Source organism: Paramisgurnus dabryanus, chromosome 6 (genome assembly GCF_030506205.2).
Source record: "Paramisgurnus dabryanus chromosome 6, PD_genome_1.1, whole genome shotgun sequence".
NCBI classification, from domain to species: domain Eukaryota; kingdom Metazoa; phylum Chordata; class Actinopteri; order Cypriniformes; family Cobitidae; genus Paramisgurnus; species Paramisgurnus dabryanus.
Window position 1 is genome coordinate 47919884 of NC_133342.1, and position 72089 is coordinate 47991972.

A 72089-nucleotide genomic window follows, 5' to 3' on the forward strand; every position below is an offset into this window, starting at 1 on the left:
GAGAAGGACGCTAACCTCGAAGCCTCAGAAGGACTGGTCACAGCCTCCATAGGATGCAACCTTGCGTTTCAGAGAAATCCATCGTTTGGCAGCAACAGACCATAGACAGTAAAAAAAAATGGACACAGCGACCCCATTGAATTCGGAGACAAGTGAAGTCAATTAGAAGCACCCACTTCCTGGGTGTCGAGCGTACTGCGCAGACTCAATCTGAGCTTGATGACGTAGATATCATGTGAGCAACCTGTCTGACAATTGTAAGTCTTCTTATAGCCGTGCCAAGAGAAATCTGAATCACCCGCCGAATCTTGCAGAGACGGCGAGCGTGAACAGGAACACATTTGGGTAAGTATTCTGATTAATAATCTCCCTTGACTTTGCCTTCACGTCCACCTGATTGCCTCATAGACAGTAAAAGATTGCCTCCGAGCTTCTCCCCCTGTCCATACGGTAATTTCTCTACTGTGCGACAGAGTCGCAGGTTATGACGCAATCGTTAGCATATTTTTACAAAAACTGCTTCTACTGGGACATAACGTAAGATACAAGGTAATGGGGCCTTTTATACATTTTCATGTTTCTTTAGAAATAATTAAAGGACAATTGGAGTCTTTAAACGCATCAGATGTAAAGTTATTCGCTGTCAAAGTGAAGCCAAAATGAATGGGAGTCAATGGGATGCTAACAGCAGGTGGGTGTTCGCTATGCAATGGCGGCGCCCCGGGAAGCTTCAATAAAATATGCAACCCTGCCCCCCTGCAACAGACAGAAGGTGCGTTCCATTTGACCGTAAGTGGACTGCGAAGTGGACTTCACAGGGTATTCTGCCATCTTAAGTGAGATTCCAATCCGAAGGGAGCGAACATGTTCAGTTCGAAGGGCACTGCGCACGGCATAGGGAATCAGGGAACATCGATACATCACTTCACAGGAAGTGGATAGCGATAATCACCCAACTGTCATTGCACGCATCACGTGATCACCAGTCAGAACGGTCAGACCGCTATGCAATTATATGACAATCGTTTAAAAACACATATATACACTTAGTTAAAGGGGCGGTGAATTTGTCGATTTTATTGTTTTATACTGTTGTCTGAGGTCTACTTATGATGTTCACGTGGTTTTTACATTCAAAAACATCAAAAACAATAAGTAATAGGCTATTTTGTAACATGGATTAGTGGCTGTCTGGAGAAATGCTTCGTTTGAAGGGGCGGCCGCATTAAAGACCTAGACGTAAACACCCACTGCTATGATTGGACGGCTTCATTCCCCGTCATTACATGTGGGGAAATGTTATAAAAACATTAATGTGTGAAAAAGCAGCCGAACACATACAGGTTCGTCTCAAAAAATTATCATATTGTGATAAAGTTCATTATTTACCATAATGTAATGATAAGAATTAAACTTTCATATATTTTAGATTCATTGCACACCAACTGAAATATTTCAGGTCTTTTATTGTTTTAATACTGATGATTTTGGCATACAGCTCATGAAAACCCAAAATTCCTGTCTCAAAAAATTAGCATATCATAAAAAGGTTCTCTAAACGAGCTATTAACCTAATCATCTGAATCAACTAATTAACTCTAAACACCTGCAAAAGATTCCTGATGCTTTTAAAACTTCCCAGCTTGGTTCATCAGGCATGTGCAGGAAATGGGCTACAAGTGCCGCATTCCCCAGGTCAAGCCACTTTTGAACCAGAAACACCGGCAGAAGCGCCTGACCTGGGCTACAGAGAAGCAGCACTGGACTATTGCTCAGTGGTCCAAAGTACTTTTTTCGGATGAAAGCAAATTTTGCATGTCATTCGGAAATCAAGGTGCCAGAGTCTGGAGGAAGACTGGGGAGAAGAAATGGCAAAATGCCTGAAGTCCAGTGCTTCTGCCACTGTTTCTGGTTCAAAAGTGGCTTGACCTGGGGAATGCGGCCCCTGTAGCCCATTTCCTCCACACGCCTCTGCACGGTGGCTCTGGATGTTTCTACTCCAGATTCAGTCCACTGCTTCCGCAGGTCCCCCAAGGTCTGGAATCGGTCCTGCTCCAAAATCTTCCTCAGGGTCCAGTCGCCTCTTCTCGTTGTGCAGCGTTTTTTGCCACATTTTTTCCTTCCCACAGACTTCCCACTGAGGTGCCTTGATACAGCACTCTGGGAACAGCCTATTCGTGCAGAAATTCCTTTCTGTGTCTTACCCTCTTGCTTGAGGGTGCCAATGATGGCCTTCTGGACAGCAGTCAGGTCAGTAGTCTTACCCATGATTGGTTTTGAGTAATGAACCAAGCTGGGAAGTTTTAAAAGCCTCAGGAATCTTTTGCAGGTGTTTAGAGTTAATTAGTTGATTCAGATGATTAGGTTAATAGCTCGTTTAGAGAACCTTTTTATGATATTCAAATTTTTTGAGACAGGAATTTTGGGTTTTCATGAGCTGTATGCCAAAATCATCAGTATTAAAACAATAAAAGACCTGAAATATTTCAGTTGGTGTGCAATGAATCTAAAATATATGAAAGTTTAATTCTTATCATTACATTATGGAAAATAATGAACTTTATCACAATATGCTAATTTTTTTGAGAAGAACCTGTATATGTTTGAGCCACAAAAGATTCTGGGTGCTAAAGATGATACACATAAATGACAATACGTATAGTAAAGTAGAAACAAAACTTTAAACTCGATGTGACTAAAGTACCGTATACAACACAGTAAGCGTGCATCAGATTATAAACTGCGGCTGATAAGCTCTTATCAATAACTTTGTATATTTCTATTTTGCTTGTGAGGTTGCTCTTAGATACACGTAACGTTACATACCACAGTTATATGATAAAAAAGCTTTGTTGAGTGTTTGACCGTTCAAACGCAACTTGCCTAAATTACCGTATACAACACAGTAAGCGGGCATCATAATCTAAATTGCGGAGGATAAGTCCTTCCTTTGCATATTTCTACCGTTAAATTACAATCGTATTGTTAAGTGTTGTACCTTTATTAATCGTTTAATGTTTTTAGTAAATTAAAACAGTCAAACATACGTGTTTAGACACGGATGTTACAACAGGACATATCAAGCGATCTCTTCTAACAAAGCAATAGTGAAACGCAGTAACTTAAATAAAGTAAAATGTCTTACTTGCTGTGTCATTTTCGTCAGATCCAATATTAGTGGTGTTTTTAATTACAGTCTCTCTGCAAATCCAGCATCGACTTGCTTCTTTACAAGTGAATCCGCACAGTACACAAGGTAATCAAACACTCCCCACACGAGCTGGAACTCTTCAAAAACAACCTTTTTTCACACATTCCTAATGTTATCTTCCAAGCCTCCAAATTAAAGTATTCAGCTTCTGTGTTGTTCCCACGCGGTTCTTCCACAACCCTAGTCTTCGTTACCATGGTTACTCTATCATAACAGATCACCGCGTCAAAATAAAAGTCTATCAGAAAAAAATTATTTAAAAGTAATTTTGGTTACATTTGGAAATCTTTAAAGAAATGTTTACTGATTGAGACACCAGTGTTTGGAATAACGCCGTTTAAAAGAACGGCGTTACGTAACGTCGTTCATTTTTCAGTAACGGGCTAATCTAATTAATTACTTTTCCCGCCGTTACAACGCCGTTAACGTTACCGGACGTTAAATGCGGTGCGTTACTATGCACTGACTTAACCTGTGTGATCCAAACGCAACCCTGGCTCACACAGCTAGTGAGGAGGTAGGTTAATAACGAGATAAGCGATTATGATTGGCTAAGGCAGAGTAATGTGTTTCATGGTAGCCAATCAGAGCCAATGTTGTTTTACACATGCCAGCGCACGCGCCTGCGGCGACACACACACACAGGGCGAATTCCAATCGAAAGTGATGATCACTATGCCCTATTCCCTTCGAAGATCAAATCTCTTGATGTATAAACTCTAGATAAAGTTGCGCAATGTTGTCTGATAGTGTGGCTAATTAAAATACACTTGGTGATAAAATACAGCGTCTTTTTCTGTTTATTTGGATTTTACATCCCCTTCGCTAAGTGCCCTTCAAGGGCGCACAAACGGCATTTGGAATTTACCCACACACACGCAACAGCTAAACAGAGATTCGCGGCAGCAGAAGAGATGGCGAGTCAGGAGGAGCAATCCGATGAAAAGTTGGCATTTTCAAGGTGGAGATATAAGCACTACTTCAAATTCATTGTGGTCAAAGCAAGAACGTGCATGTAATGTGTACATTATGTCCGGGAGCGAAGACTTTGTCGACATCCGTTGTAAGCAACTCTAATTTAATGAATCATATTGTTAAACTGTTTACTTTTTTAATGAAGAAAACGAAATACAGCAGCCTATGTCTTCCAGACTATTTATCTCAGTTTGATTTATTTAATTTGCTACAGTTATTGCAAACACACTTTATATTATTTAACTGTTTACTTTTGAAGAAAATACCTGAAGTACAGAATGTCTACCAGACCAGTTGTCTGACATTGGGAGTTTGATTTATTTAATTAAGAATACGACTACAGAGCAAACACACTTTTTGTTGTTTAAAAGTTAACTTTTTGTGAACAAAACACTTGGAAGTACAGGTTGTTTACTTGACCAGTTGTCTCAGGTTGAGAGAGTTTTATTTCATTTAGTTTGCTGAAGTTAAATGCACTTTATATGGTGTAACTGTTTACTTTTCTTACAAAGATAATACTTGAAGTGTAGGATAAAACTCTTGCTGTCTGTTGACGTGCAATAAATATGGAAAGTTATGTATGAACACCTGTCTGTTCTACTCATTTCAACTGACATGTGAAAACTGCTAAAAAAATACAAATTCTTTGACATATAGCAACTTTTTTTTAACCGTAACGCAAATAGTTACTTTCCCTGGTAACGAGTTACTTTTATTATAGAGTAATTCAGTTACTAACTCAGTTACTTTTTGGATCAAGTAGTGAGTAACTATAACTAATTACTTTTTTTAAGTAACGTTCCCAACACTGTGAGACACACGTGTGTCACACAAAGCTGTGGGCGGGGCTACAAAACTGGTCATTGTATTTGGCTATGGGGAGGTGCTTCAATTCTACTTTGACGTCATAGATTTCCGAATTCCACACTGGAGTGTTTAGCTGGCTTGGTGCCAAAAACGGTTATATTTAAGTAGCACGGACGTTTTCAGTCTGAAACTTGCAGGATGTTCATTTAAGTATGATGACCTCTTATATAACAAATTATCAAGTTAAAATTGAGTTTTTGATTCACCGCTCCTTTAACTAATTAAAAGTTTACTTTCATATTTGCATGACAGTTACAGCAAGGCTTCAATTCTGTTAATAGTCAAGTAATAGCAGCAATAGTCAATTAAAAGTTTTTCATTACGTAGTACTCAATGTTTTTTAATTGTATAGTGTACATATTTTAAATGTGATAGTAAATAAAAATTAATTTATGAATGTAGTCCTATGTATATTTATGTTATATAAATCTGCGCGACCCCGTCGTTGACTTTCTTTGATGACGTTTGCAGGCTGTTCCAAATGAGCGGTTATTGTCCGTGAAGTCCACTTCAACGGATATACCGTGCTCAGGGAGTAGGGAGCAGTGAACACTCCGTAGGGACGCTATCGAATGGAACGCACCTAGACTAAAAGCGGTCAGTGAGTCTCCCCTCTGATTCGTCGGCAGTGGTTCAGTCTGTTATATCGGCGGTCGCCCCCACCAGTGGTTCCGTCTGATTACAACTCATTGGAAAACATCCTACTGGTCTGTGTGAATATTGTCAAGAGGAGGAGTCAGTGGAACATGTGTTATGTCATTGCCGAAAGTATAATACAGAAAGAGAAATATTGAGAAGGACACTACAGGACCCTTTAACTGTTGAGCAAATACTTGGACAATCAGGAGGTTATCATTCTTTAATTATGTTTTTGAAGGAAACTGGCTTAATAAACAGAATTTAAATTATCTCATTAAAGGAAGTTAATTATATGTTGTATTAATATAATAATTATTATTGTTAGTCTTTTTTATTAAATATATATATATATATTATTATGTTTTTTTTTTTTTTTTTGTATTAAGTTTGGGTAGATACTCTGGTTCACACTCCAGCATAGTAGGTGGCGGTATTGCACCTTAACGTTGGATGCCACCCGCCATAAAACATAAGAAGAAGAAGAAGTGGTTCCGTCGACTCGGTGAGAGACACCAGTGGGGGTTGGCAAACGGCTGGATTGTGACTGGTGTACGGATGGTAGGAACTGACGTAGATTCCGGTAGTGATCCGGAAATGGAGGAGGATAGGTTTGAGGAAGATAGTGGGGGAAATTCAAGTTTAGGGTGGAATGTAGTCAAAACAAAGAAAAGGAAGAAAAGTCGTGATTTAATGTCTGACTCGGAAAGCGACAAGGGGAGTCAACTGGCACAAAGGAAGAAGAAGGAGTATAAAGTTATGATAAAGTTTGCTACCGACTCTGTGAGTAACATCAACCCTTTGAAACTAACAAAAGCAATTAAAGAAAGTGTAGGGATTGTAGAGAATATAAAAACTTTAAAGGATGGAAGATTGTTGTTGTTTTGTAAAGATAACAGGCAACAAAAAGCAACTTTGGGACTTAAATCAATGATTGGTCATAAAGTAGAATGCTCAATTCCTGAAGAAAGAAATTGGATGAGAGGTGTAATAACTGGAATCCCTTTGGATGTTTCAGATGATATGATTAAAAGAAATGTAAAGGGAGCAACAGTTAAGGAAGTAAGACGATTGAAATGCTTCAGAAACAATGAGAAAATGGACAGTCTTTCAGTTATGTTGGTCTTTGATGAGTCCAAATTACCAGAAAGAGTATATTTGGGATTTGTCAGCTATGGAGTTAGAGTGTACATTCCTCCTCCAGTAAGGTGTTTCAAATGCCAAAGATACGGGCATGTGGCTGCTGTATGTAGAGGCAAGCAAAGATGTGCAAGATGTGGAGGCGATCATGAGTATGGTAAATGTGGACAAGATAAAACCCCAAAATGCTGTAATTGTGGGGGAGAACACAGTGCAGCTTATGGAGGGTGTGTGGCAAGGAAAGATGCAATTAAGGTTCAATGTGTGAGAAGGGAAGAAGGAATATCCTTTGCTGAAGCAGTTAAAAAAGTAAAGCAAACCCCCAAAGTAAGTATAGCTGAGGAGACCCCTGACAGGATGCAATCACAACCAAGTAAAGTGCCAACACCAAGTAAAATAATTGAATTGATTGAAGATAAAGTGTCATTCATAGCTTTTGTGGCAGAAGTGGTGAATTGTTCAGCACAGACTGAAAGTAGATCCGAAAGGATTAAGATAATCATTAGAGCTGCAGAAAAATATTTGGAATTAAAAAACATATCAGTTGAGATGATTAATGAGAGACTTTTGATCCAAGCAACAAATAGTCAGACAGCATGTGGGGGCTCATAATGGCTTTTGTAATCTTGCAGTGGAATGCAAGAAGTTTAATTGCGAATGGGCAAGAATTTAAGCATTTTATAGCAAATTGTGAAGTATCCCCAGATATTATATGTGTTCAAGAAACGTGGCTTAAACCTCAGTTAAATTTTTTGATTAATGGATATGAGTCAATTAGGAAAGATAGGAATAAAGGAAATGGGGGTGGAGTAGCAACTTTTATTAAACAAGGTATAGGGTTTAGGAAAGTGGAAGAAAATAATGAGTATGAGGCTGTGGTAGTGGAGGTATGGGAAAGAAATCAGAGTATTAGGTTAATAAATTTTTATAATCCATGTGGTAAGCTAACCAAGGATATGATGGTTAATATTAGAGGAGTTGGGAATTTTAAAATGGTGTGGTGTGGTGATTTTAATGCACACAGTACTTTATGGGGGAGTTCTAGTACTGATAATAATGGATTGATTATAGAAGATATGCTTGATTGGGGAGAGCTTGTATGCATTAATGATGGAAGCTACACAAGAGTAAATTTGTCTCTATGCAAATATTCTGTGTTAGATTTGACATTAGTATCAGAAAATTTAGCTCGAAGATGTGATTGGAAGGTATTGAATGAAAGTACTATTGGTAGCGATCATTTTCCTGTGTGTAGTACAGTTGGAGTAGACTTAATAAAAACAGTAATGGAAAGAATCCCTAGATGGAATTTTAAATCCGAGAATTGGGAGTTGTATAGTGAGATATGCCAAAATAAAATGGCTGATATTAATGTGGATGTCTTGGAAGATATTGATGTTTTAAATACAAAAATCAGTGAGGTTCTTAGGAGCACAGCAGAAGAAGTGTTTGGCAGAAAGAAGGCTTGTAGTAGGAGGAAAATTGTTCCATGGTGGAATGAGGAATGTAGTGTGGCAATAAACGTAAGAAACAAATCACTTAAAATAGTAAGAAGATCTTTTAGCTATGATGATTTTATTGTTTATAAAAAAGCTCAGGCAGTTGTAAGGAGGGTTATCAGGACAGCAAAGAGAAATTATTGGAGAGAGTTCTGCAATAATATTGGGGGAAATATTGAAATCAATGAGGTTTGGAATATGATTAGAAAGATGGGAGGAAAACAAAGAAAAAATTGTATTCCAACGATAATGCATAATAAGGAAGTAGTTGTGGCTGATAGTAGGAAGGCAGAGATACTAGCACAAACATTTGTGAAAGTACATAGTAATGAAAATTTATCAAATGATATGTTGAAGATAAGGGAACAGAGTGTGAGAAAAAACCTAGATATATTGGAAGTTAAGGAATCAACTGGAGATCCATTGGATTATGAATTAACTTTGTTTGAGTTAAAAAGAGCAATTGCTGGCACCAAACAAACGTCTCCGGGTAGGGATGAGATATGTTATGAAATGATTATGCATTTATCGGATCCCTCATTATTTGTCATTTTAAATATGTATAATAAGGTATGGAATTCAGGAAAGCTTCCAATGGAATGGAAACATGGAGTAATTATCCCAGTAGCAAAACCAGGAAAAGATCATACGCAACCTAGTAGTTATAGGCCTATAGCTCTAACTTCAAATTTATGCAAAATTATGGAACGTATGGTAATGAGCAGGCTGGTTTATGTTATTGAGAGGAGGGATATTTTCTCCCCTTTTCAAAGTGGGTTCAGAAAAGGGAGAAACACAATGGATTCTGTGCTGTGTTTGGAAGCTGACATAAGAAAGGCTCAGATTAATAAAGAAGTTGTGGTAGGTGTATTTCTGGATGTTGAAAAGGCATATGATATGTTGTGGAAGGAGGGACTTTTAATTAAGTTGGATATGATGGGAATAAATGGTAAAATGTATAACTGGATTATGAACTTTCTGTTAAATAGAACTATTCAAGTCAGAGTGGGAAGTGCATATTCCAATACTTACCAAATTGCAAATGGAACTCCTCAAGGGAGTGTCAGTAGTCCTATTTTGTTTAATTTGATGATAAATGACATTTTTTCTCAGATAGAACCTGGGATAGGAAAATCCTTATATGCAGATGATGCTGCAATTTGGAAAAGAGGTAGGAATGTTAAGTTTGTACAAGAAAAGGTTCAAAATGCTGTTAATCTGATAGAAAACTGGGCAAACAAATGGGGCTTTAGGCTCTCTATGGCAAAAACACAAGTCATTTGTTTTTCAAAAAAGAAAACTAACCCTACTATAAACAAGTTTTGGATGGTTTATCAATGAGGAGGCTAGAGATATAGGGATTAGTGTTTTTAATATTGCTTCTAGTGTGGTGCTAGGGCTGTGAAAAAAATCAACTGCGATTATCATGCGCGTGTCATCAGTAAAGCCGGTTCCGTGATTAGTATTAAATCGCCATCAGCTGCTTTCAGATGGAGCGGCATTTATTAAACAGACCCGTAGTTCACCGAGAAGCTAGGCAAAATCGGTTTCATAATCAAGGAAAATCGATTCCGATTTTCTATGCGATTTTGCCTAGCTTCTCGGTGAACTACGGGTCTGTGTAATAAATGCTGCTCCATCTGAAAGCAGCTGATGGCGATTTACTTCTAATCACGGAACCGGCTTTACTGATGACACGCGCATGATAATCGCAGTCGATTTTTTGCACAGCCCTATGTGGTGCTGCCAGCAATTCCCCCTTGGTTTTTTCCCATGCCCTCTATTGATATGCAGTTACACAAAGACAAACATAATGAGGAGAAAATCCTGGATAGCATAACAGTACAAGATTACATAGATCATGTATATTATAGTGCCATCCAGATATATACTGATGGATCAAAAGATCCAGATTCTGGTACAACATCTGCAGCAGTATTTATACCTCTATTTAAAGTCAACATTTTGAAAAGAACATCAGATTTCATCTCAGTATTTACAGCAGAATTAATAGCAATTATATTAGCATTACAGTGGGTTGAAGAAGTTCAACCAATCAGATCTGTTATATGCAAAGACTCTTTATCTGCAATTGAAAGTATAGCAAGTGGTATTTCTACAGCTAGACAGGATTTAATTTATGAAATACTACAAAGTCTTTTTTTTAGAATCAGACAATTGGGAATCAGTATTTCTTTCCTTTGGATACCAGCTCATATGGGGGTGACGGGAAATGAAGAGGTCGATAGTTTAGCTAAACAGGCCATACAATTTTCAGAAGTTGATATTAAAATTGCATTAAGTAAGACCGAGATAAAAAGTATAATTAGTAAGGAGATTAGGAATAAATGGCAGAAGGAGTGGGACAGTGGAAATAAGGGTAGACATTTATACAACATTCAAAGAATAGTAGGTTTGGAAAGAAGAAGCATTGGAAACAGGAAGAAGGATGTTTTAATTTCAAGAATGCGCATTGGCCATTGTTTATTAAATCAAAGTATGTTCAGAATTGGGAAACACCAGACTGGGTATTGTGGAAAATGTGGCTCGGAAAAAATGGAAACAGTTGAACATGTATTATTAAAATGTGAGGCTTATGCAAGAGAAAGATGTAAGTTATTTCAAGCTTTAAGCGAGTTGGAAATGAACGTTGCGTCTATGCAAGCATTATTAGGTGATTGCCCAAAGCAGGTTAAAGTATATGAAGGAATAATTAATTTCTTAAAAGATACTTTTTTAATTAACAGGATTTAGGTCACTACTACCATAACGTTATCCACACTCCAATCCAGTAGGTGGCGGGAATGCACCATTTAAGTTTGGTTTGCCAACTGCCATTAAACTTGAGTAGAAGAAGAAGAAGAAGTGGTTCCGTCTGCTGTTGAAGCAGCGCGTTTGTTTCGCGGTCAGACTGCGTTTTAAATCACTCACTTCAGCGCTAAACCTAACTTACGTTATATTATGTCTGTGGCTTTCGCACCGCATCGGCAACGCGCCAAGGGCGATATAACGCCCGCGGGAATACAGAAGGTAATTGTGTTGTGTTATTTACGAAGCGTTACGTTGGTTGTGTTTGCTATAGTAGCTTCGGCTAATGAGTTAGCCATGACATCTCTCCCGCCAACATTCACAATATTCTTATCAAAAAAGACTATAGGGAGGCATATATCACAATGTTCAGCGGGTAATAGAAAACAAACAATAACGCGTACTTATGATGTAGATGTGATTTTAATGGCGTCTGAAAGCGCTTCGGCTCTCTGCAGTCTTTGTTAGCCTCTACATGCTCGGCACACTTGTGTTTCTGTGTAATTATCGCAATATTTCGCATTTACAAGCGTATCGAACCACGATCACCACCAAACACGGTGCCTTTGATTTATCATCAAATATGAAATTTTCACTAGTCGGTTGTTTTGAATTCAAACGCATATCATGTTGTGCTTGTATGCTAATAACATAAGTTGACGATAGTGACAATCACAATAAGGTTTATTTTACGCGTGTTCACACAACAAATTAGGGCTGCTGACACAATAAACAATATGAATTAAAATACAGTGACAAGCACAATAATGTTTAATATCATGTCAATTAACTGTTATGTATGAATAAGCTTTATGCACATAGATCCATACAGTAAGTAAATGTTATTATGAGTAAGCACGTATATGTTTATGTTTTCAAAGGGCTTCAAATGATTTCATTTTTTTTTTCAGACCTTTATTTCTTTCTGGAGGTTTATTGAGATTTGTGTCTTGAAGTCTTCTGATGTCTGATCAGAATGTTTCTTATGTTCTTGTGACTTAGCTGTGTTTTTGAAGCTTTGATTGTGTTCACAGTGCGCAATATAACATGTGTTCATATTTCACGTGTAAAAAACGCGGTATTTTTCACACAATTGACTTATCTGTATAGCGCTGTTTTCACTGTCCTAAAAACAGACTCATGTTTTCCTTGTTCTGTGAATTCGCTCCTTCAGAAATACGTAACTTTTTGTCTGATTGTGCAGCTGGTTTAGTGTGTTGTGATTCTAAAGCAGCTTAGCTGGCGACTGACGTATTCCTGTGGGCGGAGTTTAGTTTAAAAACGTTTAACTGACGTCATTAAAGCAGGAAGTAGAGGACTGTGGTCCAAACCGGCCGTTCACTGTAGGCTTTAAAGGTCACGTTCTTCCTGATCCCATTTTTTTAAACCCTAGTTAGTGTGTAATGTTGCTGTAAGAGCATAAATAATACCTGTAAAATGATAAAGCTCACTGCCAGGCGATTTATTTTCGGGACGGCATATTTTCTGCCTTTTTGGCAGCTGCAACTGGAAGTCATTAAAACCAGGCAAAAAAGACAGGAGTGGAGGGTGATGTTTCTTCAAGCTCTAGTTTGAATATCAATGACAGGCACTTCAACCATGTTTTCATCACTGTATTTCAAGAGGCGATCTAATTCCTGTAACTTTTCTCTTCTAAAGTTCGGTAAAAACACATAATGGGCTTAAAATCTTGTTTATGAATCTGTTTTATAATGAGAATCTCTCTTTCAACGTGCCTATGTGTGTGTTTGCCGTGCGACAGCCGATTTGAATCTGACAGAGTTCGTCACTGTATATATTAAAAAATCCCACACAAACATTACAGTGTAAATGCTAGGATTAAGATTGATTTTATATATAACAGATAATCTAGATCAGTGGTTTTCAAACTGGGGGCCGCGAGATGGTGCCAGGGGGGCCCAGTTTTCTGACATTTTATGAAATACATTAATTTATCATGAATTCTGTGTAATTTAACATAAAAAAAATAAGGCTACTAACCAATAGCACTACTTTGTTGTATAATTTAATGTTTTTTTTTTTTATTAAAATGTTGAGTTTAAGAACAGTTTTTTTGTCACAAATTTTCTTTGGGGGGCCGTGAAGGAATGTACCGTACACAAGGGGGGCCACAAGCTGAAAAAGTTTGGGAACCACTGATCTAGATACATTTACCCTGATACGTTTTTTAAAACATGGTAATGTTTTAATGTTTTGCTTTAGTGTTTTAATGTCAGACAATCATTGAAGTGTTTGAAAAATGAAGAGAAAGGCAGCAGATATAGCATCATTATTCAGAAAGAGTAGCAAGAAGCAGCCAAATGAATCTTAGTAAAATGCATTTCAGTGGCCTACAAAATTCACATGATTTTCTGGTCTCTATAGTTTTTTCAGCAATGGGAAATATAAATCCTGGTTTCAAAGTAAATTTCAAAAGTTTTATTTGATTAAATAGTTAAAAAAAAATTAGGTTGAATTATGAGTAAAATTTGTATGTTAATCTCATGTATTGTATGTTAATTTATTTTAATTAAAATTAAAGTATTGTAGCAATTGTATGTTATACATCATTGTGATTAACGCACCTATAATACTTAATAGTATTTTAAGGTTGGATGATAGAGATTTTATGTGCCACCCCAGAGTAACTGCTGGCCCCTGCCTGGCCACCCCTATGAAAAATCCCTGGCTCCGCCACTGATTAGCAAAACACAAAAAATACATTATATTATAAATCTTTACATCGACAAGTGACTTTTGTGCATGGACAAGTAAAACATAAATTTACTTGTCCAAAGGGCAAGTTTCTCAAAAAGTTAATGTCAAGCCCTTTAAAGCTTCATAAACGCAGAAAGAACGGGAGCTTTAAAAGGCGAAATATATTGCTTGGAAGTGAAGCTTTATCATTTTGCAGGTATTATTTATGCTATTATAGCAACATTACACACTAACTAGGGTTTAAAAAATGGGATAAGAAATATTGTGACCTTTAACGCTCTGTGTTAGCAGTGTAAAGTGTGTGTGTGTGTGTGTTTGAATCATGATCATGATGTTATACCTTGAATTAACTGTATGTCACTATTATGTTGTGTTAATGTATGTTTGAAACAATTATAAATATTGTTCAGATGCTTTAAAAACAATGTGAAGAATCTGATTTGTTGGATTATTGATCATTGTTTAATGTGTGTGTATGTGTTATCTGCAGTTACTGGATGAAAACAATCAGTTGATTCAGTGCATTATGGACTTCCAGAGTAAAGGAAAAACAGCTGAATGCTCACAGTAAGTTTATTCAAAAGAGATGTTTTGGGTAAAGCACACTGTTTATAGCAGTGGATTTTTACATGCAGATGTAGTTGTATATATGTGTGTGTGTTTGTTTACTGATGCTATTTAAGACAGAATAAACTTAAGTAACGGCTTTCATATTTAAACAAGATTAAGGTCGATCACGGTAATTGTGTATTAAATACAGCATGTAGATAGATTATTTGATTGTGGTAATATTGTTTGTTTGTGTTTTTCTCTTTGCTCTTACAGCTATCAGCAGATGTTACACAGGAATCTGGTCTATCTGGCGACTATAGCAGACTCCAATCAGAACATGCAGTCTCTGCTGCCCGCTGTAAGACTCGGTTTATATTCACACACACTGTTAGACAGGCTTCATCAGTCCCTCCAGAAAGACGCGTTCATGCAATAGCATGATTCAACGCATAATCAGCCAAAGTTCGCATATTTATGCGGGGGCCGCATTTTTTCAAATAGGCCTCACTTTCGCAACATAAATTGCAGATTTCTGTGGGCAAAATATATGGGGCTTGCATGATTTCATAATCCCCGCATGTTCCCGCAGTTTTTGCAACACATAAAGTTGCGTAAATATCCCGCATATTCCATTGCATTTTTTAAGAAAACATGACGCAAGATCAAGGATTTTTGCCTGCAACATTCACAAAAAAACTGTATTTTTCTGGAAGGACTGATTCATGCTTTATTTTAAATAACAGTGGTAATAAACCAGAATGTAGGCTGTGTGATGTTGCCAGTTTTCAATTGAAAACCCGTCTTGGGCTGTGTTCACAAGATGTTTCATCTTACCCAAGTTTTCTCATAAATAACAGTAAAAGGTTTTAGGTAAGAGTTTCCTTTAAGTTACTGAGACCAACTTAAGCCCGGCGTATAGTCCGTTTTTTTTTACGTGTACACAAACGTATGCGCACGGTTGAACAAAGTGTAGTTTATTTAACTCATTATGCGTTCACAGTAGAGTTCTCAACCGGCTTAAAAATTACAACCTGACCGACCCGGCCCGTGGCTTTTAAAGCCCGGACCCGATGTAACCCGACCCCGCCGACCCCCCCCATGCCTTTTTTTTTCTCATACATGTAGGCTATTATCATGACCAGCAGATGGGAATTCAAATCAAGCTTTAATGTTCATGCCTTTTAACAAACGTTTAACTTTAAATATTGGCTATATAAATATGGCTTAAATAAAAAATCACACAATAATAAATAGTGCTGTGTTCAAAATATCGATACGACGATACATCGTCATGGACGCCTGATGATGCGCGCATCGATACAGCACCTTCCGTATCGATTCGGATGTACTTTTGAAAGTAACGTGACGAATTGCTGTTGATCCGTGATCCATATGGAAAGGACGCATGTGTCCCGCGGAGTACGTAGAGTTAAAGGTGGCGGGGTATACTTTCACTTTGCGTGACTGTCTCGCTGGCGCACGTGTCTGCATAGTGAGCCGCGTACTCGCGCTCTCTCTCTCGCGCGCATTAAAGTCAATGAGTTTAGTATGAAAGCGCAGATATCTTAGCCTATACTACTGCAAAGGGCTTTATTAGCCATGCTCTTATAAAACAATACTAACACATTTGAGAAGAAACACGACAAAGATTTGCATGTGAAAAGTGTACGTCTAGAGAAGAGATACAGAGCTACTTCAAACTATAACTGTCACATTAATAATCTGATTTCTATTCAATAGTATTAAGTCTGACTGCATGTTTATAGATATATTCATAGATGTAGAATAATGAGAGACAATAGTAAGGCACCATCTTTGTAAAACTGCTTTTAAAAAAACATAAGTTAAGTACTAACTCTGGGATTTTAAATATTTCTAATAGCTAATAAATGAATGGCAAAAACACAACTGTTACAACACTGCTTATTCAATGTACAATAAACAAATAATAATAATGTTACTAAATTCTGAACAAAAATGTAATTTAAAATAGTCTTGTATCGTGATGCGCATCGTATCAGGACCTTTGTATCGGGATACGTATCGTATCGGAGAATTGTAGGCGATACACAGCCCTAATAATAAATAAAAAGAACTCAAACATGTACCCAGCCAGCGGCTTCTCCTCCTGTAGTAGCAAGCAACGGTGAATTCACCTGCAGTAAGTTTACTTTTCTCCATCTCTTCTTCTCCAGGCAACAGGCGTGCACGCAGTGATGGCAATAAGCTCTGGGCCGGCAGCTCCGGTCTGGATCCGTTGCTGATCCGCTCCAGAGCTTATTGCTATCCCCCGCCCCTCTCTGTGATGCACGTTGCACGCAGCAGCCAGACCAGACTTTCTTTACGGTGAACAGCAGTGATGATTAATAATTTTTTCACGGAGCGTAAAAGATTAAGCCCGACCCGACTCATTTGCTTATATTTTGGGCCGACCCGTTGAGAACTGTAGTTCACAGATGTTCGATGCATGTGCGTTGCATCTTCTGTGCTACATACTACATTCTTCTGTAGGTGCATGCGCGACCTACGTGTAAAAGGTACGCACAGTTACAGAAATCCGGTGTTGTGCGAAAAAATGAAACTACTTCTAGCTTAAAAGTGAAAAATCTTATGGATGATGTCATCAAGATTGTTAACTACTGTCTATTCCCGAATATAAGGCAACCCTGATTACAAGTCGAACCCCCTTTTTAAAGTTTACCATTTTCATAAGTCAAAGGTGACCAGTTTGGTTCCCTACATTCTTCGGTCCCATTATATAACATACAGTCTATCATGAGATAATAACACTTTGCCTAGGCCAGGGTTCCCCAAATCTCACCCTAGAGGGCCGGAGCATTACAGAGTTTAGGTCCAACCCTAATTAAACTTACCCACCTGTGATTGTCTAGTGATCATGAAGACCTTGATTGGCTTAATCAGGTGTGTTTGTTCAGGGTTTGAGCTAAATTGTGCAGTGCTCCGGCACTCCAGGGTAAGATTTGGGGAACCCTGGCCTAGGCTGTCCATTGCATTCATTAACAGTGGAAGACGGCCTTAAACCCGGAGGTTTTTTTATGTGTACGCAAACGTATAGTATACGTATAGTATATTTGACTCGTTATTTGTTCATACCTTCGATATCTGCGGATTGCTACAAAATGCAATGCATTTCCTGGGGTACATACTACATTCTCTTGTTCACGCAGTTTTAGTTTAAAAAATCTGGTGGTAAAGTGCGTGCATGCTTTTCTGATGACGAAATCTTGTGTATGCTTAAAAACTGCACTATACTTTAAGCTTTACTGTAAATGACCATAGTTTAACAGGTTGCTATAGTCCAGGTGAATTTGTTTGTGTATTTGACCACAGTTTTGCAGATGTACAATATGATGTAATAGTCTAGAGCTAGAAAATAAGAACGCATCATTTATTGTGAGGAAATTTATTGAATTTAGTGAACTCGTATTCGGGTCACTAAAGTATGTCTAACTTAACCCATATTTAAAAATGTTAAAAAATAAAATGTTTAATTAGACTACATTTTCAAATCTTTACAAGTGTGTGTATATACTCAGTTAATTGCCTTTGTTCAGTAGGTTGAGTCATGTCTGTATCTCAAAAACAGTTAATAAATATGCATATAAGCAGCATTTTCATAAACATGATAAACAACAATTAATCGTGCAAATGTGCGTTTTCTCAATGAATGAGTTAATTTTAATGAATCCCGGCACATCCAAAAGCCGGGGGGCGCTCTCGTGCAGAAACTTCCTTTGTGCCACAGAAGAAGTGGCATTACAAACGCTATTCCAGGAAATGTCTATAAGAATATTTATATCGCTGTTCTTCAAATTGTTTCTGGTATTTTTATGATAATAAAGAATATTTTAAATAAGTTTGTTGAATGGGTGTTGCTTTTATAAATGCGCGTTATAAACGACTCATGATTTTAGATTGATAAGGACTTCCTACTGACCAAATGCCGTAGTACACACACAAGCTGTGCATGAAACAAAAGATTCAGAATCAATTTCAGAGGCATTTTAATTGGACACGGGATTAATCGTTGCAGCCCTAATGTTGTGTAAACGTAAAAGAAAAGAGCAGCTTCTACTTGACCAACGTCTGCATGAAAGATTGATTGTCATTTTAGGATCATCTGTGAAGTGACTTTTCACAGATTTGAGGTATGATTTGCGCTAAAATGCTTTTTTGTAAATTGGCAAGTTAGGCACTACTTTTAGCCTTAAGATGTTTTGTTAATACAGCCCCTGATCAAGAATAAGATGCATGGATTTTCTTTGAATGTGTGTTTATATATAGTTAGTGTTTGTATGGATCAGACACATTTCATTAATTCCTTACCATAACAAGTTTGCAAAAAAATTTTTTCTTGCTCAATGTCCTGTTGGACTTATAAAAGCATTATAAAAGTTCATGAAATAATTTTCACTCATTGTTGTGATTACTTAAATTAAATATTTTGAAAAGGTTTACCTGGCAGTAAATATTAATACGCATAAAACATTTTAAATGTAATTATTTAATTAATATATCTTTCAAAAACTGAAAATTCTTCATAAGAAATAAACACAATAAAGTGTCTGAAAAATAAATTGCAATAAAAATGCAATCAATATAAACTATACCAGAACAGTCCTAAAGTAGTAGCCAATCTTACTAAGGTCATATTAGTACTGGACCACGTGTCTTCTATAGTGCCTGCAAAAAATTAATTCCTTACAGATCCTTAAGAATAGCATCCTTCACTTCCCTAAATTTGCAATTGCTGTTTTAAAAATGCATGTTTTACCTGGCAGTTCATGCTGCAAAACTTTGAGTGGTAGTATTTCTTAAAATGCTCCTTTTTCCACTGTATTGAATGGCTTTGCAATGTATTGTGTTACACTGTCAAAGGGACATTTTACCCGTGGAAACGTTAATCTTTATTGAAAGTGTGTCAGATTTGTAGTCGAAATGTAACATAAATATTAAATTTGGGGCCTGTTTGACTGAGAAAAGACAGAAAGTGACTTGGCTGGATTTGTATGGAAGACAACAACTCCCACAATGCACAGCTCTCTACAAGCCACTCCCACTAATCAGAACACCGCCTACTAGGCTAGCTACCACATTCAATTCACACAAAACTTCTAGTGAAGAGTTAGTTTGCAGATCCATTAGTGAATTACTCCCCGTTTATATATTTTTTTCAAAATGGTGTTAGAAACACTTACTTTATAGTCAGACGTCTGTTTGCTCCTGCAGGCTTTGGCTGTCGCTTCCACTTGACCTTTGGTATTCTGAAATGTATCCAGAACTCTGCTATCCATATGCGGTGCAAAGCTTGGGTGGTTCACTACACAAATGTCCATATCCTCATCTGATGTACCAGAAGAAATTGGCATCTTTGAAATTCTCTGCAGCAGACGGACTCCATTTCTGTGTCCGTAGGCGCACAGTGAGAACACGGGCACCACCAGTCCCTCCCAGCTCGAGTCAGTTCGGGCTCCTCGCCCACGACAGGCAGGTCTTCTGCCTCAGCTGCAGCAGCCGCCTCCTGTTCCTCCATCTGCCTCAGCTGCTCATCCGATTCCGATTCGAGAATATCATATTGATTACCTTCGGCCATTGTTGTAAAACATCAAGCCTGGCTCCACTGCGTTTGTTAGCTTAGCTTCCAATGGCGGCTGTATTGTTTATTTTTGTGTATTTTTGTTTATTTTCTTAAGTCCCACCCACTGATCTGTAATAGGTCTGTAGCTTGAGTGGGTCCCACCCATAGCCCCCACCTTGGAAAAATGAGGAATGACTGTCTGTAGTCTTTCACCCTCGACAAAGGTACAGCAGTTCCTTCTTTCAATGATTCAAAATGACGATTTTTACATCATTGAAAGAAAACTGAATGAATGGTTCATGACCCTTCAAAAGCATGACTGGGTTTCTAAAGATACAAAGCTAAATGCAAATGGATAAAGTGTCCCTTTAAGGAGTGCCTTCTGATACTGTCTCGTTTATACAGAAGCCGCAGCTCCCCCTTGTGTTTTTTAAAGAGATGTGCAATCATTGCGGTGATCTGAAATTGACGATTATTTAATCACTGTGATAGCCCTTTCTGTTACTGTGGAGATAACCTACACGTTTAATTCCAAAAGTAAATGTAGTTTCTCTCTCTCTTCATATCTGTCTTTTTACAGCCACCCACTCAGAACATGGGCATGAATCAAAGCGCAGCTCCTCCTCAGCCACCTCATGGTCACAGTTTGCCCTCAGATGCTGCGCCCGGTCCACACATGCAGAACCAGATGAACGGACAGATTCCAGGTAAGTCAAACACTATACCTCTCTAATGCACTTTTCAGACTTGGTGTTGCCAACCATTTTCAATAGGAAGTAGCTAAAGCCTGCTTAGAAAGTTGTTAAATGTTACTAGATCACTTACCGCTAGTGAAGTTTATTTGGGTGACAGACTTAAAGAGTCAGCTATTTTATAGTGCTCGCTCATTATGCATCTACACTCACCTAAAGGATTATTAGGAACACCACACTAATACTGTTTTTGACCCCCTTTCGCCTTCAGAACTGCCTTAATTTTACGTGGCATTGATTTAACAAAGTGCTGAAAGCATTCTATAGAAATGTTGCCCATATTGATAAGATAGCATCTTGCAGTTGATGGAGATTTGTGGGATGCACATCCAGGTCACGAAGCTCCCGTTCCACCACATCCCACAAGATGCTCTATTGGGTTGATATTTGGTGACTGTGGGGGCCATTTTAGTACAGTGAACTCATTGTCATGTTCAAGAAACCAATTTGAAATTATTCGAACTTTGTGACATGGTGCATTATCCTGCTGGAAGTAGCCATCAGAGGATGAGTACATGGTGGTCATAAAGGGATGGACATGGTGTTTGGGCGATATGCCCCATTTTGAGATTGTCCTATCGTCAGCCTGTGAGATCGGCGATACACGATAGTATCGGGGGGCGAAGCAGTAGTTTACTCATTTTCTATCTTTATTACTCATTATGACAAGTCACTTGATTGGTGGAAAAAAGAACAAGAGCAACACCATCATGACCGCAACCTTCTTAAAACTGATGCCATAAATCCGAGCACGTCATCAGGCGCTCTAAAATGTCCTGTGTGCAAGGGAACGAGACTCGCTGGTTTTAACCCCTTGCGCACTAACAGCCTCTCTGGTGCAAGGAAATGTCAAAGCTACAGTTGCTCAATTATGGAAAAAATCATAATCCTGATCATTTAACATGATTACTTAATGACTGTAAAAACATGCATCTGCGCACACAGACGCGCACGCACATACAAACAATTAAATGCATTTGTTTAGTCCTGTTGCAGAAGGCTACACGTGTCAAGCAGTGGTGCTTTCAGAGGTGCCTTTTAAAACACACCAGTCCAGCGAAACGCGATCATATTTTAAACACAATTATATTTTAAACACGAGCGATGTATCGCTACAACTCCTTGAAATGCATATCATACTACCTAGTGATCTGACTTCGGTCTGAGCGCAGCTCTCTGCACGTCCGCGAGAGTAAAAAGAGGCGCCATGCAGCGGGTCATATTTTAAACAAAAGCGATAGTTTGCCTCAGCTCGCATGAAATGCATTAAACTGAACAAATACATAAGGATGACTACTTTAGTTTGTTTAGTTTCGGACAGATGTGAGAGCGCGTGCACGTGAGACAGAGTGAAGCGCAGCTGCTCATGACGTGCTTGAAGGAGTCCAAGACGCGCGCATTAAGTACAGGTGCGTGCAAGAAGGAATTCTCTATTTATAAGTTCTCCTCGTAAAGTGAAGCCCACAAACCCTCATGTGAGGAAAAGCATGCAATGTGGATGTTAATGTTAAACTATGATAACTATAGAGGGTTTTCACGATGCGTCATCAGAGCAGAAGTCGCAATATTGGAGGCACTCCGCATCACAACAGAGCACAGACACTGAAGTATATCACGAACGTCGTCAAGGAAAATGGTTAATTATTGCCGTGTTTGAGGTTGTATCATTAGGACAGTTTGAGAAAAACATTTGGAATATTGTCGACTTCAAAAAGTTATAAAAAACCAGGGAAAGGAATGCAAGAAATTATCAGAGGAGGCGGTTGTGGTTGGCAAAGCTCAAGAAAAAGAGTAGTATTGTATTAGAAATTTGATTATAAGTACACGAATGCTTCTACTTGTTGTGCTTTATTTAAAGAGTATTTAATATGTACTTTTTAAAGGTATACTTTTAGTGTATGCACAACATGTACTTAAATACAACTAAATTTTGCGCTGCAATGCCTTAATGCCAGTGTGCTTAATTGCTCATAACAAATTTTTTATTGTAATGATAATAATATTTTTAATGGTAAAAACAATTATTGCTTTTATTGTTTTACTGTGTGCTTTATTTTACTGTAAAGCACTTTGGTAGGACACTGACTGTGTTAGATTTGCTATATAAATAAAGCTGACATTGATATATGGGCTCGGCATGATAACCAGATAGTTGACTATATCGCGATCGGGATATGCAAATGAAGAAAGAATCGCCGGGTCGTCACGGATCCAAGAAGAGGGAGCTAACTCGTAAGGATCTGCACAGCCTATAAATTTTAATATCTCGAAATATCGTGCCTTTTCTTGTGGTCCAAGTCATTCCCTATATGCCTTTGCATCTTGGACGCGTTTTCTGTTGTTTAGACATGTCTACATTCACTTAAAGTTTCCAAAGCGCACAATAATCCATTGTACTACGTTCAGTTCTTTACACAGAGTGCCTCCACAATGGCCGCGCATCCGTGTTACCGCCCAGAACGTGACGTCGGTGAAACGTCTAACGTCATGACTATCGACCATGAAGGCCTGCTATTGGCGATATGTCTGAAGATCGTTGATACACGATACTATTGTCTATCGGCACAACCCTAGATGGACATGGTCAGAAACAATGCTCAGGTAGGCCGTGGCATTTAAACAATGCCCAATTGGTTATAAGGGGCCTAAAGTGTGCCAAGAAAACACCCCCCCACACCATTACACCACCACCACCAGCCTGCACAGTGGTAACAAGGCATGATGGATCTCATTCTGTTTACCCCAAATTCTGACTCTACCATCTGAATGTCTCAACAGAAATCGAGACTCATCAGACCAGGCAACATTTTTCCATTTTTCAACTGTCTAATTTTGGAGAGCTTGTGCAAATTGTAGCCTCTCTTTCCTATTTGTAGTGGAGATGAGTGGTACCCGGTGGGGTCTTCTGCTGTTGTAGCCCATCCGCCTTAAGGTTGTGCGTGTTGTGGCTTCACAAATGCTTTGCTGCATACCTCGGTTGTAACGATTGGTTATTTCAGTCAAAGTTGCTCTCTTATCAGCTTGAATCAGTCGGCCCATTCTCCTCTGACCTCTAGCATCAACAAGGCATTTTCGCCCACAGGACTGCCGCATACTGGATGTTTTTCCCTTTTCACAACATTCTTTGGAAACCCTAGAAATGGTTCTACTGGGAAAATCCCAGTAACTGAGCAGATTGTGAAATACTCAGACCGGCCCGTCTGGCACCAACAACCATGCCACGCTCAAAATAGCTTAAATCACCTTTCTTTCCCATTCTGACATTCAGTTTGGAGTTCAGGAGATTGTCTTGACCAGGACCAGACCCCTAAATGCTTTGAAGCAACTGCCGTGTGATTGGTTGATTATATAATTGCATTAATGAGAAATTGAACAGGTGTTCCTAATAATCTTTTGAGGTAAGTGTATATTCACTAAGAAGCAATCATGTTATTGTAAATAAACATTGTTCAGCTTCTGCAAATGCACTATTCTGTACTCAACTGTCTATTTTTACATAATGTCTTCATTTGTAGTTCAATGGCTGATTTTGTCTCCCTGTCCCATGTCTGCCTTTCTTTAGGTCCTAACCAAATGTCCATACAAGGGCCTGGACCCAACCAGACACCCAGCATACCCAGTGGATCCATGAACATGCCACCCAGCAGTCATGGCTCTATGGGGGCGTATAATCACGCTGGACCCACCTCACAGGGCATGACATCACAGGGTCAGATGAATATAAGCCAGGGACAGCCCATAGGCACTTACGGCCCTCGCCCCAACATTAACATGCAGCCCAACCAGGGTACTGTTAAAAATCGGCTTTCTGATTTACCATATTTTAAATATGCTGCCGATTTTTATCTGAAAAATACCATTAACTTGCATCATTTAAATCCCTCCTTTTTAGGGCCCATAATGCACCAGCAGGCACCCTCCCAACAGTACAACATCCCTGCCACTGGTGGCAGTGCACAGCATTACCAGGGCCAGCAGAATCCCATGGGCATGATGGGTCAGGGTAATCATGTTATGGGACAGAGGCCTATGCCCCCCTATAGGCCACCACATCAAGGTTAGGAGTAACTGCTTTTATTGTGCTTTGTGCTCTTTTATTCTCATATCTTGCAATGGTCAAGTCTCCATTTGTTTAAAGGCGTAAGCGTGTGTGTGTGTGTGTGTTTAGGACCTCCACAGCAGTACCCAGGTCAGGAAGAATATTACACAGAGCAATACAGCCATGGAGGACAGGGGGCGCCAGAGGGTATGACACTAACTCTTTATTTTCAGTATTTTCAGATGTAGATCTATTGATAGTACAGTAAATGGTGTTTTGACATAAAACATCTGCATAGAGCATGTCAGTAATAAATAGGGCTGGGCGATATGTGTCAATAATTAATGCGATATGGCCCAGCTTGTCAGTGAAGTACGGCTCTGTGTAGTAAGCAGCTGATGGCGATTTATTACTAATCAAGGAACTGGCTTAACTGATGAAACGCGCATGAGAATCCCCCGATATATATCGCCCAGCTTTAGTAATGAATTGGGCTAGATCTGATTCTCGCGTCATGGATTGCTGGACAATAAAGAAATGCTGCTTTACTTTCAACCACTTTAGTACAATGAAAAGTCAGAGTTGTGCACATTACAAGCTCAGGTGTGAGGACAAGTCAGACTGCCAGCCGTAAATGCATTATAAGCTCTTTCATGCGAAGAAAAGCACACAGTGCAGGTTCATGTCTTAAATGCAGGTTAATGTGAAACTATGATGAAAATAATAATATAAGAGCATGTTTCACAAAGTGTTTTAGTGTTAAAACTAGCTCCTAAATATCTGATAGCAGTAGTCAAGAGGATAAAACCAAATCCTAAACAATGTTAAAATGCCTTTACATGTATAAGTTGAGCAAGTAACATCCGTTTTTGTATTCAGTTTGGTTTTCTTTTATGTTTGCAGGTTTATGATTCTCCTAATATGTTCATTAAATGTCTTTTGGCTGTATGGTTCACCATTAACATCAGTAGTTCACAAAAGGTCATTTATAGCTAAATAAATTATAATCCTTATAGCACCTTTTTAAAAGTGTAGGCATATCTGACAATTGTTTATGAAGTGCAGACATGTCATGAGCTGCAAGTTAAAACATTGATGTGTTTAATTGCTGTTTAGGAGAACTCTTGGTGGTGAGATTAAATGTTTTGTGAATACCAGGCCCTCCACTAAAGAGAGAAAATGTCACATCTCTCAATTGACCTGAGGGCAACTAATAACAAATCTTTATATTTGTGTGAACTAGCACATGAACTGAATAGAGAGCCATGTGGCAGTACTGGTTTTGTAAATGCTCTTATGGTTTTTTGATGTCATTGGCTTGATTTGTAAGTCCCACTGGTTTGTGTTTTACATCAGCAGTGAAGATGAATACTACAACTCTCATCATTCCTCTTATCTGCTGTTGTTGTTGGGACCTCTAGTGGTGACATTGTGCCTTTTTAAGCCTGACTGATTCCTGACTCTTTCCTGATCTATGATAAGGTCCTGTAAGCTTCTTTCTTCTGTCTGTAGGAAACTCACAGTACGGTCAGCAGCAGGATGCGTATCAGCAGGGTCCTCCTCAACAGCAGGGTTACCCACCACAGCAACAGTACACTGCACAGCAGGGTTATCCTGGACAACAACAAGCCTACGGTACGCCTTTACATATCACATACATGTTGGTAGTTGACATGGATTAGGGATGGGCTTTAAACTATATCACAATAATTTCACAATACTATTAACTACATCACAATAATTCACAGGCTGCATGCAGTTGCCCATTATCAAATAGGCTCCTAAAATATACAAACATCAGCCCTTGCAATAATTGAAAAGTAGGGATGCACCAGTCCGATATTTTGGATCGGTATCGGGCCGTTCCGGGCTTTTTTGGCTGGATCAGATATCGGACTAACAGGACCGATCCAATTCCAATGCTGTTAAAATGGTTGTTATTGAAGCACTATATTCCAAGTCTTCTTAATACACTCGTTAGCTTCATGTGAAGGAACAAAGCACATTTAAAGATATTTAAGTTAAGTTCACGGAAACTCTGTAACTTAGTCGCAACTGGGTTAATTCACGGGTGAAGCGGACGGATGAAACGTGTCATTCACACACACTCTCTCTCACACACGCACACGATAACTGTAGGCTATTTTAAAGATCGTCAGTGGTTCATGTAGGTTGTCTACAAATCGGAAGGTTGGTGGTTCAATCCCCGGCTCCACCTGACCAACTGTCGAGGTGTCCTTGAGCAAAACACCTAACCCCAGCTGCTCCCGACGAGCTGGATGGTGCCTTGCATGGTTGACACCGCCGTCGGTGTGTGAATGTGGGAGTGAATAGGTAGCCTGGTCCAACCAGACTCTCGTACATTCATTTCATTTGTACAGAGAGTCTGGCCACGCTCCATTGCAAAGCGTTACTTCCGTTAAGGAGGGTCCATTGTTGAAGTTTAAAACTATTGGATCTGCGCAGAGTCACTCAGGATCTGCCCTACGCAGTCGCTAACGTGTGGTCGTGACGTATATCATGCACCGAAACCGGACGGAAACAACAAGTCAGAATAATCAGACAAACAAAACTTAGCAAACCTGGTTCTTGCTCCGGCTTTAACTTCTGTATATTCGGCAGTTTTGCAACACCGGAACGAATAGCTTTTCTCACGTCTTTCTCCGCTGCCATTACTGAACTACAACTCAAACTGACGCACAACCTCAACGTCATCGTTCTTAGCCACCCCCATCTGTTCGCTGATTGGTCCTGCAGATTTTTGCAGGAGAAAACGAAACTCTATAGAGCCATCCCAGACGTACTGCTGAAGCGAAATGAAAATTAAGCGGAAGCAGGTAGGAGGGCGGAGCCAGGCTAGTGAATGTGAGGCAAAATTGAAAAAAGCTTTGGATGGCCATTGGTCTATGAAAGCGCTATATAAATGCAGTCCATTTACCATCTGATTTTATTAAGTCTCAGTAAGCGGTTGGGTCGATTAGAGCTGCACGATTAATCGTTAATTTCAGTTTCAAGGTGGAAAGACGCAGTCTCAGCGGACGTTTTGTTTTGTTTGCCGCCAAACGTTTCTGCCTTCCGATTGGTTGCTGCCGAACCGCATCATAGCTTATCACCATAAAGTTAATAACAATCCATGTGGCAGCAATCTGCACCAAAACGTATTAGTTTTTTTATTTAGGCTGCTTAAAATGTATATTTTTAAGTTTCTTTAAATAAAATGAATACATAATCACTATACAGTTAACATTAACTGAATTTAAATATTATCTTAACTTATCTGAAACTTTCAGAAGCAGAATTCTTTGCACGTGTAAAAACTAATGTTAACCTAATGTTCAGGAGTTGAAAGTCTTAAAAATAAAATGGTTCTTGAGAATCGTTAGTTTTATTTTAAGCAAAAGAATCGTGATTCTCATTTTATCGTGCAGCTCTAGGATGGATGCAATTCACTATGTGCTGAGCACACGATGCATCTTCTCTCTTTGTGTTTTAACAACTTTCCATTGAGGTGCGAGGATTCCCATGAGAGGATGATTCAAGTGCATCAATTCTGCACCCAGGAAGCCCATAAACGTAGTGTACAGGATGATTTAGGCTCATCAATTCTGCACCCGGGATGTGCATAAATGGTCCGGTCAAGCGCACAATTCCCAAAACAACCATCTGTACACAAACCTTTTTATGGAATTATGGAAAATATATTTAAAATACCTATTTGATCAAAAGTACCTATTATATGTTCTCCTAAACACTGCCATGATTAATAATAACTAATGTTCTTGTAACTTGTAAATCATTTTTAAATTATTAGTTTTTATATTATACTAGATGTAGCAGAAAGCACATTTAACATTGTGTATCTGGTAATTATCAAATATGCCCACAAAGACAGAAATACCAGTATTTTTGTGACCTTGTGGGGACATATTGAGGAAACAAGCTTATAGATCAAACAAAATGATGTTTCTTGAAAATATAAGGTAGCAGAAAGTTTTCTGTGATGGTTGGGGTTAGGGGAAGGGAATAAAATATACAGTTTGTACAGCATAAAACCATTACGTCTATGAAATGTCCCCACAAAACATGGAAACCAGAATGTGTGTGTGTGTGTGTGTGCGCGTGCATTCAATTTTAAATTGTTCAAGAAAAATACAGTAGTATCGGATCGGCAGGTATTGGTATCGGCCATTACTCAAATTTTCTGGAATCGGATCGGAAATGAGAAGTGGTATCGGTGCATCCCTATTGAAAACTTTTCAGATATATTTGTCTTCTGTAAACTCTGCTTAAAACATTGCACAATTATACTACAATAATAATTGACAAGTTTGAAATGTAAATGCAGATTCTTTATTTAATCATACATCGAATAATGCGAAGATCGAAAGTAAGAAGTGATGGATGAATAATTCATGGCAGGTGTGCTGAATCTGAATTCTTTGAGATTTCAGAAAGAAGATGATGAGTAAAGATCAGGAGTATGGCGGTGGAGAGGCTGCTGCACTCGATTCATTGTTAAGAAGTGTTCATTGAGCTTTGATTGATGAGGCCAAAGTACAACATCAGATTATTCAATGCTTAACTCACTGCAGTGACTGCAGAAATCAAAAACTCACTCAGATAAGAGGACTCTGATCTGTCTGTCAGCAGTAAGATCATCCTCAGATCAGACACCTGTCTCACATTTTTCATCTAACAGATCAAACTGTCAATCTCACAACCGGAGTCAACACATCACCTCGATCATGGCTCAGAGCGAGAGCGAGAGAGTCAGTGATTTCACACACACACACACACACACACACACACACACACACACACACACACACGTGTCTCTTCATATTTCACTAGACTTGTTTTCACTCTGCCCTGAGCTGTGAATGGATCATACACATAAATACTTTATCACTTTCCTTTCCTTATTGTAGAGAGAGTTTTTACTGCTACATTGCAAACAGTAAGATATTGTCTAGGGGTGCTCGGATTGATCGGGCACCGATCGTTATTGTCCGATAAACGCTTTAAGAAGTAAAAAGGCAGATCAGTAGAGCCGATCGTTTGATGCAAGACTCATTGTTAAGCTAGATGTGTTTATCATGTGGCACTATGCAGACGGAGAGACAGAACAAGTTTCACGAGTGAAGTACACATACAGAGCCGTGTGCTCTCGCTGTGACTTTGTCATAGGCTACTCCTGTCTGACTGCGCAGCTCTGCGTGAAGTCAAACACGCCTACTGACTTGACTACATTTATCGGTCTGCAGGACCCTTCTGCAATGTGCAACGCGTGTGCCAAGGAAATCCAACGATGCAAAAAGCACCCTTAACATTTCACAACCTTGTCAGATATTTGAAGGTTAATCGATGCAAATGAATTAGTTGTTTTCAAAGTTAGTGGCAAGTAGGGTTAAAAAGATCAACAAATTGACACCAAGTTTCAAACCTGACCTATTACGACTGACGTTTCATTGATTTTTACAATTTATTGAAATCATGACAATTACAGCATTACACATTTAGATATGCTCACATTTCTTAATACGCGTTTTTTGCACCATTGTTACATTTGAACCAATCACGGACGTGCCTGTTGAGCTTATGAATGTAATGTCCACTAAACACTCCAGACTCACGCTTTTATCATAAACAACTAAGTTTATTATGAAGAAAGTAAGATACATGCAGATTTTTTCATTATAACGTGAGTCTTGTGACATTAAACTCAAGTCATTGACCGCTTCAGTGATGATCGTTCTTCATACAGTTTATTCACAGTTTTTGTTCATCAAGCTACCAGCCAACATAATGTACTAATGCTTGAACATCAAACACCATAAACACATCTCTGCATGTTTTGTCTATGTTAAAGAATATGGCATGTTAAACGTATTCTGTTATTGACACAATTATCATTACATTATGAAAGCCAATAATAAACAAATTATTTTTCATTTAATATGCTTTATTAAGCCAACTCAGTTTAAAGACACTTCTAATGCCGCTGTGCTTTATCATGCATATACATTCAATGCGTATACATTCATTATATGCATTCAATTACATTAATTTTATTATCATTTTATTTTATTTTATTTTATTTAAAATGACATCTCATAGCATTATACAATTGTTGTGCAGATACAATACTGGTAGTTTCTGCTACGTTTCTTGACATACCAGGAGATGTCTGGAGGTTTATTTGTTAATCTCTAACCTCTTCCCAATAACCAAGCATAGGCTGCTATGGTTTAAGTTGTGAGAGCGAGTGGAGTATGTTTGCACATGTTGTCTGCTAATAAATAAACAGTTGTCAAATGATATTTTTTTTTAATAATACTACGTTATAATACGTTTTAAGATGTTTTTAAAAAGAGATAAAAAAATTATGCGACACTATAAATATATGGGTTTAAATAGACCGGTGTGATCGGTACATGTGAATGATACTACTTTCGGTGATCGGCCCCAAATATCCTGATCGGAGCACCCCTAATATTGCCCATCCCTAACATGGACATTTAATTATTTACGCAAGTTAGATTTAAATTACTGATTTTTTTTTTCTTCAAATGTTGGTTTATGTGTATGGTATCAGACAGATGCCTTTGGTCATTTCAGAATATCTTGCTTATTGATTATTACAAAAAACTGTGAAATATAAAGCATTGTTTTTGTATTAAAGAAAAGGAAAGTGTGTCTTTTTGTTGTTTTGCTCTAGATTACTGTACCATACGTCTACACTACTCTCTCCATCCATTGTTTTCAGTCACGTGGCCCAAGGACTGTTATTAATCTGTTTCATTCTGTATTTTATAGTCCCTTAAAACTCTCAGATTAATGCCAGACCTCCTCTTTGGTAATGTTTACATACATTTTGTGGGAAATTTCTCGTGTTATACTGAGGCCAGAATTAAATTTTATACCACAGGCTGTTAAATGCTTTGGTTAAGAAATGTTTCACGGGTGTTGATGATTTTTCTGTAAACCGCACACATGATCTGTCAAATGTCTTAAAATAACCACCAGAGCCATGTTTGTGGTAACCCTGGTATAAGAGGAATAATTGACTCCGGTCCTTTGAATGATTTTGATATAATGAACACCTGCGTCTTGCCACCTTGTTGTGCGCTATTTATGAAATTATTCAACGGCTTGTCGTCAATTGTTTCTTATGTATTGTATTGTGTATTAAATCATATTAATGAAATGCAATAATGTTCAGTCTTAGCATACGTTTATTACTCTTACACCTTTATTAGATCACTTGTCGTAATAAAAGGATTTGCAAACTTTGCAAACTTTCACTCTTTCACATCACTTTCGCATTTTCACATGACAACTCCTAAGCTAACTTTAGCAGTTAGTTTAACTAATCACTGTAGTTGGTTGCCTCGGTAACAGGTTAAATCCAGGAAAGAAAATGGGTTTTCGTCTTTCTGTAGAAGCATAGCCCAGGTTCTTCGTCTTGTCGGTTATTGCATTTGATTGTATTCAGTATTTATGCTAAACTAAAAAAGTCACTTTCTACTTAACCTGCTGTGAAGGTAACCCTAACCCTAACGACACATGAAGGGTGTTTCTCACAAGGACTTGCCTTGGAATTCTGTTTGCTTCACAGTGCATTCCCTTCTGATAGTTTAAGGTTAGAGTCCTCCACAACTTTAAACGCTAGAATGACATAAGTGTCCATGGAAACATCATAACAGCTCCCGCCCTCGTGGTGGTCTTGTCATAAAAACTTTTAAGTGAGAAATTAAAGATAATGCAATGCATCATCTCAAGAAGTTGATCCCACTTTCCATTAATTCAGTACTGTGAATGAGAATTATATATCAACCATTTGAGGTCTCCAAGTTCTATACAGAATTTGCAGTTATTTACAAAAAATCAAGGAAAACATAATTGTCTTTGTGTAAAACATGTTTTTGTCTTGAATTTGATATTGAAATTGGGTGAGCTCTGTGCTCACTCATTTTCTACCAATGTTTGGCTTGTAGTTTAGCATGAAATTGGGTAATGAAAGTGCCCATTTGAATCTTGCAATGTTTTTTGATGTGTGCAAAGGATTGTGGGTGATTTGAGGTCACAAAGGATAGCTCATGCATCCTTCTAAAGTTGCCGAATGTGTATCAGACTATTCATAAGATGCAAATTAGCGATACTGAGAAGTCTGAATTTGTGATGACTAAATGAAATGTAATCGATTTTAAAGAGCCAGTTAGATGCCAATTTTAAGCGTCCTATCACGGTTTATGAGTCCCGGACAACATGTTTAAATGCATGCAAGGTCAAAAAACACTGTCATTTTCTCAAAATATACATAAAAAATTTCCCAATTTCTCAGAGATCCCCAAACGATTCGTGTGAAGCCGTTCAACGACTCAAGTTTGCCTAAACCCCACCTTTCAGTAGCCTACTCTGCTCTGATTGGTCAACTGACAGGGTGTCTTTGCACAGATGGCACAGACCAACAATAGTGCAACATGTATTGACCTAATGCTAACATGATTTACTGAAAAGACATTATCGACATCAATACATATCATTCATCATTAATCCAAGCAATAAAACTGCCGATAGAAACTAACACTTTACACTCATTTAAGTATTTAAGTAAGCTTACCGGGTCATAGCAAAACCGTAAGAGAGCATGCGTTAAGACAACCGCTTGCTAACGGGACTCTCTGACAGTATAGTAAGATTTTAAACAACGACATCATTCATCATTAATCCAAGCAATAAAAACGAGGATAGACATTTTACACTCATTTAAGCAAGTATGTAGCTATAATCATGCTTACAGGTTGTGGTTAGGAGACACATGTTGTTCCAAATAAAGTGGGTACTGAACCATCTTTCATTGCCAAACGTCTAAATCCCTCCGTTAAAAATAAATTTGAACCACTGATTCTTCACAGCCAGGCACATTTAGTATATCCCTCCTTGAAAAAGTCTCTTTTGGTAGTGAAAACAACACAAACTGAAAACACAGCGTGATATGATGTTTACACTAGGGTTGTGACAATTAATCGGGCAAATGCGCGTTTTCTCAATGAATGAATTTGAATGAATTACGGTGAAATGCAGCCACATCCAAAAGCCAGGGGGCGCTCTCGCTTAGAAACACCATTTGTGCCACAGAAGAAGTATCATTACAAACACTATTCCAGGAAATATCTAGAGGCATATTTATATCGCTGTTCTTCAGATTGTTTCAGGTATTTTCATGACAATAGAGAATATATTAAATGATTGTGTTTGACGAGTGTTGCTTTTTTAAATGCACGTTATAAACGAGTCAAACTTGTAGTGATTTTAGATTGATAAGGACTTCCTACTGATCACGGAGCTGTAGTACATGCACAAGCTGTGCATGAAACATTGAATCGGAGCCTTACGATTCAGAATCGATTTTAGACATGTCTTTTTAATGGGAACGCGATGCATCAATACACATCCCTAGTTTACACACTAACTAGCTGTGGACAGGTCATAGTTTTCGTTTCTCCCGCGGGCAAGGCTGTAGGCGGAGATTAGTATCTCGTGTGACGTGGATAAAGACAGGCAGGAGATTCAATCCATATAACTGCTCGTTTCAGCGATTCAGAGTCGACTCCCTACTTTAGAAGCCAATACCTTTTATTAATCGTGCACTTTTTGGTTCAACTACTTTGCACATTGTTTACATTGATGGACAGCTACATGACACACTGCAATACAGGTCAGTTTTAATTTTGGATCTGTGTGGCTGTTTAAGAAATAAGTGTCAGAACTACCCGTTGGTTTATCTAAAGTCTTGTGTCTTTAAACTCTGTGTAAAACTGGACGTGTCAGTCCAGCTTACATGGAAATGGGCATAAATGCTAATTAAGAAGTTATTTTAGCACAATGTGCCTTCTGCTTTCTGTTGCCTGAAGCGCTATATGTCGTCTTGAACCACTGGTGCCGACTCAAATATTTGTTCCTGCTAAATAAATGTGGCGAATGTGAACTTTACAGGTCCGTCTCAGGGCACTCCAGGTCAGTACCCAAACTACCCACAAGGTCAAGGACAGCAGTATTCAGCCTATAGACCACCACAGCCCGGACCACCACAGGGACAGCCACAGAGACCCTATGGATTTGATCAGGTGAGATCACTGTTGTTGTACACTACAAGTCATTAAAAAAAACTGCTTTCAGGGTGTTGTGGCGTTTTTATTTATTTGTGAATATGTGTCAGTCAGTGGCATTTTACTCTCTTCTAGCAGTCTCATTTACAGGTGTAGTTAACATCACAACATCATTAACTCTTTATTCTCACAGTAAATGTGTTCCTCTTGTGTGTCTTTCTTTACAGGCTCAGTATAGTAACTATCAACAGTAAGTGTTTGACTTCCTGGCCGAGCGTACCTCTCATCATCATCATCATCATCTGAAGAAGAGTTACTGCTCTCTCTGGCCCTCTCTCTCTCTCTCGTGCATCATCTATGAAGAAGTTTATCTTCCCCGCTCATACAGACTGAACGTTACCTTGTTACTCAACACAGATGTTTTTCAATGTGAATCACCTACAAAACCCAATCAACTTTACACCATGAAGAAACAAAGTGTACTCCTTTTTGTTTTGTTTTTTCAGTATTTGCTATCAACATGTGTATAGAGTTTTACTGAATTCATAGCAGCAATGCCTTAAATGAAACAACTGCCGCCCTTACAGCAAAATCAGTTGCTATAACAAGACACACACACAGTAATGTTCATATGTAGAATGTGTTTTCAGTTTTGTGTAAAGTTCAGATCATTTGATTGTTTTCTTCCCCTTGTTGCTAAAGTCAGAGAAGCAATAACGCTGTGGTGAGCTAATGGGGATTTTTCACCAGGAAATGCTTTTTAGTTTCAGGTTGAAATCTATGCTATGATGTGTAAATGTTTAAATATTTTATTCTTAGGAAATGGAGCTCAGACTCCGAGTCCAATGAGTTGTTGAATTGTAGCTCAAAGTGTCGTCCCGTTGTTTAATGATGTATTTGTATTTTTGAGTTTGGGACATTTTGTTGACTATGACATGTATGACTTGTTGAAATGATTAAACCTTGTTGGTACTGTAACAGTTTGGCAGTCATGTTTGAATCGTGGCACAGTGTGCCTTATTACATTTGAAAGTCTATATTGTTTACCCCAGTATGCAAAGTAATGAAAGACGATGTCGGTGTCAGAAGCAAATAATTTGGTGGGTCCCCTCGTCCACACACAGACAAAAACATTGGAATGGCTGCAATTTTCATATTCTGTTTCCTTTTAAATAAGGTAATGTTTTTTTCTGGTAATTTATTCTGGTAATAATCCACTCCCTACATCCTTTGACAGAGCAGCATATCCGCACTTTACTCATTCTTTCATCTGACCCGTTTTAGGGAAGTGGGGAGCCTGGATTGCTTTAATGCGCACTTTAAGCTACTTTAATTTGCATTTTTGGGCAAAGTCGAATCACCCCCTTTTAGAATCCAAAATTTCAGGAGTATAGTTGAAACTTTATTTTTTTGCCTACAATAATGTTTTCTAATTAAGAATGAAGTGAAGTTTTGACTTTCTCTTATCTTCCTCAAATTCACAATGTTAACTAGAGGATGCTGAGACTTATACGGGAGTGTTGTTTCTGGCTTTTTTTAGGACTTTCCAGAGCTGACATATTGCACTGTACACCTGCAACTTTTCCATTACATTTTTTTACACACATCTGGCAACCCTGGGATCTTCCCCACTAAATTAATGTAAAACTTTGCTTCGAACAAGTGTGAAAATGATTGATATAATGGCTAAATGTAAATAAACATTAAATGCACCTTGAGCCACATAACAGAGAAAATGGAAAATTCGTGACCGTGTTTTTACCACTCATTTGCACAATGCTTCAATCGTGTTATGTCATCATGTGTTCAGTTTATCTACCGATTGGTCAACGGAGCCCTGCAGACGGAGCCCTGAAGTCAAAACACATCTTAACACATCTCACTCAGAACCGCGACAAGGCGCGCAGGGTCATTAGACGTTGCAGAGATGAGAGATAGAAACACACTGTAAAAAAGTCTGTAAATTGAACCGTAAAATACCGTATAAATGCTACAGAATAAAACAGTATTTCACAAAATGTGATAATCGTAGGATTCACTGTAATTAGATTTACAGACTAAGACCTTAAATTTAACAGTTAAAAACATATAAAAATATGGTTTACTGCAGTAAAATTAACAATATACTGTATTCCATAAAAATGAAAACTTTTTTTTTTCTTGAGCAATTTCAGCGATATTTTACTAAATCCTTGTTGATAGTTTAAAAATTATAATATCAGTCTGCACTATAGTGGTCATCATGCATGCATTTGCCATCAAGTTTCTACTTTTATCACACTAAAATTACTTTTAAACCTAAAATTACAATTATTTTCTAAACATGGACAATAAGTTTAACTTCTAAACAACTGCTGTCAGCATCCACACACGTGTTTAGTAGACAAATCTTCTTTCTGACGTGATGTAATCACAAGTCAAATGGATATTTTCCACCAAATGTATCCCATTAAATCTCCAGTTTGTGTTTGTTTAATATTCATTTGAAGTCACCATATTGTGATTAGTGGTTCCTTTAGTTAGGCATTTGTCCTTGTGACCTTCACTGACCTAACTCTCCTCTTAGTTTTAGCGATTGCAACAGTATGATTGCTTGTATGTCATGCATATAAATTTGTGTACATAAGATTTTATAAACATAAAATGATAAAAGAACAATAAAGATATAAAGCACAAAAAAGTGATGCTCTATGCAAATGAGACTGCTGTAATGCTTTAGTTAGTTTCTTTTTTTTTCTTCAGAGAGACATCAACACTTTGGATACAAATCTCAATTAAAACTGCAAGCAGTGATGGAAGGGCCCTCGCACACATGACACCGCCACGCCGTGGCATAAGAATTAACTCTTTCACCGCCAGCGTTTTTAAAAAAAGTTGCCAGCCAGCGTTTTTCATGATTTTCACCAAAGTTTAATGCCTTCCAGAAAATGTTCTTCTTTAAATATATAAACATACAATATACCAAATGAAAGAACAGACCCTCTGCTTTCAAACAAAAAAAAACGTTTCATCCTACCTTTAGTGGTTCTTTTGCAATCAGCTTTTGAATATGGGTAGGTTTTTGCAAAAACATCATATTTTGAGCAAAAAGCAGAGATAATTCCATTTTTGTGACGGACTTTTCATAGAGATCCCATTCAGAGCGATCTTTAAAACCGACACGGACATGCAGCAGCTTGCCATAGGGCAATACTTCCGGGTTTAAAAAGTTGCGGAAGGGCGCCACCTGGTGGATAATAGCGGTATTGCGGAAAGACGGAAAATCTCGTCATTGGCGGGGAAAGAGTTAAAGGGAACAGTAGTAAATAGGCATTCAAGCATGTAAATATAGGTGAACCATTTAAAAGTGTAGTATAATGTGCCACATTTCCTGTTGCTAATTACAAATGACAGCGAGGTAGCATCATGTAAGATAGCATGAGAGAGAGAGAGAGAGAGAGAGAGAGTGAGCGAGTGTGTGTGAGTATGAGTGAATATTGTAAATATTGGCACGTAGATGTGTTCAGTCCAGGACTCTTATTGATCATGTAAAATGTAGGGCAGATCTGACTTTGAATAATCAGTGTAAAACATGTTACTTCTTGTTGCCAGCAGGTGGCGCTATGGCCATAAGTGACTATTGGCATGTAGATGTGTTCAGTCCAGGACTCTTATTAATCATGTGAAGTTTGGGACAGATCAGACATTGCATAATCATTGTAAACATGTCACTTCCTGTTGCCAGCTGGTGGCGCTATAACCATAAGTGACTATTGACATGTAGATGTGTTAAGTCCAGGACTCTTATTAATCATGTGAAGTTTGGGACAGATCAGACATTGCATAATCATTGTAAACATGTCACTTCCTGTTGCCAGCTGGTGGTGCTATAACTATAAGTGACTATTGACATGAAGATTTGTTCAGTTCAGGACTCTTATCAATCATGTGAAGTTTGAGACAAATCCGACATTGCATTATCATTGTAAACATGTTACTTCCTGTTACCAGCTGGTGGCGCTATGACCATAACTGACTATTGGCATCATAAGTGACTATTGACATGTAGATGTGTTCAGTCCAGGACTCTTATTACTCATGTGAAGTTAGGGAAAGATCGGACATTGCATAATCAGTGTAAACATGTCACTTCCTGTTGCCAGCTGGTGGCGCTATAACCATAAGTGACTGTTGACATGTAGATGTGTTCAGGTCAGGATTCTTAGCAATCATGTGAAGTTTGGGACAGATCGGACACTGCATGCCTGAGTTCCAGCAACCTGTTTCATAGCGAAACATCAAACTTTGACTGGGCGAAACAGACACAAATTTTAATATAGAATCAAATCCTTCGCAATTAAGCATCACAAAGGCCTTAAGATGAGACTCGCCAAATATGATGATGATCCGACGAAAACTGTAGGAGGAGTTAGTTGAAGTATGACTGCTGGGAATGAGAAAAACTGAGCCAAAATCTGAGAAATAATTCAAAATAGCTGACTTCCTGTTTGGTGTAGGGCGTTGCTCCAAGAGACGTTTTTGTAGGGCTTGTAATAATACATGAGCATACCAAAATTCGTACATGTAAGTTAAACCCAGTCCAAGGGCTGCTTCATTCAATATTTGAAAGTGGCGCTAAAACATGTTCCTTCAGGTTGCCAGCTGGTGGTGCTATGGCTATAAATGAAAATTGTTATGTAGATGTGTTCAGGTCAGGAGTCTTAGCAATCATGTGAAATTTGGGGCAGATCGGACATTGTATGCATGAGTTCCAGCAACTTCCTGTTTCATTGGAAAACATCAAACTTTGTCGGGCCAGAACCGACACAAATTTTTACGTATAGTCAAATCCTTCGCAATTTAGCATCACAAAGGCCTTAAGATGACACTCAGCAAATATGAAGATGATCCGATAAAAACTGTAGGAGGAGTTAAAGTATGACGCCTGGAAATGACAAAAACTGCGCCCAAATCACAAAAATAACTCAGAATAGCTGACTTCCTGTTTGGTTTACGACTTCGCTCCAAGATACTTTTTTGTAGGTCTTGTCATGCTACAGAAGCATACCGAATTTCGTAATTGTACTTCAAACACAGTCCGAGGGCTGCTTCGTTGAACATTTGTAGGTGGCGCTATAGAGCCATTTTCCCACGCCTAATTCCAAAGCCTACACCACATGTAAATCTTCATCACTCTTGACATCTGTGCAAAATTTCATGAGTTTTTGAGTATGTTAAGGCCCTCTAAAGTCCCGCTGAAGTCGGAGAAAAAAAAATAATTAAAGATGCAAGCAGCGATGGAAGGGCCCTCGCACGCATGTGCACCGCCACCCTATGGCCTTAGTAAAGCATTGAACCAGGGGGATTTAAGTTTAAGTGGGTAATTATAGGTGGATATTTAAAGGAACTTTGATGCGGCACTCCTCTTGTGTGCAGCAGGTGGCGCTGTGACTGTAACTGATTGTTGTTATATTGATGTGTTCAGGCCAGGACCCTTATCAAAAGTGTGAAGTATAGGGCAGATCGGAAAATGTATGCCTGAATTGCAACAGATTCCTGTTTCATGGCGAAACATCACTCTTTGCGAGGCCGCCACGGACACGCCCTTCAATGAAAAGTCAAGATCTTCGCAATTTATCATCGCAAAGGGCTTAAGATCAGTCTCACCTGATATGATAATGATTTGATTAAATCTCTGAGAACAGTAAATCACAGCGTAAAACAAGGCATTTCCTGCTACCTCTAGGTGGCGCTAGGACTGAAGCTGAATATTGGCATTGAAATGTGTTCAGGCCAAGACTCTTATCAAACCTGTGAAATGTGGGGCAGATTGGACATTGTATGCCTTAGTTATAACAACTTCCTGTTTCATGGCGAAAACGCTGAATTTTGTCAGGCCGCCACGGACACACCCTCCATCGAAAAGTCAAAAGCTCTGCAATTTAACATCGCAAAGGCCTTTAGATGAGATTTACCAAATATGATGACGATCTGACAAATAAAGTACGAAGCCTGGAAATGACACAATGGGCACCGAAATCACAGGGAAAATTCAAAATGGCCGACTTCCTGTGGGGTTTAGAGCTTCGCTCCAAGAGACTTTTTTGTAGGTCTTGGGGAGATAGATGACCCTACCAAATTTCGTATCTGTGGGTTTTTCGTAGCGGCGGGGCTGTTCTCTTGAAATTTTGCAGGTGGCGCTTTCGAGCCATTTCTACGCGCCCACTTCTGGCGCCTATGCCACATGTACATTTTTGCCACTTCTGACGTGTGTGCAACGTTTTATGACTTTTTGAGCTTGTTTAGCCTGTCAAAATGCGATTCATTTGTCGATACTTTGCGAGGTCACCAAGGACACGCCCTTTAACGAAAAGTCAAGGTCGATGCTATTTATCATCACACAAGGTCTTGAGATTACACTGATGAAATATGATGTTGATATGGTTAAATCTCTAAGAGCAGTAAGTCACAGTGTAAAACGTGGTATTTCCTGCTGCCTCTAGGTGGCGCTATGACTGTTACTCAATTATGCCATGTCGATGTGTTCAGGCCAGGACCCTTATCAAACGTGTGAAGTCGGGGATAGATCTGACATTGTATGCCTGAATTACAACAACTTCATGTTTCATGGCGAAACATCACACTTTGCCAGGCCGCCACGGACACGCCCATCAACGAAAAGTCAAGATCTTCGCAATTTATCATCGCAAAGGGCTTAAGATCAGTCTGACCAGATATGATGATGATTTGATTAAATTTCTAAGTGCAGTAAATCATGGCGTAAAACATGGCATTTCCTGCTGCATCTAGGTGGCGCTATGACTGAAGCTGAATTTTGGCATTGAAATGTGTTCAGGCCAAGACCCTTATCAAACATGTGAAGTGTGGGGCAGATTGGACATTGTTTGCCTGAGTTAAAACCACTTCCTGTTTCATGGCGAAAACGCTGAAATTTGTCAGGCCGCCTAGGACACACCCTCCAACGAAAAGTCAAAAGCTCCGCAATTTAACATCGCAAAGGCCTTTAGATGATACTGACCAAATATGATGATGGTCGGATTAAATCTCTAGGAGGAGTTTGTTAAATTACGAAGCCTGGAAATGACAAAATTTGCACAGAAATCACAGCGAAATTTCAAAATGGCCGACTTCCTGTGGGTTTTAGAGCCTGGTTCCAAGGGACTTTTTTGTAGATCTTAAAGTGATAGATGACCCTACCAAATTTCGTATATGTACGATTTTCGTAGCGGGAGGGTTGTTCTTTTAAAATTTTGCAGGTGGCGCTATCAAGCCATTTCTACACGCCCACTTCTGACGCCTATACCACATGTAAATTTTCGTCACTTCTGACGTGTGTGCAAAGTTGCATGAGTTTTCGAGCATGTTTAGGCCCTCAAAAATGCGATTCATTTCGGAGAAGAAAAAGCAGAAGAAACTGAGCAAAAACAATAGGGTCCTCACACCACCGTGTGCTCGGGCCCTAATAATAACTCCTTGAAGAACAATAGGGTCCTCACACCCCGGTGTGCTCAGTAAATGGTAAGAAAGTTGCACAATTTTGTCATGTCACAATGCATGATGGGAGTTATGAATGAGTTTATTACAATCCTGGTACCCAGCATGCATTGTAGCATGAAGCGTTGTTGTTGAATGTCACGATTTATTGCGTTTCATAGGCGGATTCATAACAGAAAAAGTACTGGTAATTTATTTTACATATTTTTTTAAATAAGACAGTTCTGAGCTGTAAAATAGATGGTACTGAACCGTCATTTGTACAACATAAACCTTTAAAATAAAGTTTTAAGCTGTAAAAAAATTGTATTCAACCATAAATATTACAATGTTAACCCTTGAAGTTGACATATATAAACTGTTTTTAACAACATAAACATGTTAAATAGACCACTATAAGCTGTAAAAAAACAATGGTAACACTTTATTTCGATAGTCCACTTTAGACATTTTACTAATTATAAGTAACTTTGCAACTACATATCAACTACCAATCTTTAGTGAATTAGTAGACTGTCTGCTTAATATCTACTAACACTTTATTGTGATGATATCTCAACAGACATTCAACTGTCTATTAGTGTCTTTGCAGGTGCATGTCAACTTATTCCACTAACCCAAACCTCTTCCCTAACCCCAACCCTTACAGTCTATTAATACACTAATGACAGTTAGTTGACGTATAGTTGCAAATTATTGAAAGTTAGTTGACATGTAGTTGCACAGTTATTTATAGTTAGTAGAATGTCTAAAGTGGACTATCAAAATAAAGTGTAACCAAAACAATTAAAATTTGTAAAATATACAGTATTGGTACAATCCCAATAACATTGCTACCATATTTTTGACAGTAAAGTTCTGGCAACCACAGCTGCTGGTTTTCTACCGTAAAATTGACGGTTTATTTTTTTACAGTGCAGCTGGGGATCCTAATTAATACCAAAACCATTATAGACCAGAGTAAAGGTTTTTGACATCAGGTACCCTGGTTGGAAGAGGAAAAATGTGTAAAGGATACAAATGTGTATATATAGACATGTCACTCATCTCACAATATGCTAACTGGATTACACTGGATAAAACTTTTTGTATATATAGTTATAAAATCATGCATGTTACCTCCAGCAAATCAAGTACAACCTAACTATAGTAATTGTATGTACTAGTTGCTGACCTAAGATCAAATAATTGCAGAGGTATGACTTTATAAATCATTTGCAAATGTACCTCGCAAATCATGTCAATACATAATGACGTTCAACTGTCTGACATCGCAAAAAACTGTCTGACAGACTGAAAAGTAATTGCAGGCTTCTGGAAAACAACTAAAGAATTATCCAAACTCTTTTACCACAGTAACCATATTTTAACAGGTACACTTTTAACGTAGGTTTGAAAGAAACCTAAACATTTAGTTCTGGGTCAATCATCATTAAAAGCATGGAAAACGGGAGTCTCCGTGCCTCTGCGCCCAGCCGCAATTCTTCTGACGTCCCTCCTCCTTCACTGCTTTATTTTCTTCTGTTACTTGGGCTAGAGCCAGGCCAAAGGTTTGAGCTGTCTTTGAGAACAGCAAGCCAAGTTTGTTTACCATTAATTATTAATACTAAATGGGCAGGCAAACTCGTGAAACAATAGGGCTTTTCACACTGCACTTAACCCTGGGTTATCTTTGTTGTAAACCCTGCTTTTAACCCTGGGTTAAGGATCGTTTCACACTTGTAAGTTAGAAGCAGGGTTATCCCTGAAATTAACCCAGGGTTATGAAACCCTGCTTGAAAACAGGTTTAGTACCGCTTTTGTGGGGTTAACATCGCATTTGTGGTGCCAAATGCATGCAGTGTGAAACGAAGCAGGATTAAAATGTTATGACACTAATTAAACACAGCTGAAGCAGCTAATCAAGGTGTTCAGGGTTGCTTAATAATTACAAACAGGTGTGTTGGAGCTGGGTTGGAGACTTCTGACCCAGGGTTTAGGAATGCACAGTGTGAAACGTCAAATTATGAATACCCAGGGATATCTCTGAACCACTGGTTAAGTTTAAACCGTGTGAAACATGAAAAAAGTAACCCAGGATTCAGTTAACCCTGGTTTTAGAATAACCCAGGAAATATGATTTTATACATTAACTAAAATAAAGTCATTATTAATTTTCCTAATGCATGGTTCATTGATATTTACTTCCATTTAAAACATACATTTCGCAAATGAGGATTTTCAGCACTTTGTTCGAAAAGCAACTTTTTTAAGCTGAAACCAGTCCGTGGTGTATTAAAGGTTGGGGACCCCTGGCTTAGGGCATCTCTATGGCTAATTTAAAAGACATCTATATTTTGCTGTATGTTGTTGTAGGCTACATTTTGGAGTATCTTATGGCTAGAATTAGTCAATGGGGTTATATAATTCTGTGGTTCAAATGTTCCCTTTTAAAAGTTTGATCAATTGTACATAATGACATTTGCAATCAATACATATAGAGTTAAGTATTTATTATCAAAGTATTTGTAAGTAATAGTTATTTTAGGGGGATGTAAATAATTGTATTGCAGGCTGTTTAAAAGTGTGCCCCTAAATTTTTAGCTTGCTCTCCTAAAAATTTCAGTCTGGGGCTACAGTTCTCCTAGGAAATAATGTTAGTCTGGAGCCCTGACATTTAAAAAAAAATATATGTCTTGTACAGTGGCAAGAAAACGTATGTGAACCCCTAGGATTATGAAGTGTTTTTTTACAGTGATTTCTCATAAAATGTGATCTGATCCTCATCTAGGTCACAACAACAGACAAACACAATGTGCATAAGTTCAGAACACAGGTAATTCTAGTTTCTAGTGTCTTTTAAAAAAAAAACACCCATTAAACATTTACAGTGCTGGAGGAAAATGCAAGTGAACCTATAGACTAATTACTTTAATGAAAGCTCATTTGTGTCAGAAGCTGGCAATCTGGAGTCCAATTAATAAAATGAGTTTAAATGTGTGGTTTAGTGCTACTTTGATTAATAAAAAGCATTTTAAGATTGTTGAACCATCTCTAAAGATATTCGATCAAGAGTTGTTGCACTCTATATGGCTGAAAAGGGATACAAAACAATCTCAAAATGTTTAGACATCCATTGATCGACAGTAAGACAAGTTGTCTATAAATGAAGACAGATTAATACTGTGCCAAAAGTCATATCGGGTATTGCGCAAGTCAAATGTGCCCATGTTCGCTCCACTGGTACAGCTGATGCTTTCACTGAAAAGTTAGACAAAAAGAAACCAAAACTAAAGAGAAATATAGCTGCAAGCAGCAATCACCGGGGTCAAGCCAAAAAGGGCACAGCAGAAAGTAAAGTTGACTTTGGATGAGCAGTTTAAAGAACCTAGGAAAATCTCTTGATTTCAGACAAAACAATATAACCGTTATCAGCAAAAAAGCTGTGTTCTCATTCAGTGAAATCTCTCCCTCTCTTTCAACGAGCATTGATAACTAGAACACTGAAGTAAAAATGAGTGGTGCTTGCAGTGGCAATACTCAGCTCACAAAATGTTACAGTGGTGTTAATGAGTCAAAAGAGCCCACCCCCGTGTCTCTACGATGTTCTGACGCAGAGATATAGCTCTTGCAAAAACGGTTGATAAGGTATTCTCATTGGTTGCTAGGGAGTGAATTGGCAACCACCAGTGATTATAGTCAAAGCCATGAAAGGAATAATCCATGATGACTCATGGTTTTTAGATGTATTGTTGCAGTAGTTTTAGGCAAAAAATGCCATATTTCTATCTCAAAACCAGTAGGTGGCGCAAAGACAAAATTGTGCATGCAACCTCAGGTCATAACTGTGTTACATCTAGCTAGTTTTATGAGTATACACTTTAGTTTAGTGAAGAAACAGTTGTATGACCATAGGGTGGCTTGATTTCAAAGGTTTTGTTCAATTATAAGGCCAACTAGTGGTGCAAGCATAAATTTTTTTTTGTGTAGCCTCAGACTGTGTTCGTACATCAGCGTATCAAATCTGGTGAAAAAATCTCTTTTCATTACGAAGTTATAACCATTTATGTGTAAAAAATGCAAAATGTAAAGGTAATTTTTCGTTTTTTGCATTTTTCTGCCATTTCTAATGAAAATTTTAATTTAACGCCAATAGAACTTTTTGTTCAGAAGGTAATGCAATGTTCTTCCTATGGTGTTTTCGAGTCGATCGGAATAACGCTCGTGGAGATATTCGCGCATGTTTTTTAAGTGCTATTTTGCTGCGCAAGTATGACGAATCCTGGCATGTTTGGTATCGTTGGACTCGGCGACTACTCAGGACTCCAAAAAATCAAGTTCCGTGAAAATACTTTTATCGCAGTCAAAGTTATAGGCGTATAAAACATTTGTCTGGCCACTATGTGGCGTTGCAACGAAACTGTGCATGCACCCTCAGTTCCTGACTGGCATCTCAAGTACCAAGTGTCGTGTCAATAGGCCTAAGTTTGGCGAAGATACAGCCTAAAATCTGTTGTTGTGCGCTCTACCTAAAATTCGTTGACGCGCTATACAACAACGGATTGGTTTATCGAAATTCTTTTAATAACTTTTTGCCTTGAGTGTCTCTAGATGCTGCATACCGATTTTCGTGGCAATCGCGTAAAAACTCTAGGACGAGTTCGCCAAAGTAGGTTTTACGAATAATTCTAAATGGCGGAAAAATTTTCATGACGGAAAATGACGTCATATAGTCTAATCGAATCGTCTTGAGCCAAGGAATCAGAGGAAACAAGAATTTCGTTTCTATGACTTAGGGATCAGAAGTTATAAGCAAAAACGTAAGTGCAATTTTGGACTGTTGGTGGCGCTAGCGGGTTTGAGATAGAGACTCCAAAATTGCTATGGATATTATTTGGACTGTCCTCTGTCAGTGTGCCAAATTTCATAACTTTCCTACGTACGGTTCTATGGGCAGCCATAGACCGCAATGGAACAGGAAGAAGAATAATACATAAGAAAAAGAAAAAGAAGAAAACTAACAGATACAATAGGGGTCTTCGCCCATTCTGGGCTTGACCCCTAATGAGTGAGGCAGAGCAATATACAGGTACATCTTACAAGAACCCTGACGTTGTTTTAGTACCAAAAGATGATCTTGTTCCAGATCGTATCTCTTCCAAAAGGATTTTTAGCACGGGGGAAACATTGGCTGCGTCCAAATAACCACACTTGCGGGCTCTGCACTTGACTACTTACATGACATTTTCCTGTATTTGGCCCAAGTGTTCTAGTGGCCGTGAAGATCCCAAGCGTGTATGTAGAATTATTCACTTGATGGGACACACTTAGCAAGTGTAAAAATGTCAATCCAATTAGTGGCAGCAATTTGGACCAAAGCATATTCTTTTTTTATTTAGGCTACTTAAAATATATTTTTAAGTTTTTCTGTAAATAAAATGGATACATAATCACTCTGAAATTAACATTCGCTGAACTTAAAGAATATCTACACTTACATGAAACATCCAGAATCAGAATTCTTGGCACCTGTAAAAACTAATGTTAACCTAATGTTCAGGGGTTGCAAATCTTTAAAATAAATAAGTTCTTGAGAATCGTGATCTTTATTTTAAGCTAAATTATCATGATTCTCATTTTAAACAGAATCGTGCAGCTCTAACTATAGGGCACTACATTGGGCGTATGTGTGGATACTATAATTTTGCCTACTGGTATAAAACATACACCAAAAAGAAATTTGTTAATAGTTTTAATAAAAAAATCTCATTCTACTTCACATTTGCAGTAAAACTGCAGTATCCACAAATTTTTTGCCATTTTCTCTCTATAGTAACCATACTCCTTAGCCATTTTTAGTAAAACCACAGTAACCATAAATTCACTAGGTTGTTCCAGAGGCATAAGGTATACAACAAAACAATGCACTGACATAAAGAAAATGTACTTTTAATACTTGGGTACTTGTACTTTTGCATGTACCTCTGTACTTTGACTTAAAGGATTCATTTGACCTGATTTCATGTTTTCCTTTGTTTTTAGAGTGTTAAATGATGTCTGTGCACATAAAAGTTGCAAAAACTAAAGTTTCAAATCCAAAGAGATCTCCCACCCTAACTAAAATGGCTCGTTCAAATACACCCATGCAGTTAGACGTCATACTGGTTTGAACATTTGAATAACACCGCCCTAACGTACACACACATTTTATTTACCTCACTGTTTTTGCATCAGTGACCGGTGGAAGCGAACATGAGCACATTTGACTTGCACATAAATATAGCTGCACATTCTCATCCTGGCTCAGCAAACGTGCAATGGACTAAGCAAGGATGTGCAGATTAAACTAGGTCAAGTTGTCATGGCTTTCTAAATTCTACTTTTGTGCAAAACCTCCAAGTTGAAAAGGAAGCAGATTATTCTAACAGGTACGAGCCTAGGCTAAATAATTTCAGAGAATTTCTTAGCGAAATGTAAAGTTGGATGGGTGCAACTGACGACGACAAACAAGAAGAAAATTATGAGGTTTTAGGAGATGCTATTGGTCCAGATGATGGTGTCTCAGAAAGACAAAGGGCACAATCAAGGAAAGGAGGTTGGCGATTTGGAAGATGCATTATGGCATTGTGTCTATAAGGAAAGCAGAAGGAATCGTCATTCCAAAGAAAGTCACTACTAAAGCACCTGGCAAGGCTTGTAGGAAGAGCAGCAAAACATCTAGCTGAAGCAGAGTGCGCTACACTAAAAGTAAAGCAAAAGCTCTAGAACAAACACATGTTCTGGACATGGAGGAAGTTCATTTTAAGGCAAAGAAAGAAAAGCTTGCTTTGAATGCTGAGCTAGTTGCAGCTTATGTAAAAATCTAAACTCTCAAGTCTGCATCAATAACAGTTTTTAAAGACACAAATGTATCTCATTCATCTGACTCTGAAACTTCGGTAGCACTTTATTTTACAGTATGTGTACTTACCTTGTACATATATGGTAAATAAGTTGTACTTACCGACAAATGTGTGTTACTTACTTTTAGGTATCTACATGGTAATTAATTGGGACTATACTGTACTTACCAGTAGTACATACTTGGTAGTTATTATGTAACTCTAGATAAGTACTGGGTAGTAACAGATACATACTTATAGTGTAGGTATACTGTAACTAACGAGAAACATTACTGTACTAACAAATAAATGTACAATATAAGTATTTAGTATTTACAGGCAACACTCAAAAAAATAAAAAGTTGGATTTACAACACATACAGTGGGGCAAAAAAGTATTTAGTCAGCCAACAATTGTGCAAGTTCTCCCACTTAAAAAGATGAGAGAGGCCTGTAATTTTCATCATAGCTACACTTCAACTATCAGAGACAAAATGAGAAAAAAAATCCAGAAAATTAACATTGTCTGATTTTTTAAGAATTTATTTGCAACTTATGGTGGAAAATAAGTATTTGGTCAATAACAAAAAAGCAAGATTTCTGGTTCTCACAGACCTGTAACTTCTTCTTTAAGATGATCCTCTGTCCTCCACTTGTTACCTGTATTAATGACACCTGTTTGAACTTGTTAGCAGTATAAAAGACACCTGTCCACAACCTCAAACAGTCAGACTCCAAACTCAACTATGGCCAAGACCAAAGAGCTGTCAAAGGACAACAGAAACAAAATTGTAGACCTGCACCAGGCTGGGAAGACTGAACCTGCAATAGGCAAGCAGCTTGGTATGAAGAAATCAACTGTGGGAGCAATTATTAGGAAAAGGAAGACATACAAGACTAGGGATGTCCCGATCAGGTTTTTTTGCCCTCAAGTTCGAGTCATTTGATTTTGAGTATCTGCCGATACAGAGTCCCGATCCGATTCTTCTATAATACATAAAAAAAGAAGAGCGAAAAACAGAAACATGATGTTCCTTATGTCATGCCGCACGCATTGCTGTTTCTGTATGGAGTCAAAAGGGTCTAACTCTGTGCCAGCGCATAACTATTGATGTGTTAAAAAATAATGAGAATATAGTATATATGTTCAGGGGTTAAATTGGGATTTGTTTTGTGGGGATGCCCTGTTAGGAGGGAGGGTTCGAGGGGTAACATGTTTAATCCTGATGACAGCAAAGCCACTGGTCTGTTTCAATTACATTTTTGACCTCTGATAGGATTTTATAACTTTCAGCTTTAAAGCTGTGCCACAGGTTGACCCAAACTTTAAAACCTGAACTTTAAATTATGCACATCTATGAGTCTGACACCCTATATGCATTTGTTGCACATGTCATTATGCACAATCGATCAAACATTTAAAGGAAGAACCAACCTCCTTGACTAATTCTAGGCATAAGATAGGCTACCAAAAAAGACTCAATTAACAAGAAAAACAACATACTGATTCAGAAATATGTTTTATAAATTAGCCATAGAGATTCCCTAAGCTGGTCAGCAGTTAGTAAAACAATCACTATAGTTAGGTTGTAATTTATTTGTATAATCAAAATACATTATTTTATTAAACTAAATGTGGCAATGCTTAACTAAGGATTTGTACCAACTACGCCACCCGGGGGCTACTCCCGGGACTGCCCTCAATTTAACAGCACACAGGTTCGTCACGACTGGGTCAGGTATCAGACAAGAGTTGAGTCAATCAGAAAAAAACTTTATTTAAAATGAATTCAATTTTATTCATAGTACCAAATAGTAAAAGCAGAAAAAAAGAAAAAAAAAAGACAAACAACACTTCAGGGTGGGAGAGGGCCTGACGTTCGTTAAGCAAAAAGCACCAACACTCATACATGCACACACGCACCACAGCACACTACAGCACGGCACACCTCACTGTGAACACAGCACTGCAACCAAATAAGGAGCCCACCACCTTAAAGGAACAATCTGCTGGTACGGCCAACCCACTCCTGAAGAGAAAGCAAAAACAAATAAGTAACCTTTAAAAGGACACAATAAAAGGACATCACCTCTAACAATATGGATTTTTGTCATAGAATCAACTGCCCCAAAAGTTGTCACTGTAGGCGCCGCGTCCGGTCACCCCAGCTACCAAACAGCCAGCAGGCTTTAATAGGCAGGAAGCCAGTACACTGGTTACAGAGGCAAAGAGAACTATACTGAGGGGAAACACCTCACAAGTCACCAAAATAATTAGAAAACAGTTAACTTAGCAAATAAAAAAAACAAAAAAAATTATAACTCAAGACTTAAACCAATAAAGACATAAAGACCAAAAGAATTTAGATTCCATTAAAGATAATCAAAACAATAATCAAAAACGAATAAAGAATAATTATGCTAATGAGAATAAATGACACATAAAAAAGATAATACGAAAAAGACGAAACAAATTAGAAAATCAAAACCAAGAGAGTTCAAAGTAGAAAAATAACACTAGTGACAGTCAGGTAATGACTACTCTGTCACACGCCCACTTTTGAATCAGTTACTCACGCTACAGCTGGATAAACACCACGCCCCAAGTCCAGACCACGGTCCAGCTGATCCTGTAAATACTGCAATGCTGCAACAATACACGGTTAGCATAGGAGCAGCGCAATGTTAATCAGCTGGTGTAACCCAGCAATCGCCGCAAACAACGCAGATCAGCAGCAGCACAGAGCGCCACCCGCCAGAAATGTAAATTTGAATGCCCAGCTGAACCAAGCGAAGCAGACAATGCAGAGCGAAAGAGGCAAAGCAGAGCGATGCAGGCAAAGCAGAGCACAGATGACGTAGCGCAGAACCCCTCAGCAGAGTTAGTACAGCCCAGATGACATAGCGCGAAGCGGCTGCAGATGAAAGCAGGATATAAAGCCAGCAGTGTAAGCAATGCACGTAGCGCAAGAAAGCCACGCAGCCAGCAGCAAGCGCACTACAGCAACCCACTGTAACGTCCCTTGCACATTGACCCACACCTTAAATAGGGAAAAAACGCACTTTACTCAATCGATCAATCATTACAGCCTTTATAACATTAGGAGTAAAGTCACCACATACCTGTATTGGAACTCACGACGCACAGATGGAGACGTGTAATATAAACGTCTCCATTCACGCAGCGATTGACGGGTTTCCCGAAAAGCTCCTCAGTCCACCCTTAAGTCAATGAATTTCATTAAGCCCAGTGTAATACACCATAAATATTGCAAATCATTCACTGAAAGCAGCCCTTACCTTACTACCATTCGTACACAAAAAAACCCGGAAGTACGGCTGCTCGCTCGCTGATGGAACAAACACACCCGCATAACGTGAACTGAAACGCTTTTATAGGCAGATACCTGATCATCAACAACACCCGCATCAGCTGGCTAGATGATGTCAGGGGATAGCAAACCGTACTGCTACATATACAATAAGTTGTATCCAGTTATCTAGTTAACATATTGTAATAAGATGATTGATATGGCTATACATACTTTAATACTTTGTTTCTAGACTTCTATTAAGTTTTTTCGACGTGTGCACCCTTCTTACCTCTCTCTCTCTATCTCTCATCTCTACAATGTGTAATGTGATCCTCCTGTGCGAATGCGCATTCTTGAGGTTCTGAGTGAGACACGGAGCTGCGTAACGTTACTGATGTAGATTAACTGAGCACATAGTGACAAAAACCAAAATGGTGAGCAAAAATCCTAGAACTACACGGGGGGACCTAGGGAATGACCTGCAGAGAGCTGGGACTAAAGGCTAACATCAGTAACACACTACGCCACCAGGGACTGGAATCTTGCAGTGCCAGACGTGTCCCCCTGCTTAAGCCAGTACATGTCCGGACCCATCTGAAGTTTGCTAGAGAGCATTTTGGACGATCCAGAAGAGGATTGGGAGATTGTCATATGGTCCGATGAAACCAAAATAGAACTTTTTGGTAGAAACTCAACTTCTTGTGTTTGGAGGAGAAAGAATGCTGAGTTGCATCCAATGAACACCATACCTACTGTGAAGCATGTGGGTGGAAACATCATGTTTTGGGGCTGTTTTTGTGCCAAGGGACCAGGATGACTGATCCGTGTAAAGGAAAGAATGAATGGGGCCATGTATGGGGCCATGTATCGTGGGATTTTGACTGAAAACCTCCTTTCATCAGCGAGGGCATTGAAGATGAAACGTTGCTGGGTCTTTCAGCATGACAGTGATCCCAAACATACCGCCCGGGCAACGAAGAAGTGGCTTTGTAAGAAGCATTTCAAGGTCCTGGAGTGGCCTAGCCAGTCTCCAGATCTCAACCCCATAGAAAATCTTTAGAGGGAGTTGAAAATCTGTGTTGCCCATTGACAGCCCCAAAACATCAATGCTCTAGAGGAGATCTGCATGGAGGAATGGGCCAAACTACCAGCAACAGTGTGTATAAACCTCGTGGAGACTTACAGAAAACGTTTGATCTCTGTCATTACAAACAAAGGGTATATAACAAAGTATTGACATGAACTTTTGTTATTGACCAAATACTTATTTTTCACCATAATTTTCTAATAAATTCTTTAAAAATCAGACAATGTCAATATGATGAAAATAACAGGCCTCACTCATCTTTTTAAGTGGGAGAACTTGCACAATTGGTGGCTGACTAAATACTTTTTTGCCCCACTGTAGCTTTGTTAAGTAATGTCAACAAAGAAAATGTAAGTTGTATTTACTAATAAAGTTTGTGTAAAATTGACAATTTAAATGTTGCATGGACTAAAAAAATCCTAGTAAAGTCATATTATGAGACATTTTATTGATGACAACAAAATTAAAAATAATGATTTAATAACTCCATAACAACAAATCAATCAGTCAGAGTGCAGCTGCTCAATACAACCTTTATATAATTACAGTTTATCAAACATATCACAAACATATTTGAAATGCAATGTAACATTTCAAACCGTTTGTTGGTTTGTTTTGTTCTAAAATATATCAGAACAAGTTCATTGACTCATACTTGGACACTTATTACTCATGTACCTATCTAATGGTGCTACACTTCTGCAAGAGGGTGCCAGAACAACAATTTACCCATAATACACTGCAGCATCCTCAGCCAATAAGATGCAAGTCTGTATTGGTTTTATTCATCTGTTACTTTTACGCAACAATGTTATATTGGCTGAACAAATAATTATGAAGTAAAGCTGACATTGACTATCACACGCATTAACTACCGGTTACATTCACTACTACGTCCATGGTAACTGCATAGAAACAGGACTGTAAAATAAAGTGTTGCTTTTTACACAGTTATTACCTAGGACCTACCACCTAAGATATAGCATCATATACATGTCACCGTGAGGCAAACCCAACTATTAACTATCATATGAATAACTACTGGGTACATGCACTAGTACACACTTATTGTGTATATTCAATTTGTAAGTACAGTAGTGTTTGATATTAGTTATCATATATGTACACTACAAATACCTGTCATTTACCCTAACTTGCCTGTAAATACTAAATACTTATATTGTACATTTATTTGTAAGTACAGTAATGTTTCTCATTAGTTACAGTATACCTACACTTTCCCAATACTTATCTAGAGTTACATAATAACTACCAAGTATGTACCACTGGTAAGTACAGTAATAATACCAATTAATTACCATGTAGATACCTAAAAGTAAGTACCACACATTTGTCGGTAAGTACAACTTATTTACCATATATGTACAAGGTAAGTACACGTACTGTAAAATAAAGTGCTACTGAAACTTCTGATACATCCACTAATTATATCATACCTGCTGTTACTCTAGCAAAACCAAGCATTACCAAAAGTGAGAGCCAAAAACCAACTTGATTAAAACTGATTTAGAAGATGCTCAATCAAATCATCAAAATTTGTGGTCCTGTTGACCTGGAAATTACTGCTGTTGTAGAAGTCATGTGAAAGCAAAAATTAGGTCATTAAGATTTTGGTCATGCAACATTGTGATGATCTGGAAATTACAGCAAACACGTAAGTCATTGTGTCTAAACTTCCTTTTAAATTATGTGACAAAACAGATAATAATCTGTTGCCTGCAGCATGCAAGATGATGCCAAACAAAAGCCAAATTTTAAAGATCGGCTTGAATTTATTGAGAAACAAGTTTGAGTCATGTCATTCCGTGTTCTGCCCATAACAGAAGAATTTTTAAAACCAATTTCAAAAACCAACCTTAAAATGGCCAGCAGAGGGAGCAGTTTTGCACCCAGTACAGATCCTGAACAATTCAGTACTAAAACTATGTAGTGGACCATACACTGTGAAAACAGTCCTTTTAACCATGAATTGTATGGGATGTGCCAACAGGTAATTTCAATATCCAGTGGTAAAATGGAAAAACTTATAATTAATCAAGACTTTGTAAAACAGAAGTATGAAAACTGAAACATCTGTAGAAGATAGGCATTATAAAGATATAGTGTTATCTTTAGCTACTCAGAAAGATGAGCATTATTGTATCTGTTGGCGTTCTTATTCGTTTTCTTCTGCCACTAAAGTCTTTAGCAAAGTTAAAATAACTGGAGAATGCATAACAACCTGAGAAAACTCAATTATTATGCTATGTGAGAATTCTATTGTGTAATACAATGCTTGGTCTGTATGAATTCAGCACACTGCCAAGAATATTTTGAAAGTGGTTTGTTTAGGAAATAATGCATAGGTAAAGCATTAAGGACATTTTTTCTTCTAAATGTACTTTTATACCATGCAAATAAGTTCGACATGGAAAGAGGGTGGTAGGTCATGTGATGTGGCCACTTCTTACCCTTACGAAACAAAAATATATTGCAGTATATTGGAAAATATCATGTAATATATTCCCATATATGCATTCACATTTACATACATTTAGTCATTTAGCAGACGATTTTGTCCAAAGCGACTTACAAATGATGTAAACAATATAATTAATTATAGCAACACAAAAACAGCAATACATAAGTGCACTGGAAATAGTCTCACCAAGTCTACATAGTTATATGTATTTATTTAGTTATATGGTTTTTTTGTAAGAATGTATAGATAGAGATCAAGAAAAGTAGGAAAAGAGAAAGCTAGTAAGTCTTATATTAGGAAGTGAGGTAATGGCGGAAGAGATGGGTTCCCTTTCAATACGGTTCACTTCGCATTGCGTCAGTTGCTGACGCTATGGGGGAAACTGCTGTTTACTCCGCGATTGAAGCCTATTGGCTACACCCTTTATAGTCCGGGAGAGAGCGCCATGAGCTCACTTGCATTCTCCTTCAGCGCGAACCTCTCGCTGCTCTGAAGAAGAAGAAGCCTTACTCGCCGTCGACACAAGCCCTGCAGCGGAATCCAGGCCTAGCGTCTTCCCCTGACGCTTTCCGGCAGAGAGCCAAAGATAGCCTTCGCTTGCCGTGGTACAAGCCCCGTGCACGGACACATGCCTGAAGAGGTCTCCCTTGCGGCCGTCTGGTAAGAACAATATTTTGAATATAAAGCTATAAGCTAAAAGAGTAAGGCGCTGTTGTAATAGTGTCCAGCACAGTGGCTCAAGTCAGCCTCTCTGCCCCTATGAATTTCCCTTTGAGTGTGTCGCCGGTCTGGGACCTCCCATGCCAAAACCGCTCTCATGATGCACGGTTGTTCTATCTATGTTACTTGCTCCCCCTGCTGTTCCTATCTCACTGAGATGAGCAAACGTAGAGCCGTGAGACTCTTGCCCGCTGTCATCCATCCCGGAGGGTCGACCCGAGTCTTCCATGTCGACCCCAGAGAGCTCCTCCCCACTAGTGTCGCTTCGTGGGAAGCGAGAGAGGAGGATCTCCTGGGAGTCGGCATCCGGGGGTCCTCCTCAGAGTCCGTCTTGCCTGCCACAGAGTCTCTTTTCCCTTCTGCACTCTCTGCCCCGCGACCCAGGAGAAAGAAGAGCAAGAAGGAAGCTTCCTGTTCTCCGTCCTCTCCTGGGCCCACACTGACTCCTCAGCTAGCTGCAGAAACCCCTGTCTCTGCACCACAGCCACAGCTCCTGCTGCCAGCCCAGTCGCCGTAGTTCCCCTCCCTTGTTTATTATTTTGTTATCCCACCCCAACCCGCTTGTCATTTTGTCATGTCTGCCCTTGGTGTTATTTGTTATGTTTTCTTGGTTGTTCTCTGTCTGTCAGTCAGCTATGTCCAGGGTTTAGTGTTCCCCCTGAGGAGCGTCTGGTAGCCGCTCCTTGGGGGGGGGTACTGTCAGGATCCTGTCAGAATCTGACCACGCATTTCCCGGGTCTCGTCACTTCTTCCCTGATCCCTTACTTGTGATTTGTTTCAGGTGTTTGTAATTTATTTTGTCCCTATTTAAAGTCCTTGTGTTTGATGTTCTTTACTCATGCGTTTGTCCTACTACCTGTAAGTCGTGTTATCTTTCTATGCATAGTCTAGTTTTGTGTCTGTTAAGTGTCAAGTTTAGTCTAGTCCAGATGGTCGTTTGTATTGAAGTTTTGTTTCATGTTGTTTGCCCCATCGTGGGTTTTGTTTTCTGTTTTATATTGAATAAATTATTATTTTTGTATCTATCGTGTCCACGTTTGGGTTCTCGTTTTGACAATTCCTGATAGTTGTTGCGTTAAATCTTACCCAGATACAATAGTGCTATGTACTGATTGGCTATTTACTGGTGTACCCTCTTTGGCTGATAAGTGGCAGGCTTGACTAAGAACTCCAGTGGCGGGAGTGAGTGACAAAAGACCAAAACTAGTGACTGTCATGCTTAGTGTGTGACACTTGAGAGCCGGACTCCAGTACTGGGGTGGCATATGGGGTGGAAATGCTTTTTTTATAGTGGCAGTTGCCACCCTGTGCCACCCCGGTAGGTCCGCCCCTGCCCCCTCTCAGAACCTGTAGGAGCCATCTAGCTTGGGAACGAGGGATGACCAGGGGGAGAAAGATTCTTGGAGGGTGAAACTCTGTATGCTCTTGATTTCAGTGGCATGTCATCTGTTAGTAATTTTGTGTTGAATTACTGATGTTTTTCCAAGGATGATGGAGGTGGTGTGGGGTCCGGTAGTGATAAGCCTCTGCAGATGCTCCATATTGTCTGTGTCACATCCCGACGTGATGGCTGGATGCAGTGTTCTCAGTGTTGGGAAGTTTATCATGGGAGGTAAAGCGTAGTAAAAGGTTAATGCAGCAGCTGGGCGAGTATGTACAGCAGGGCTTTTGATGGTTGGCAGATGGATCTTGCCATCTGCCATGATGAATCGTTGTGGGGAGTAAGATCTGCTTACTGGTTTCTCACCACCTAGCTGTTTCCATACATTTTCTTACAACAGCGTATAAGTACTTCCTGTATCCAGCACTGTTTTCCTCTCTTTCCCATTTATTATTACAGGTATCAAAAGCAAGGATGTGACAGCCTGGGTTAGTGCTATGGAAACACCGGCAAGGTTGTTCTTTCGTTACCTCTCTCTTAGTTCTTCCTCCAACTTTCTGCCAGTATTCTCTTGGTCCTAGGCAGTCCTTCTCCACCATGGATCCAACCTTCACAAGTTGTTCCACTGTGTTCACTGTCCCTCTCAGGCAGCTGGCTACCCTGGAATTGAAGTTGTTGAGGATGCGGCCCCCCAGCTCTTCCTCAGAGATGTCAGGATTCCACTTTTGGCAGAGTGCACGGTAGTCATAGGTGAAGTCTCTCAGGTGTTGATGTGGCTGCTGTACGAGACCTCAGCTTGTCTTCCACTTTGGTGGGGTAATCCTCTGGAAGAAAAGTAGCCATTAATGAAAGACTCCCAATCAGTTACCTTTGCTTTACTTCCTTCCACCAGCTCTGAGAAGTTTCTTAATTTGACTTTTCCATTTAGCATCTCTCCTTAAGAAACAGTCCATAAAGGCCTTTTTCAGCCTCTCCAGGGACTCTAAGCTAGCGTCCACTGCCTCCCTCAAACTGGTTTCCTGGTTTAGTGTACTGTTAATAGACTGTTTAAAGTCCTGATTTAAAGATTGTACCTGTGTGCTGAGGGCCAATAAGTCCACCTTAAGATGTTCAATATCTAATTGCATTGTTTGTACCACACCAACATTTAAAGAGCCCCTCGATTCACGATTTTACATTTCCTTTGGTGTGTAAGGTGTATTAGTACATTAAAGATATGCAAAAGGTACATACCCCAAAGTAAACCATGATGTGAGTAATCTCCAACGTAAATCTCTTTTCTTGCACTACAGCAAAGACACGGATTGTAGGCAACAGTTTATTACCTGGTGATGTAGACTTTGGACTGTAAGTTAACTCCTCTTAGCATTGCATTGTGAGCGAATCTTTCAAACATGGTAAGGAGCATCTCTGACATCAGAGGTATTCAGGTCAATCACAATGTACAGATTACCTAGCCAATCAGGGACAAGGCACTTTATAAATCGATGAGATTTGTACAAAATAAGTGCGTTTCAGGAAGAGAGGAAAATCTGGAGCTACAAAAATGTTCGGTATGTGAAATAATGTGTTTTTTAACCATAAACCACACAAACACATAGTATTATTCCAAATACAGAATACCAGAATGGCCTGCACCGTGGGTGCAAAACCCTATTGTGTTTGCTCAGTGTAGTATTTTTCTCCAAAATGAATCACATTTTTGAAGGTGTAAACATGCCCGAAAACTCATGAAAATGTGCACATGCGTCAGAAGTTGTGAAAATTTACATGTGGTATAGGCGTCAGAAGTAGGCGTGTAGAAATGGCTCGATAGCGCCACCTGCAAAATTTTAAGAGAACAGCCCACCGCTACGAAAAACGTACAGATAAGAAATTTGGTAGGATCATCTATCACCCCAAGACCTACAAAAAAGTCTCTTGGAGCCTAGCTCTAAACCTCACAAAAAGTCGGCCATTTTAAATTTTCGCTGTGATTTCTGTGCAAACTTTGGCATTTCCAGGCTTCGTACTTTAACTAACTCCTCCTAGAGATTTCATCATATTTGGTCAGTCTAATCTAAAGGCCTTTGCGATGTTAAATTTTAGATATCTTGACTTTTTGTTGGAGGGTGTGTCTGTGGCTACCTGACAAATTTCAGCGTTTTCGCCATGAAACAGGAAGTTGTTGTAACTCAGGTATATAATGTCCAATCTAACCCATGCTTCACATGTTTGATAAGGGTCTTGGCCTGAACACATTATCATGCTAATTTTCAGTTAGAGTCAAAGCGCCACCTAGTGGCAGAATTAAATTACATGTTTTCCGCAATGATTTGCTGCTCTTAGAGATTTAATCAAATCATCATCATATTTGGTCAATCCGAACTCAAGGACTTCCCAATGATAAATTGTGAAGATCTTGACTTTTCGTTGAAGGGCGTGTCCGTGGCAGCCTGGCAAATTGTGATGTTTCGCCATGAAATAGGAAGCTGTTGTAATTTAGGCATACAATGTCCGACCTGCCCCAAACTTCACACGTTTGATAAGGGGGAAGGAAATATGATGTTTTATGCTGTGATTTACTGCTCTTAGAGATTTAACCATATGTGGCGTTATGATGTTCTAAAGTTACAACACAAGTTTATCTACTTGCAGGGGAATTCGACTACGCCACCTGGGAGATTAACCAGGAAACAGAAATAAACACTTGGTCACACAGGTTTACTTCTCTTATAAATAAAGGCAGGCAGAGAACATGAGTATCATAAAAATATAAAGTTTATTCATCAACAATAAAAAAAATTGAAAAATTTGTTTTAAAAGGAGTACCACTCCAATCAACATTCTCCAGCACTTTAATGTAAAAACAAAACAGATAACATCACTAAAGAACACCACAGGTTTTACAACACACACACTCAAAATATCCTCACTGCAAAATATGCAGTGACTGGCAACTGGATGGATGAGTAATCAAAACAACAAACAATACACAAACATACAGGGCTGAGGTTACCCACAGGAGTAATCACCAGCGCACGTTATCAAGGAGCACACTTTCACACACCACACCGTGAACTAGGATTACACACTCATACACTCCAAAAAGGTGTAACACAGCAAACGTCAGAATAGTACCACCACTAGATCCTTCACCTGTGGGGACCTTAGCTCCTGAAAGAAAATTAAACACAAATAAATCCCAAAAATCACAGCACACTCAGTTACACAAATACCTCTGAAAGAAACACAAAATAAAAGAAAAGAAATACAAATTAAACTATAGCTAATAATTATGAACAAAAACCGCATACAATTTTACAGATAAAAGAAAAGAAAAAAACAACAACAGTTAAACAGCTACATGTAGGGCCAAAAACCTATAGAGCGAGATCAAACGCTAAGCGCCAGCTCGAGTATGCAGAGCGATTCTGCGCTCAGAGAGACGTTGTAATATAACACTAAACTCCCACAAACCAGACAGCAGCAGCAGCAGGCCCAGCGTAATTCTGTGCAATATAGCAAGGTTTGTGCAGCACACGTCGGCGGGTACAGAATGGATCTAAGGCAAGAACATAATCGTCCAAAGTGAAAGGGGGAATCCTACAAAAATACGAATAAAAAGCCCATATTATTCATGATCACAGATTACCACTATAATTCCCCACTAATACCCCCATATTGACTTACCACAAACAAATAGATATAAAGTTTAGATTTTAGGTTTAAGTATCGAGCCATGGCCAGAGTGCACAGCATTCATATCACCCGCGGTTAAGCTGGAATACAGGAACTACACATTACTAAAATACACCCGTTAATCTTCCAGCCCTTTTACAAAGCCAGACATTGTGATAACAATACAGAAAACAGCGCTCACCTACTGGAAAAGGCAGTCAGCAGCTCATCGCTAAAGCAACCATGGAAAACACACAAATGGACAGGAAGGCTGGGTTTTAGCAACAATCAATCCACTGCTACACAAATAGAGCAACCACACGGATGGAAAGCGAAGCTGGAATATATCAAGCGAATCATTAATGTTGTATCTACCATCAAGGGTTAGCAGCATGCTACGTAATAGTAACACATACCGTAAGCCACCATCAACACAGCAAAACGGGGAGGGTCCGGACATGACGCATACCAGGCTTAAGCCAACCAGCTCTAATATAGCCAGTACTCACTGCTGATTGGTCATCGCGGGGGTCACTCCCCACCACTTACCTCATTCATACTGTCACACATATCAACATCATATTTGGTCACTCTAATCATAAGGTCTGTTGTGTTGATAAATGGCAAAGATTTTGACTTTTCATTAAGGTGCATATCCATGGTGGCGTGACAAAGTATGGTCAAATGAATCGCATTTTTGAGGGCCTAAACATGCACAAAAAGTCATTAAACGTTGCATACAAATCAAATGTGGTGAATTTTCATTTGATATAAGCCTCAGAAATGTGGGTGTAAAAATGGATCTGTAGTGCCATCTACAAAAATGCAAGAGATCCCCCCCCCCCCCCCCCCGTTATGTTTAAAGGGATAGTTTGGCCAAAATTTATATTAAACCCATGATTTACTCAACCCCAAGCTGTCCGAGATGCATATGTCCATCATTTTTCAGACAAACACATTTTCAGATCAGACATATTTCTCGGCCGCAGCCTCCACTGCTCAACCCCTGCCACCATCACCATCTGCACCCATGCCACTTCCTGTCTACGCCTCGTTTAGCCTTCCCAAAGTCGATGGTACCCCAAAAATTTTATGGCTTTTTGATGCAGTGCGAACAGTTTATTGCTCCGCAACCTACCCTATACAACAAAGACGTCGTTAAAATGTCTCTAGTTTGTTCACTACTCACCAGGAAGGATTTTAAATGGGCTACGGCGTTATGGTCTGCAGGCATCATGGAAAGTATTACTTTGTACACCGCCCCAGACCACTCAGAAATCTTCACCTTCTATGCCATTCAATCTCCACACAAACCAGTCATCCTCGGCTTCCCCTGGCTTCACCAACACAACCCGCTCATTTTCTGGACAGACAAATAAATCGTTAGCTGGAACCCAACCTGCCAAACTACATGTGTGAGTAAACCTCCAGATCTATCTCTCTGCTCATCTCAAATAACCCCTGTGATTTCTATCTCCGAAAACGTCCCCAGTGAATATCATGATCTGGAGATAGCCTTCACCAAGACTAAGGCCACACAACTACCACCACATCGACCCAGTGACTGTTCAATTGACCTTCTCCCAGGCACAACACCACCTAAAGGCAGAATTTTCCCTCAGAACCTGAGACCCAAGCCATGAAGAACTACATCGATGAGGAACTCGCTAAAGGCTTTATCCAAACTTCCACTTCACCAGCCACTGCAGGGTTCTTCTTTGTCGAAAAGAAAGATGGCGGCCTCCGTCCATGCATACATTACCGAGGGCTAAACGACATCACAGTCAAGTTTCGATATCCACCTGCCTTTAGTCCCCTCTGCTCTGGAACTCAAGCTCGACCTTTGTAGTCCCTACAATTTAATTCGGATTTGAGAAGGGGATGAATGGAAGACAGGTTTTTCTACAGCTAATGGCCACTATGAATATTTGGTGATGCCCTTCGGATTATCTAACAGCCCATCTATCTTTCAATCTTTCATTAATGATGTTTTCCGGGACATGCTGAATCACTTTGTCATTGTGTATATTGATAACATCTTGATCAATTCTGAGTCCCTAAAGCAGCACATCCAACATGTTCGAGCTGTACTACGGCGGCTTATTGAACATCAACTGTACACCAAGGCAGAGAAGTGCGAGTTTCACCAATCATCCACTTCATGCCTGGGTTATGTAATCAGTCCGGAGGGGGTCGCCATGGACAATAAGAAGGTAAGTGCAGTATTAAAGGTAGGGTAACAGATTTGATCCTGAAACATTTTTAGTTATGCTGGTTAAAAGTCTCCTCACATCCTGATAGCAATCACTGTGTTAAGTTGTTTAAATGTATTTGTAAAAATGTATGTCATCTGTGAAAGGCGTAGGACCAAAAAATGTTCAACAAATCATAGATTTCGGTCCGAACGGACGTTTCCTTTTATGTCCCTCATACGTAAGCGTAATTTGAATTCCCACCGCGCAGCGAGTCCAAGCAGATACCATACGTCATCGGCGCGTTCACGTGCGCTCTGTCTGTAAACAGCGAGAACACCAAACTTTTCTGCTGAATTGACAACCTACACAGGAGCAACAAAACTAAATGCATCTTTTATAACAACAACAGCAAAAACTGCCTGGATCAGCAAGAGAAAAAATCCAAATTAACATCGGTAACTTTACTGCTTTACCGCGAGATGAAACAGCTGCAGGAGGCAAAGCGTCTGAAAGGGTCGTTGCACTGTTTATTTTGGTAAGGTAGGTACGCGATATGTTTGTATTGAGATGGATTCAGATATTATACTTTGATGAAACGTTGTGTTGCTTATGAAATTTGTGTTCGTTTACGGATTAGCATAACGATATAGTTACTACGTCTACACAACCGAACGTGTGCTTAAACTAATTCTGATGTAAACCAGTTGTTTATGTTGGTTATTTTGGAAGTGTTATTCACTTTGTACTGCAAAGTTTTCTCACTGGTGAATGAGACGTGACCGTCTGATCTGTGCGTGTTCATGTGTTTGGAAAGAGGCGTGACTTTGGAGAGCGATTTGACTTGAGGGTGGGATCGGGATTTCATTGCTAGGCGGCTACGTTAGCATTTTTCAAAATGTGTTACCCTACCTTTAAACTGGCCCAAACCTCAATCTGTAAAAGAGTTACAACGTTTCCTCGACTTTGCTAAGTTCTACAGAAGCTTCATAAAAAACTTCAGTCTCATCGCCGCACCTTTAACCTCCTTTGTTCAAAAAACCTGTCACAAATTAATGTGGAGTCCCGAGGCAGAACGTTCATTCGAAGATCTGAAATCTATGTTCACTTCAGCCCCTATTCTTCACCATCCTGACCCAGATTGTCCATTTCTTGTAGAAGTAAATGCATCCAGCTCTGGAATTGGTGCGGTTCTATCCCAAAGACAAGGCGAACCCTGAAATGTTTCCCTGTGCATTCTTTTCGAGAAAGCTGAACTTGGCTGAGCATAACTGTGATGTGGGTAATTGTGAATTATTGGCCATGAAGGCAGCACTAGAAGAGTCATGGCATTGGCTAGAGGGCGCAAAACACCCATTCACCATCTTCACCAATCAGTCAGCTAAACGTCTAAACACCAGACAGGCAAGATGGGCTCTATTCTTCACACGCTATCAATTTACCATAATTTATCGCCCTGGCTCTAAGAAAACCAAAGCTGACGCTCTGTCTTGTCAATTTGATTTCCTGCCCCAGACCCTCAACCCAGAGCCCATTATCCCACCCTCCCTTATCGTTGCCCCGGTTCAGTGGAACATTATGCAGGAGATCAAGCAGTTCAACACTCAACCTACCACCCACTGATTGTCCTGCCGATTGCACCTTCGTTCCATCATCCCACAGGTGACAAATCATGCAATGGGTACACACATCTCTTACCTCTGGTCACCCAGGTGTAAACACAACTCTGCAAAAACTAAAGAATGAGTTCTGGTGTCAGTCTATGTATCAGGATGTGAGTTAATTTATTAACGCTTGTGCCACTTGTGCAGCCAACAAATCCCCTCGCCAAGCCCCTGCAGGCCTCCTCCAGCCCCTCAATGTGCCACAAAGACACTGGTCACACATTGCTGTAGATTTCGTCACGGATCTACCTATCTCTTAAGGTAACACAGTCATCTCTCAGTTGTTGATCATTTTTCAAAAGCTTGTAGGCTCATTCCCTTACCCAAACTACCGTCAGGCCTAGAGACAGCAGAGCAAGTTTCGTTATTATGGTCTCCAGGGTGCGATTTGCCGGGGGGATGCGTGGGATTTCCCCCTTTCTGGTCAATGTATCCCAGCCTCTGCTTAATTATTTTTATCCCCAGTGGGGATAAATTTATCCCCCCTCAAACTGATCAGTGCTACTACACTAGTGGCAAGACGGATCACAAAAATGTGCTACTTTGGCTTGCTCTGATATAGCTGCCGAGCAGCCTCTCTGTATTCACCACTCTGCAGACTTGCTCAATGTCCCGCCCACGGCGCTGTCTGATTGGTTACACACCCGGTTACACCTCACGAGTAATAGCCTATCAACACTTGCGAGATGGTTGAGGAGCTGTGTTTGTCGAAACAAAGGAAGGCAGCATATTCAGCAGTAGGGTTGTTGCGGTGACAGAATTTTCCCACCGGTTAATCAGCACGTGACAAACCCGGTGATACCGTGATACAGAAGTGCGCATTTTACTTTCACTTTTGATTTAGATGCAACTGTTGTTTAAATCCAGCGCTTGCATACGCTGCGATAAATCGCATATGAATTTGCGTGCAAATGCAAGTGCAACAGCTGGTTTAAGTGCTTGGGTCAATGTGCGCAGGTACTTCTGACAGAAACTCACCAGTCCCAAGCAGAGCAACTGGCTATTCCTCCATAAAGCGCTGCTTGAATGATGGGTTTATTATTATTCTTAATGAAAAACACAACAACAAAACGATCTCGCCAATATTAAACATCATATATGTATCTTATAACAAAAACGAGTAAGCACGCGGCTTCTGCCATCGTCTGCTCGCCGCAGTCTGACAGGAATAAATGAAATCTGACACCCGCAGCCGCTGCTCTGTGATGACGCGCGTTCAGCTCCGCTGAATTCAGACAGCAGACACATTCAGTTGTAAGTGTTTGCTCTCTCTAACGAAACTAAATGATTTAATTACAAGAAAATATCAAAACGACGGTGAAAGACGGTGTCGCGGTGGGCAAGTGATCTAACCGGTGAGAGGCTGAAGCACCGTTAATCACCGTTTCACCGACTATCGCAACAAGCCTATTCATGACAAGGAGAGTTAGTGTCCCAGTCACACCACGGAGAATGGCCGAAGTTACACATATGATAAACCAGTTCGCGTCCAGTTCGTGACTAACGTAATGCATCTGTCTTTTATATAATTTTACTGTAGCACAGTATCGCAGTGTAACTTAAAGTTAACGTTATTACTTTAAAAGCAGAAGTAAAACTGTTTCTACTGTAATGGTTTAACTTTGCAATCAATCCGTTGTTCAGCAAAGGCTAGCCTAGAGAAGTAGCCTATTAACCGAAGTAAAGTGCTGTAATGTGAACTGTCAATGCGATAGAACAATAAAATCCGAAATGGACCACCCACTTAGCCTGGCTCCGCCCTCCTACGTGCTTCCGCTTAATTTTCATTTCGCTTCAGCAGTACGTCTGGGATTTCTCTATAGAGTTTCGTTTTCTCCTGCAAAAATCTGCAGGACCAATCAGCGAATAGATGGGGGTGGCTAAGAACGATGACGTTGAGGTTGTGCGTCAGTTTGAGTTGTAGTTCAGTAATGGCAGCGGAGAAAAACGTGAAAAAAGCTATTCGGTCCGTTGTTGCAAAACTGCCGAATAAGTTAAAGCCGGAGCAAGAACCAGGTTTGCTAAGTTTTTTTTGTCTGATTATTCTGACTTGTTGTTTCCGGACGGTTTCGGTGCATGATATACGTCATGACCACACGTTAGCGATTGGCTTTGGCAGATCCTGAGTGACTCTGGGCAGATCCAATAGTTTTAAACTTCAACAATGGACCCTCCTTAACGGAAGTAAAGCTTTGCAATGGAGCGTGACCAGACTCTCTGTACAAATGAAATGAATGTACGAGAGTCTGGTTGGACCAGGCTACCACCCACTGTCATCGCTAGCCTTCTGATACAAATAGTTTTGCCATTCATAAATAAGTGTTTTGACATGAGTGGCAATGGCATTATCCACGGTACTGGGAGGGGGATTTAATTCTTGCGTGTTTTCTTGTTGTGCATGATCACAGTTCATATGTGTGCGGAAAGGGTTATGCTGCTTCATGAGTTAAAAAGAAAAAAGATTTTACAATTCCTGCAAATGCCATGTATGTATCGCTGCAGCACGGAGAACCGCAGGTGGGATGAGTTTACGCCGCAAGTGGGAGGAGCTTGCACCGCAAGTAGGAGGGATTTCAGAAATGTGCAAGTAGGAGGAGTTTACGCCGCAAATGGGAGGAGCTTATGCGGAAATCCTGCAAGGACGGCGGTGAATGAGTATGGCAGGAAGTAGCGACAGTAATGAAAATAAACGATCAAATATTTAGGTCCCTGATCATGGTTTGATTTCTTACAGCTTTATTGTGTGTGTATCCAATACCACTCACTATTACGTTGAAGTCACGTCTTTACACCTTTTACCATACTTTGTTATTATTGTGTGTGTCCAATACCACTCACTGTCACGTTAAAGTCACGTCTTTACACCTTTTACCATACTTAAAGTGATGGTGTTTTAAATTCGCTGTCGGCCTTATTTAAGCACATGTCTGAATATTAGCTACATATTCTACAATATCAAGTAAATGAACATATTAAAATGTGATGCAACTGGATTTAGTGAAGTAAATGTGTAAATACATGAAAACCATGTGGCTAATATAAAAAAAAAGAGTTACCATCCATCTTTACTGCATAATTTTTTTAAATAGCAGACTAATTTTCTTCTGAACATGTTACACATATATTACATTTAAATCTCAGGGTGGATAAATTATTTTTTTTAATGAATAAAATCATGTACCAGTCACTCAGAATTGATTGCAAAAGTGTTTATTTTGTTTTATTTTTTTTGAATTTTTGGTTACTTGTGAGGAACTCATTAGAACTCATTAGAACTGATCTGCAAGCATTCAAAACTGCAAAATCCAGGGTGGAAGGTTTCTGAATAAATTCCCTGGAGCTCACCTCGCTTTCCCTTCCCAGCATAACCTGGTGGATACACAAGAAGCACAATAAGAACTAGGGTTTATAGTTGAGAGTGAACATTTAAAAACATTAAGAATAATTTCTCAGCTCTGTAGGTCCATGCCATGCAAGTGAATGGTGTCCAGAACTTAAACTCCAAGGAATGTCATAAGTAAATTAGATTTTTCATTTTCCTTTAGATTAACAATTAGTTTATTCATCAACAATTTACACAAAAAGTACCAGGTGTGCAGCATTTGTACTCAAACCCACACTCCAAACAAGTGGAGATTGAGTACATTTTCCAGAAGAGCTGTTTGTAGCGAGACGACTTATTTTTCCAGCATGTAACACCTGAGGTGAAAAACAATTAACATAGCATTTAACATTATCAATGATGTTGTTGTTATGCATTTAATTTTTTAATGTCAATATTTACTTTCTAGCCATAAGAAGTGTGCCTGATTCTTAAACTTGTCATCCCTAACTATGTCCCTGAACCTTGAGCAGGTCAATGACAGGGTCATGTAGGCAGCATCTCCTTCTTGAAGAACAACTTCAAGAAGCTCTTCAGCAACGCTCCTGATAACTGAAAAGATAGCAACAGTTAGCACAGGCTGTTAAAGAATGTTAAAAAGCACATTATAGAACATTCAACTACCTTGAAGATGAAGCATGATGGAGGGTCGTCGTCTTTTAACAGCTCATCCTTAAAGAAAAATATAAGTGGATTAAAATTGTTCTATGATACACATTTTAAAATCATCATTACAATTGATTATGCATACCTTGCTAGAAACAGAGGGCACAACTGGGGTTTGGTCTGCTAAAATAAAGTAATTTAAAATTAGCTGACCAATATTATAGTTATATAATTTGAAACCCAGCATAGTATATGTATTTTGTTTTATATCAAAGTTCTTACTTTCACATGCATGTAAAAAAAATTTTCTTACCAGATGTTTCAGGGAGTGCAGAACATTCTTCTTCTTCTGAAAGAGGATAAGAATAAAAAAACTGGTAAAATTATCCATAAATTTTTAATTTTACAAAAAATATTAGCAAAATGTAAAAAGCTGACAATACCAGCAACAACAGCTCGTTTTCGCTTTCTCCCATGTCTTCCACAATTTGATTGTCATGCAACAAATAACAAATAAAGTAAGAAAAAGAACAAATTAAATTAATTGAATGCAAGGATGCATTACATTAAGTACAGGTAATTTTTTTTCACACTTACTCTAAAGAGAAATTGTCAAGCAAGATGGCACACCACCATTTTCTTATGTTCTTCATGTTAAGCTGTGTACATAAAGTAATCATTTAGTACAATTTTCAATTATATTAAAATGCAGCTACAAAAAACAAATACTTACTTCAGTGAAGTCAAACTTCTGTCCAAGAATAACATACAGTGCATACTATAATATACAAGAAACACCAAAAAAGTTAAATGGGTAACAGCAATTGATTACACCTCGATGTTCCTCATTTACAGTACATTATGTACTTGCCATCAAGACAAACACTCCACAGTTATTTGACAGCCTTTGTCTTGCATTGTCCTAGTAATGAAATCAAAAACACCATAAATGATTAATTGATGTGATAAACACACAACAACTTGTAAATTAAGAACTTTATACATTACAGCAGAAGCTGTGATCATAGTCATATGGGACATCAAAAAAAAATTCCTACCGTAATGTCATTTAGGACAGTCTCCGACCATTGTCCTGGTGTCCCAATTTTTTGGGCAAGATCTCTATCAATTAAAAAAAAGACAAAAAAAGACAGAGGTATATGAACAATAAATAAAGATGAGCAAAAATGCTTACTTGCAGTGGCGTGTTTACCCACCACGCAAACCACGCAATTGCTTGGGGCCCCACGGGCTTGTGGGGCCCCCTACTGTCCACAAGCGGTTAACTTATTTAATGATTTTTTATTTAATGATTGCAGAGTTATAAAAAGTCTGTGTGGTAAGCATTCCGCTTTTTTCTTTTTTTTTTTTTAAGATCACACACTGAAGTTGCAGTACTGTATTAATTACATCATTTTATTTTTACAAGGAATTTGCCAGCAAAGGATATATCTGAGATAGGCTTAAAAATATTTTTCTGTACAAAAGGGAGGCCTTTTGGAATAAGTTTGGAAACCACTGCGGTAAAACCAAGACCTTTATGTTTTTGACAGATAATGATTCTTTATTCTTTTGAATAAGACAATGGGCACTATTTGTATTTTTAAACCAAGAATTTTTTTCTTAAGGTTGGGGCATGGGGGGCCCCAGGTCCTTGGACTTTGCTTAGGGCCCCCAAAATGGTAAACACGCCACTGCTTACTTGCAAGCATGGAAATAAATTTGGAACAGTTGGGTTGGAACAATTTGAATGAACGAATGAACAAACAGTAAGTTAAATAAGATAAAAAAAAAATGTATGGTCTAAAACTGAACTACCATACAATTTGACGTCAACATGAAATCCAAATTGACCCAGTTGTACTTTTCTTGCTGTGCGAGACTGATCAGTGCACATGTACGGAATGGATATTAGCAGAATAGATATTATATTCACATAGATGTTATAGATATATACACACACAAGTTTAACTCGCATCAAAAAAGTACAATAAGTTGGAATTCAGTTTCATGTTAACCTTATAAGAGGAACAAAAACAAGCAAGCAGTATGGTTTCAAACAGAACTACCATACTGCTGTTGTGAACATTTGAAGGACCTGTATAATTGAGTGTATCTGGCATCACTTAAACCAGAGCCACAGAGCGAGTCAAGAAAGAACAGTTGTCTTTCCTTTGGCTTCATAATCTGAAAAATGTCCGAGAACACTTTTACCTATTATAGTGCAACAAACTTTTCAATAAGGCAACTTTAAATGGATTGAAAAAATTGGTTAAAATTTTTATATATATAATATAAATATATAAATAATATATAAATAATTTATATATATATATATA

At 39.0% G+C, this 72089-nt stretch overlaps 2 protein-coding genes across 8 annotated transcripts in view; one reads left to right on the plus strand and one right to left on the minus strand.

Moving 5' to 3' along the window:
* The first annotated feature begins 11192 nt into the window (after positions 1–11192).
* ss18 (SS18 subunit of BAF chromatin remodeling complex) lies at positions 11193–35886 on the plus strand. 3 transcript variants are annotated; one of them, XM_065272963.2, is made up of 10 exons: positions 11193–11358; positions 14345–14421; positions 14680–14764; positions 20586–20712; positions 24320–24544; positions 24650–24814; positions 24926–25003; positions 26309–26431; positions 34796–34926; positions 35136–35886. In XM_065272963.2, exons 1-10 carry the CDS (start codon positions 11290–11292, stop codon positions 35160–35162), a joined length of 1107 nt encoding a protein of 368 aa, XP_065129035.1. In that variant the 5' UTR covers positions 11193–11289; the 3' UTR covers positions 35163–35886. The 3 variants fall into 3 exon arrangements, with proteins under 3 accessions (XP_065129035.1, XP_065129036.1, XP_065129037.1); XM_065272964.2 differs by lacking the exon at positions 24926–25003; XM_065272965.2 differs by lacking the exons at positions 34796–34926; positions 35136–35886 and adding an exon at positions 29248–32088.
* Positions 35887–69011: 33125 nt separating this feature from the next.
* LOC135758099 (uncharacterized) overlaps positions 69012–72089 on the minus strand; it is a 4900-nt gene continuing 1822 nt past the window's right edge. For 3 of the 5 annotated variants that reach the window (XM_073815100.1, XM_073815101.1, XM_073815097.1), the window contains 9 exons: positions 70809–70872; positions 70622–70672; positions 70484–70528; positions 70348–70409; positions 70194–70228; positions 70064–70099; positions 69896–69933; positions 69769–69816; positions 69020–69696 (listed from right to left, as the gene is read on the minus strand). In XM_073815100.1, the coding sequence (XP_073671201.1) occupies positions 70816–70872 (57 nt within the window). In that variant the 3' untranslated portion in view covers positions 69020–69696; positions 69769–69816; positions 69896–69933; ... (4 more) ...; positions 70622–70672; positions 70809–70815. Of the gene's footprint in view, positions 69697–69768; positions 69817–69895; positions 69934–70063; positions 70100–70193; positions 70229–70347; positions 70410–70483; positions 70529–70621; positions 70673–70808; positions 70873–72089 lie in introns of all 5 variants that reach the window. The other 2 variants (XM_073815099.1, XM_073815098.1) reach the window with 2 other exon arrangements.

Excerpts from the sequence above, each read along its gene's own strand:
- ss18 (XM_065272963.2), top strand. The coding sequence starts at position 11,290 with ATGTCTGTGGCTTTCGCACCGCATCGGCAACGCGCCAAGGGCGATATA. Across the intron at positions 11,359-14,344 it reads CGCCCGCGGGAATACAGAAG|TTACTGGATGAAAACAATCA; the intron begins GTAATTGTGTTG and ends TGTTATCTGCAG. Across the intron at positions 24,815-24,925 it reads CTATAGGCCACCACATCAAG|GACCTCCACAGCAGTACCCA; the intron begins GTTAGGAGTAAC and ends GTGTGTGTTTAG.